This window comes from Rissa tridactyla, chromosome 22 (assembly GCF_028500815.1).
Source record: "Rissa tridactyla isolate bRisTri1 chromosome 22, bRisTri1.patW.cur.20221130, whole genome shotgun sequence".
NCBI classification, from domain to species: domain Eukaryota; kingdom Metazoa; phylum Chordata; class Aves; order Charadriiformes; family Laridae; genus Rissa; species Rissa tridactyla.
In genome coordinates this window covers 6,450,310-6,517,997 of record NC_071487.1, presented here as the reverse complement: position 1 = coordinate 6,517,997, position 67,688 = coordinate 6,450,310, and the positions used below count along the sequence as shown (strand labels likewise).

The following is a 67,688-nucleotide window of genomic DNA, read 5'->3' as shown; positions in this document are numbered from 1 at the left end:
ACAGCTGGACCAAAGAGTCGAGCTCAGCGGGGACAAGGAAGGATGCGGAGATAGCGCCAGGAGCTGAGCTGGCCCTAGGAACCCTGCGGAGGCAACGTAGGAGCCTCCATGAGCCGTCCCAGGAGCCAAGATGAGCTGGCCAAGGAGTTGGGCAGAGCTGGCCACAAGAGTCCATCTGACTTTGTGTGAAAAGACCAGGCAAGGCTGCTGCGAGGGCCGAGTGGATTCAGTTCATGAGTCGGGCCGAGATGCCGAGCATGCTAAGGGCAGCCAGCCCCTGGAGCTGAGCTGTGTCAGTCCTAGTCCTAGGAAGCCTGCGGAGCCAAGGTAGGAGCCTTGACGAGCCGGCGAAGGAGTTGGGCCGAGCTGGCCGCAGGAGCCCGTCTGACTTTGTGCCATAAGACCAGGCAAGGCTGCGACGAGGGCCGAGCGGAGTCAGCTCAGGAGATGGGCCGAGATACCGAGCATGCTGAGCGCAGCAAGCCCCTGGTGCAGAGCTGTGTTGGTCCCAGGAACCGCGTGGAGGCGTCCCCAAAAGTCAAGCTTGGCTGTCCACAGGATGGGAGCTGAGCTTCCACCAGTTGTCATGGTGTTTTAGTCCAAGGAGCCAATCTGAGCTGGTTGCAAAGCTGAACTGAGGCGGCACATGGGGTCAGGTTGAGTTGGTCCAAGGAGCTGCGTGGAGTGTGGCCTAGGAGCCACGCGGAGCCAGGCCAGGAGCCCTATGGCAACGTCCCAGGAGGCGAGGTGAGGCGGTCGCGGGAACGGAGCCAAACAGAGCCCAAATATCAAGCTGCGCTGGCCACAAACGGCCAGGCAAGTCCGTCACAGGAGTGCCGCTGATGCAGGTCTAGGAGCAGAGCAGAGCACAGCTGGACCAAAGAGTCGAGCTCAGCGGGGACAAGGAAGGATGCGGAGATAGCGCCAGGAGCTGAGCTGGCCCTAGGAACCCTGCGGAGGCAACGTAGGAGCCTCCATGAGCCGTCCCAGGAGCCAAGATGAGCTGGTCAAGGAGTTGGGCAGAGCTGGCCACAAGAGTCCGTCTGACTTTGTGTCAAAAGACCAGGCAAGTCTCTGGCGAGGGCCGAGCGGATTCATTTCATGAGTCGGGCCGAGATGCTGAGCATGCTGAGCGCAGCCAGCCCCTGGAGCTGAGCTGTGTCGTTCCCAAGAACTGAGTGGAGGCGTCCCCAAAAATCGAGCTTTGCTGTTCAGGATCCGAGCTGAGCTGCCACCAGCAGTCAAGGTACGTTGGTGCAAGGAGCCGAGCTGAGCGGGCTCCAAAAGGCAAGCTGAGGCGGCACATGGGGGCAAGTTGAGTTGGTCCAAGGAGCTGAATGGAGTGTGGTCCAAGGAGCTGCCACCAGCAGTCAAGGTACGTTGGTGCAAGGAGCCGAGCTGAGCGGGCTCCAAAAGGCAAGCTGAGGCGGCACATTGGGGCAAGTTGAGTTGGTCCAAGGAGCTGAATGGAATGTGAGCCATGCGGAGCCAGGCCGGGAGCCTTCCGGAGGCATCCCAGGAGCTGAGTTGAGGCTGTCCCGGGAGGTGAGCCAAATAGAGCGGCAAGGTTGAGCCTCACTGGCAACAAACGCCGAGGCGAGTCCATCACAGGAGCCAAGCTGATGCAGGCCCAGGAGCAAAGCAGAGCTGTACCAAGGAGCCGTGTCGAGCCGGCACACGGAAGGAGGCTGAGATAGCGCCAGGAGCTGAGCCGGCCCTAGGAACCCTGCGGAGCCAACGTAGGAGCCTCCATGAGCCGTCCCAGGAGCCAAGATGAGCTGGCCAAGGAGTTGGGCAGAGCTGGCCGCAGGAGCCCATCTGACTTTGTGTCAAAAGACCAGGCAAGTCTCTGGCGAGGGCCAAGCGGAGACAGCTCAGTAGTCGGGCCGAGATGCTGAGCATGCTGAGCGCAGCCAGCCCCTGGAGCTGAGCTGTGTCGTTCCCAAGAACTGAGTGGAGGCGTCCCCAAAAATCGAGCTTTGCTGTTCAGGATCCGAGCTGAGCTGCCACCAGCAGTCAAGGTACGTTGGTGCAAGGAGCCGAGCTGAGCGGGCTCCAAAAGGCAAGCTGAGGCGGCACATGGGGGCAAGTTGAGTTGGTCCAAGGAGCTGAATGGAGTGTGGCCTAGGAGCCATGCGGAGCCAGGCCGGGAGCCTTCCGGAGGCATCCCAGGAGCTGAGTTGAGGCTGTCCCAGGAGGTGAGCCAAATAGAGCGGCAAGGTTGAGCCTCACTGGCAACAAACGCCGAGGCGAGTCCATCACAGGAGCCAAGCTGATGCAGGCCCAGGAGCAAAGCAGAGCTGTACCAAGGAGCCGTGTCGAGCCGGCACACGGAAGGAGGCTGAGATAGCGCCAGGAGCTGAGCCGGCCCTAGGAACCCTGCGGAGCCAACGTAGGAGCCTCCATGAGCCGTCCCAGGAGCCAAGATGAGCTGGCCAAGGAGTTGGGCAGAGCTGGCCGCAGGAGCCCATCTGACTTTGTGCCATAAGACCAGGCAAGGCTGCGGCGAGGGCTGAGCTGTGTAAGCTAAGGATTCGGGCCGATATGCAACAGATGCTGGGACGAGCAAGCCCCCAGAGCTGAGCTGCGTTGGTCCCAGGAAACGAGGGGAGGCAGCCCCAAAGTTGAGCTTCACTGGCCTCAGGTTCCGAGGTGTGCTGCCACCAGGAGTCAAGATAGGTTAGTCCAAGGAATCAAGCTGACCTGGTTCCAAAAGGCAAGCCGAGGCAACACATAGAAGCACGTTGAGTTGGTCCACGGAGCTGAGTTGAGAGTTCCCTAGGAGGCATGTGGAGCCAGGCCAGGAGCCTTACAGAGGTTTCCCATGAGCCGAGTGGAGACGGTCCCAGAGGTGAGCCAAAGAGAGGCCTTAGGTCGAGCCGCACTGGTGACAAAGACCCAGGCAAGTTTGTCACAGGAGTGAAGCTGATGCAGGCCTAGGAGCAGAGCAGCACTGGACCAAGTAGTCAAGCTGAGCCGGCTCCACTAGGCAAGCCAAGGCAGCCCATGGAAGCAATTTGAGTTGGTCCAAGGAGCTGAGTGGAGTGTGGCCTAGGAGCCATGCGGAGCCAGGCCAGGAGCCTTCTGGAGGCATCTGAGGAGCCGAGGTGAGGCGGTCGCGGGAACGGAGCCAAACAGAGCCCAACTATCAAGCTGCGCTGGCCACAAACGGCCAGGCAAGTCCGTCACAGGAGTGCCGCTGATGCAGGTCTAGGAGCAGAGCAGAGCACAGCTGGACCAAAGAGTCGAGCTCAGCGGGGACAAGGAAGGATGCGGAGATAGCGCCAGGAGCTGAGCTGGCCCTAGGAACCCTGCGGAGGCAACGTAGGAGCCTCCATGAGCCGTCCCAGGAGCCAAGATGAGCTGGCCAAGGAGTTGGGCAGAGCTGGCCACAAGAGTCCATCTGACTTTGTGTGAAAAGACCAGGCAAGTCTCTGGCGAGGGCCAAGCGGAGACAGCTCAGTAGTCGGGCAGAGATGCTGAGCATGCTGAGCGCAGCCAGCCCCTGGAGCTGAGCTGTGTCGTTCCCAAGAACTGAGTGGAGGCGTCCCCAAAAATCGAGCTTTGCTGTTCAGGATCCGAGCTGAGCTGCCACCAGCAGTCAAGGTACGTTGGTGCAAGGAGCCGAGCTGAGCGGGCTCCAAAAGGCAAGCTGAGGCGGCACATGGGGGCAAGTTGAGTTGGTCCAAGGAGCTGAATGGAGTGTGGCCTAGGAGCCATGCGGAGCCAGGCCGGGAGCCTTCCGGAGGCATCCCAGGAGCTGAGTTGAGGCTGTCCCGGGAGGTGAGCCAAATAGAGCGGCAAGGTTGAGCCTCACTGGCAACAAACGCCGAGGCGAGTCCATCACAGGAGCCAAGCTGATGCAGGCCCAGGAGCAAAGCAGAGCTGTACCAAGGAGCCGTGTCGAGCCGGCACACGGAAGGAGGCTGAGATAGCGCCAGGAGCTGAGCCGGCCCTAGGAACCCTGCGGAGCCAACGTAGGAGCCTCCATGAGCCGTCCCAGGAGCCAAGATGAGCTGGCCAAGGAGTTGGGCAGAGCTGGCCGCAGGAGCCCATCTGACTTTGTGCCATAAGACCAGGCAAGGCTGCGGCGAGGGCTGAGCTGTGTAAGCTAAGGATTTGGGCCGATATGCAACAGATGCTGGGACGAGCAAGCCCCCAGAGCTGAGCTGCGTTGGTCCCAGGAAACGAGGGGAGGCAGCCCCAAAGTTGAGCTTCACTGGCCTCAGGTTCCGAGGTGTGCTGCCACCAGGAGTCAAGATAGGTTAGTCCAAGGAATCAAGCTGACCTGGTTCCAAAAGGCAAGCCGAGGCAACACATAGAAGCACGTTGAGTTGGTCCACGGAGCTGAGTTGAGAGTTCCCTAGGAGGCATGTGGAGCCAGGCCAGGAGCCTTACAGAGGTTTCCCATGAGCCGAGTGGAGACGGTCCCAGAGGTGAGCCAAAGAGAGGCCTTAGGTCGAGCCGCACTGGTGACAAAGACCCAGGCAAGTTTGTCACAGGAGTGAAGCTGATGCAGGCCTAGGAGCAGAGCAGCACTGGACCAAGTAGTCAAGCTGAGCCGGCTCCACTAGGCAAGCCAAGGCAGCCCATGGAAGCAATTTGAGTTGGTCCAAGGAGCTGAGTGGAGTGTGGCCTAGGAGCCATGCGGAGCCAGGCCAGGAGCCTTCTGGAGGCATCTGAGCAGCCGAGTTGAGGCGGTCGTGGGAACGGAGCCAAACAGAGCCCAACTATCAAGCTGCGCTGGCCACAAACGGCCAGGCAAGTCCGTCACAGGAGTGCCGCTGATGCAGGTCTAGGAGCAGAGCAGAGCACAGCTGGACCAAAGAGTCGAGCTCAGCGGGGACAAGGAAGGATGCGGAGATAGCGCCAGGAGCTGAGCTGGCCCTAGGAACCCTGCGGAGGCAACGTAGGAGCCTCCATGAGCCGTCCCAGGAGCCAAGATGAGCTGGCCAAGGAGTTGGGCAGAGCTGGCCACAAGAGTCCATCTGACTTTGTGTCAAAAGACCAGGCAAGGCTGCGACGAGGGCCGAGCGGAGACAGCTCAGTAGTCGGGCAGAGATGCTGAGCATGCTGAGGGCAGCCAGCCCCTGGAGCTGAGCTGTGTCAGTCCTAGTCCTAGGAAGCCTGCGGAGCCATGGTAGGAGCCTTGACGAGCCGGCGAAGGAGTTGGGCAGAGCTGGCCGCAGGACCCCATCTGACTTTGTGCCATAAGACCAGGCAAGGCTGCGACGAGGGCCGAGCGGAGCCAGCTCAGGAGATGGGCCGAGATACCGAGCATGCTGAGCGCAGCAAGCCCCTGGTGCAGAGCTGTGTCGGTCCCAGGAACCGCGTGGAGGCGTCCCCAAAAGTCAAGCTTGGCTGTCCACAGGATGGGAGCTGAGCTTCCACCAGTTGTCATGGTGTTTTAGTCCAAGGAGCCAATCTGAGCTGGTTGCAAAGCTGAACTGAGGCGGCACATGGGGTCAAGTTGAGTTGGTCCAAGGAGCTGAGTGGAGTGTGGCCTAGGAGCCATGCGGAGCCAGGCCAGGAGCTTTCTGGAGGCATCTGAGGAGGCGAGGTGAGGCGGTCGCGGGAACGGAGCCAAACAGAGCCCAACTATCAAGCTGCGCTGGCCACAAACGGCCAGGCAAGTCCGTCACAGGAGTGCCGCTGATGCAGGTCTAGGAGCAGAGCAGAGCACAGCTGGACCAAAGAGTCGAGCTCAGCGGGGACAAGGAAGGATGCGGAGATAGCGCCAGGAGCTGAGCTGGCCCTAGGAACCCTGCGGAGGCAACGTAGGAGCCTCCATGAGCCGTCCCAGGAGCCAAGATGAGCTGGTCAAGGAGTTGGGCAGAGCTGGCCACAAGAGTCCGTCTGACTTTGTGTCAAAAGACCAGGCAAGTCTCTGGCGAGGGCCGAGCGGATTCATTTCATGAGTCGGGCCGAGATGCTGAGCATGCTGAGCGCAGCCAGCCCCTGGAGCTGAGCTGTGTCGTTCCCAAGAACTGAGTGGAGGCGTCCCCAAAAATCGAGCTTTGCTGTTCAGGATCCGAGCTGAGCTGCCACCAGCAGTCAAGGTACGTTGGTGCAAGGAGCCGAGCTGAGCGGGCTCCAAAAGGCAAGCTGAGGCGGCACATGGGGGCAAGTTGAGTTGGTCCAAGGAGCTGAATGGAGTGTGGCCTAGGAGCCATGCGGAGCCAGGCCGGGAGCCTTCCGGAGGCATCCCAGGAGCTGAGTTGAGGCTGTCCCGGGAGGTGAGCCAAATAGAGCGGCAAGGTTGAGCCTCACTGGCAACAAACGCCGAGGCGAGTCCATCACAGGAGCCAAGCTGATGCAGGCCCAGGAGCAAAGCAGAGCTGTACCAAGGAGCCGTGTCGAGCCGGCACACGGAAGGAGGCTGAGATAGCGCCAGGAGCTGAGCCGGCCCTAGGAACCCTGCGGAGCCAACGTAGGAGCCTCCATGAGCCATCCCAGGAGCCAAGATGAGCTGGCCAAGGAGTTGGGCAGAGCTGGCCGCAGGAGCCCATCTGACTTTGTGCCATAAGACCAGGCAAGGCTGCGGCGAGGGCTGAGCTGTGTAAGCTAAGGATTTGGGCCGATATGCAACAGATGCTGGGACGAGCAAGCCCCCAGAGCTGAGCTGCGTTGGTCCCAGGAAACGAGGGGAGGCAGCCCCAAAGTTGAGCTTCACTGGCCTCAGGTTCCGAGGTGTGCTGCCACCAGGAGTCAAGATAGGTTAGTCCAAGGAATCAAGCTGACCTGGTTCCAAAAGGCAAGCCAAGGCAACACATAGAAGCACGTTGAGTTGGTCCACGGAGCTGAGTTGAGAGTTCCCTAGGAGGCATGTGGAGCCAGGCCAGGAGCCTTACAGAGGTTTCCCATGAGCCGAGTGGAGACGGTCCCAGAGGTGAGCCAAAGAGAGGCCTTAGGTCGAGCCGCACTGGTGACAAAGACCCAGGCAAGTTTGTCACAGGAGTGAAGCTGATGCAGGCCTAGGAGCAGAGCAGCACTGGACCAAGTAGTCAAGCTGAGCCGGCTCCACTAGGCAAGCCAAGGCAGCCCATGGAAGCAATTTGAGTTGGTCCAAGGAGCTGAGTGGAGTGTGGCCTAGGAGCCATGCGGAGCCAGGCCAGGAGCCTTCTGGAGGCATCTGAGCAGCCGAGTTGAGGCGGTCGTGGGAACGGAGCCAAACAGAGCCCAAATATCAAGCTGCGCTGGCCACAAACGGCCAGGCAAGTCCGTCACAGGAGTGCCGCTGATGCAGGTCTAGGAGCAGAGCAGAGCACAGCTGGACCAAAGAGTCGAGCTCAGCGGGGACAAGGAAGGATGCGGAGATAGCGCCAGGAGCTGAGCTGGCCCTAGGAACCCTGCGGAGGCAACGTAGGAGCCTCCATGAGCCGTCCCAGGAGCCAAGATGAGCTGGCCAAGGAGTTGGGCAGAGCTGGCCACAAGAGTCCATCTGACTTTGTGTGAAAAGACCAGGCAAGTCTCTGGCGAGGGCCGAGCGGAGACAGCTCAGTAGTCGGGCAGAGATGCTGAGCATGCTGAGCGCAGCCAGCCCCTGGAGCTGAGCTGTGTCGTTCCCAAGAACTGAGTGGAGGCGTCCCCAAAAATCGAGCTTTGCTGTTCAGGATCCGAGCTGAGCTGCCACCAGCAGTCAAGGTACGTTGGTGCAAGGAGCCGAGCTGAGCGGGCTCCAAAAGGCAAGCTGAGGCGGCACATGGGGGCAAGTTGAGTTGGTCCAAGGAGCTGAATGGAGTGTGGCCTAGGAGCCATGCGGAGCCAGGCCGGGAGCCTTCCGGAGGCATCCCAGGAGCTGAGTTGAGGCTGTCCCGGGAGGTGAGCCAAATAGAGCGGCAAGGTTGAGCCTCACTGGCAACAAACGCCGAGGCGAGTCCATCACAGGAGCCAAGCTGATGCAGGCCCAGGAGCAAAGCAGAGCTGTACCAAGGAGCCGTGTCGAGCCGGCACACGGAAGGAGGCTGAGATAGCGCCAGGAGCTGAGCCGGCCCTAGGAACCCTGCGGAGCCAACGTAGGAGCCTCCATGAGCCGTCCCAGGAGCCAAGATGAGCTGGCCAAGGAGTTGGGCAGAGCTGGCCGCAGGAGCCCATCTGACTTTGTGCCATAAGACCAGGCAAGGCTGCGGCGAGGGCTGAGCTGTGTAAGCTAAGGATTCGGGCCGATATGCAACAGATGCTGGGACGAGCAAGCCCCCAGAGCTGAGCTGCGTTGGTCCCAGGAAACGAGGGGAGGCAGCCCCAAAGTTGAGCTTCACTGGCCTCAGGTTCCGAGGTGTGCTGCCACCAGGAGTCAAGATAGGTTAGTCCAAGGAATCAAGCTGACCTGGTTCCAAAAGGCAAGCCGAGGCAACACATAGAAGCACGTTGAGTTGGTCCACGGAGCTGAGTTGAGAGTTCCCTAGGAGGCATGTGGAGCCAGGCCAGGAGCCTTACAGAGGTTTCCCATGAGCCGAGTGGAGACGGTCCCACAGGTGAGCCAAAGAGAGGCCTTAGGTCGAGCCGCACTGGTGACAAAGACCCAGGCAAGTTTGTCACAGGAGTGAAGCTGATGCAGGCCTAGGAGCAGAGCAGCACTGGACCAAGTAGTCAAGCTGAGCCGGCTCCAATAGGCAAGCCAAGGCGGCCCATGGAAGCAATTTGAGTTGGTCCAAGGAGCTGAGTGGAGTGTGGCCTAGGAGCCATGCGGAGCCAGGCCAGGAGCCTTATGGCAACGTTCCAGGAGGCGAGGTGAGGCGGTCGCGGGAACGGAGCCAAACAGAGCCCAACTATCAAGCTGCGCTGGCCACAAACGGCCAGGCAAGTCCGTCACAGGAGTGCCGCTGATGCAGGTCTAGGAGCAGAGCAGAGCACAGCTGGACCAAAGAGTCGAGCTCAGCGGGGACAAGGAAGGATGCGGAGATAGCGCCAGGAGCTGAGCTGGCCCTAGGAACCCTGCGGAGGCAACGTAGGAGCCTCCATGAGCCGTCCCAGGAGCCAAGATGAGCTGGCCAAGGAGTTGGGCAGAGCTGGCCACAAGAGTCCATCTGACTTTGTGTGAAAAGACCAGGCAAGGCTGCGACGAGGGCCGAGCGGAGACAGCTCAGTAGTCGGGCAGAGATGCTGAGCATGCTGAGGGCAGCCAGCCCCTGGAGCTGGGGCTGTGCAGAATACCTGGTCATGTCTTTTATTCGGTTTGATTCAGAGAGCCCTGACAGGGGCAAGTAGTTAGCGGAACGAGCATTTCACCATGAATAGCACAAATATTTGAATTCAAATATATGTTAACGGCAATTGATTGAAACCTTCATACTGAGGGCCTGTGGGAAATAAAGGCAGATGAAAGAAGAAGAAAAGATTCTTTGTAAGGCTAAGTTAGGGTATTAAGACAACCCTGCTTCTTGTAAGTGGGTCAGCTGTGTTCTGCACATAGCCAGAGAATGAGGAGGAGACAACAGTATTCTGCTTAGCCCCTGCACCACAGTGACAGAAAGGGGGTTACAGTGAAAGCGGGCTGGAAATTTACATCACCTACTAAAAGCTGGTCACGTAACAGACCGTGGTCTAAGTATCTGTCCGTCTGCTTGTTTTCTGGGGCGGTGGTGCATGTGCTTTCAAAAATAGAGTGCACTGTTGACCTTAGGTGGCAGCCTGCCGAGCTCTCTTGCTGCCTGGCCTCTCCTTTTCTTTGCCACACCTCTTTCGTGGCTACAGCTTTCGTTTGGATAATTTTAGACAAGCTATGAAGCAACTCGCCTGGGTAAAAGTGCGTGCTGGCGATACCAGGAAAGACCTTAGTGTGGACTTTGAAGTTAACATGAAGGCTTTGTCGGCTCTCATTCTATGTTTTTTATGAAATAGTTTAAGAAAACACTAAAAAGAGTATAAGGTCCATTCTGAAGCATATTACACCCATGCAAGTCTTACTTCTCTTTTTCTTCTGCTTCTACTTTATTTTCTCTTCTTGAAAGCACAGTCTTCTCTTTTTGTTTTCGTACTGTTAAGCGATGCCGTGAAAAACCCTGTGTACTAAGAGAGAGAAGAAACGGTTCGTAAGAGTTCAGATGTTCAGGAGAAGCAGAATCTGTGTTTACGATAAAAGCTTTATGCTTTTTCATCAAAAAAGACTTTAAGATATCTGATAGCGGGAGTCGAGAAACATTCCTGAGATACTGGCATCTGTCCTAAAAGCGATCGAGGTCAAAGGAGAGACGTGGACGAACAGGGACGAAGCTGTGTCTTGCTTTTGCATTTTTTCCAGGCGTTCCCACGAAGCACCAGGAGCATCGTAACTAGTGACGGCGAGTCCTGATGTAGTTCTGGTGAGTTGTTGCTTCCATCATGTCCTTTGTCCATAACCTACTGTGTGTCATTTTGACTTCGGTTCGAAAGAGATTTTCAGGAATGGAAACATTTCTTGCTCAAAGCAGTTGCCTTTTTGTGAAGTTCCCGTTGGAGTGGGTCATCAGAGATGAAGTGCTGGGCAGCAGGAGTCACGAGCACCGAGACTTTGCTCTCTCTTTGCACTTCTTTGTCCACATTTGTGTTCTCGTTTGTTAGAGTTGAGACCTCATAAAACCCTGTTCCTCGGCGTGTTCAGTACAGCCAAAAGCATACGCCCATCTGCTGGTGCTTTTTGGTAGCCTGATGGATTGTGGCACTGGCTATTTGATTTCCCCCACAACCCTCAAAAGTAAAACCATTTGGGAGTTTTACCTAGCTGATTTTTCTGTGCAAAATTAAACTTAAAAAACAAAAAAGGTAACGTTTTATAATTTACCCATTGACTCGCATTATTTAAAACACAACTGCCCAATAGCTATAGCATACAATTTATGAGGAGGAGTGAAGCGGTTAGGTGTCTGTTCTAAAGGTTTAAAAAGAGAGGCGACTGAATGTTACCGGGTTTTCCCTGCTATTATGACAGAGTGCTCTGAGGTACTTCTATTTCTGTCTGGCTTTCAGTGGCGTGTTTCCCCGGCAGCCCTGTAGCATCTCTATCGGGCAGTGCCCCTGGCCAGATGTCCCCCCTCCTTCTGTAACTCCAAAAAAAACCTGCAGTCAGAAGATAACCGTGTATTTTGCAGAGGGGTAGTTTAATTGTATCAGTTCACAGCCATGAAAGTTGAACTAGTGCCACAGGAAAGTCAAATACTTTCAGAGTATTTTTAATAAGCCTCGGTAAACGTAGGCACAGCTTTTCAGCCTGGAGCGAATGACCAAGCTTTTTTCTTTATTGCTCCTTTGGCTCTTCAGGGTTTAACCCCTCCTTCTCAGCTGCATCGACCCTGTGAAAGAAGTGAACGGCGGCAGCAGCGCTTTTACCAAAGACAGGCCTCTGTTTTGTTTCCGAAATAGTTGTTTCTTACTAACCTCCTTATTGTGTGAGAAAATTGCTACTTACTGACCTTATTACTGTGTAAAAATAGTTAGTCACTGAGCTGATGTTACAGATAGTGATAATGAGGAGAAAACCAGAAGTAGTTAATCGCTTCGCAGTTCTTCTATACGTCATGTATGTACTCCTATACCAATTAGGATGGAGTTAGGCCTGCTTCAAACAACACCCTTATTATCTTCAAGAAGTTGGCAAACCTACAGCAAACTTTTACTGTCCTGAGATGACTCAACACCTTAAAAGGATAATGTGAGGAAGGGTCTCCTTACCCAAACGACCACCGAGGAACTCACGCTTGCACAGAAGTGTTTTACCGACCCAGCAAAATTTGATACACTTGTGCAAAAAGACTACCCGGTCATTCTAATGAATAGGTAACCCTAGGTGGAGTTATGTAGTAGGTAGGTGGAATTACGAGAATATTTTGTCTATAAATAGTGGGTGAATATGCCTGGTAAGGTGTGCTAGACTTGTGGGTTTTTCCCCTTAGCACCCAATGTCTACTAAAGCACTATCTCCTCTCTAAACTACCTTTGGTTTTGAGGGCTTTTATTTCAGGTCATAGCACCAGGGCCGTAGCTGCGGAGGTGGGTCCATCAGTGTGGATTCTGGTTATGGCCCAGTCCGGTCCTGCCGCCCCGCACACAGGGTGACGGATCTCCGGGTGGCCGCGCTGGGAGGAAGGGGCCAGGCACTTTTCAGCGCGGGCCAGAGGGTTTGCCGTTACACTAAGAACGTGTTCAAATGGCATCGGTTAGCCTTAATCCTGACTTCAAGAGTTGAGCCGGCGCTGGCTTTTGAAGGCTGTGCTGTGTTTGGAGCTGAGGCGTTTCCCTAGAATCCTCCTGTAGCTCAGCTGCTGTCCCGTCCCGTGGTCTGAGGGAATTCCTCTGTTCTCTTCTGCGCTACTTTCCTAGCATGCTGAACTCTTAACAGGGGACTTTTGTTTTCTGGGTGCCTCGTTGTAGGCATCGCATGCAGCTCAAGAGATGCCCCAGACCAGGTTTGCAGCTGGTGGCGGGGCCCCCCTGAGGGGAAGGGGCCAGCCCTGGATCTGGGCGTTGTGTTCCTTTTTTGGGGGGAATAGAAAAAAAGGGCATGTGCGTGTGGCTGGAGGGATGATGGCGTCATTTGGGACACCGCCATGATGCGGCGGAGGAGCAGGTGAGTGGGGGATGTGGGGGTTACGTGGAGTTCCCCCCCAAAAGAGGTGGGTCATGGCCCCAAACTGTCTGAAAGTTTGGTGTTTGGTGGGGGGGTGGTGTTAAAACCTGTAACTGCGGGGGCGAGGCATTGAAATACAGAACAAGCTCCCCTTTCTATAGCTATTGCAAAATAATCATTGGTGTATCCAAAAGGAGCTCAAAGCAAAAGAAAACCCCACCTCTCTAAGGATGCTACGCCCGCCCCATTGTGCTGCACGGCCGTACGGCGCATGTGTGCGCCCGTGTGCCGTACGTCTGGACTGCGCATGCGTTTTCTCCCTGCCTGCAGTACGGCATTGTGGCCAAAAGGTGGCAGCAGTGGGTGCTGTAGTGCGCATGCGCATGCGCACTCCCATGGTGCCATACGACTGTACTGGGCATGCAAGCCCCCCCGTTGCGCCGTACAGCTCTAACGCACATGTGCGCCCTTCTTCCGCCGCACGGCTCTACTGCACATGCGTGCTCCGCTCTGCCGTACAGTGCAACCGCTGCCGGGCGGATGGACGGGCGGGTGGGCCAATCAGAGCTCCCATAGGTCGGATCGCCTCGCCGTGCTTCCATTGGTCGTGTCGCTCGCAGGGGCTGCGGAGCGGTGGGGATTGACGGCAGCAACGGACCAATAGAGCGGCGCTGCTGCAAATCAGATGAGTGAGCGGGGGCGGGCGGCGACTAATGGGCGCGCGCTGTGGGTGGGGTGCTCTGGTAGCAGAGGGGGCTGGGGAAAAGTGGCGGCCGGCTCGAAATCGGAGACGCGTGGTCCGGGCGGACAGCAGGACCCAGCAGGCGGGCGCTGGGCGCTCGGTCGGGTCGGGCCCGCGGTGCCGTCCTGAGGAAGCTGAACCACGTGAAGGTGAGCAGGAGGCGGCGGGGAACGTGGCGGGAACGGCGGGGGGATTGAGAGGGCCCCGACGGGTGATTGGGGGCAGCTGGGGGAATCCCGAAGGGGACTGGGGGGACTGAGGGTGGGACTTGAGGGAGGCTGGGGGGAGCAGGGAGGCTGCGGTGGCCCCCAGGGGCGGTGGAGGCAGCTGATGCAGGGGAAGAGGAGCGTTCTGAGGGGGACCGGCGGGGCTGAGTTGTCCCTGGGGAGTGGCTGAGGGGGAGCACGGGGTTCCTGAGTGTAATGGGGAGGCCTTGAGAGGGGCTGGGGGTCCTGAGAGGTCTCCGAGGGGGACTGAGGGATGATGGGGGATGCTGAAGGGACTCTCAGCGGGGGGGTGCACTTTGTGGGGGGAATGAGGGGGCTGAGGGGAATCTGGGGGGCCGAGAGGTGAGGGGGGGCCTTGAGGGGGGCTGGGGGAACGGAGGGCTGAGGGGGCCCAGACGGTGGGGAGGGGGGCCCTGAGAGTGTGATGGAGGCAAACGGGGGGGGGTTTGAGGGGGTGGCACTGAAGGGGGTTGGGATGGGGACATGGGGGGATGAAGGGAGCCCTGGGGGGGCCGTGGTTGTGGGGGCATGAGGGGAGCCGTGAGCTGGGGGATGGGGTGCTGGAGGAAGCCCGAGTTTGGGGAGGGGGGCTATGGCCTGAAGTGGGTCCTGCGTTGGAGAGGGGCTGTGAGGGGGAGATGGGGACGGGCTGAGGGGTAATGGGGGGGGGGCTGGGACCCCTGAGACCCGCTAGAATCTCCTAGGACCCCCTGCCCCCCCCGAGAGCTCTGCAGGATGCCCTGTGACCCTTCATGTTCTCCCAGGACCGCTGTGGGACTATCCAGGACCCTCTAGGACCTCTCGTGTTCCCCCCAGAGCTCCGTGGAGCCTCCTGGGACCCCCCACATTCCCCCCAGGACCCCTCTAGGACCCCATAGATTCCCCCCCTGGAGCCCCCCAGAAAACCCCAGAGCCCTCTGGGACCCCCTGGAGCTCCTCCCCAGTACCCGCCACGTCCCCCTGGGACTGTCCTGGCACCAGGTTTGCAGCCAGTGGCGGAGTCCCGCTGAGGGGAAGGGGCCAGCCCTGGCTCTGGGCGTTTTGGGCCTTTTTTGGGGGGGAATAGAAGGGTGTCTGTGTGTGTGTGTGTGTGTCTCAGGGGGTGATGGTGTCATTTGGGACGCTGCGATGTCAGTGGGGCCGTGATGATGCAGCGGAGGAGCAGGTGAGTGGGGGATGGGGGGGTTACGTGACGGTGTCCCAAAAGAGGTGGTTCACAGCCCCAAAATGTCTGAAAATTCTTGGGATGCAATGAAAAATGTGAGAACCTGTAATTATGGATGTGAGGCATTGAAATAGCGAACAAGCTCTCTCCTTTATGTATAAGAAATATATATTGAGAAATAATATTAATTTATATATGTAAAATAAGTTCAAAATAAAAACCTCTATCTCTAAGGATTCTCTGATTCTGTGCTTCTGTGTTATATAAAAGATCCTAGAATATAAAAATACTTAAAAAAATGTATTTATAAGAAGATATTAGTGTCAAAATAGATGTGTAAGCAGACAGTCTAAATATATATTCGGTATCATAAGTGTTAATGTAGAACTCTAAGCAGATTTTCTGTCTAAGTGTAAACAGATAATATAAATTCCCTAAATATATATACCTGTGTGTGTAAATAATGGAGGGGGTGCTGCCGCCCAGCGGCTGCAGGCCGGTCCTGCAGGTGGGGAGCTGCGTGTGCACTTTGGCCCCGCCTCCCGCCCTCCCTGACCCCGCCCCCAACCTGCCTTGGCCACCAGACAAGAAGGAAAAAAGGAACCGAGAAGGAGGGGAAAGAAAGGAGACGGGGGTGGGGGGTGGGAAGAAAAGGGTGATAAGGAAAAGAGGAAGAGGGGATGGACAAGAAGGATAGGGAAATAAGGAAAGAAGGAAGAGTGAACGGGGCGAGGAATGGGGAAAGCAGGAAAGAAGGAATGGTGTGGAGGGGAAACATAAGGAAAGAAGGGAAAAAAGCAAGAGGGGACGGGGGAAGAATGACGAAAGATGAGAAAGGAGGAAGAGGGGATGTTGGGGAGTGGGACAAATGGGTAAAAGAGGAAAACAGGGTAGAAGGGAGAAGAATGGGGAAAGAAGTAAAGGGAAAAGAGGCGACGGGGGGAAGAATGAGGAAAGAAGGAAAAGAGGAACTGGGGATGGAGAAGGAAGACCGGGTAAAGAAGAGAAGGAGGAACGGGCTGGAGGAGGAAGAATGGGTGAAGAACAGGAAACGGAGATTGGACATGGAAGAATTGGGAAAGAAGGAAAGGAGGTAGAGCGGACGGGGGAAGAATGCAGAAAGAAGGCAAGGTGGAAGAGGGCATGAGAGGTGAGAAAGGAGATGAGGACAAAAAAAGTGGGAAGAAGGAAAAGAGGAAGAGGGGAGAGAGGAGAAGAATGGGGAAAGAAGGAGCAGGGGTCAGTCGAGAAAGAATGCAGAAAGAGGAAAAGGGGCTGAGGGGGGGAAAAAAAGTGGCAGGAAGGAAAGGTGGAAGAGGGGACAGGGGAAAGAATGGGGAAATTGAAGACTAATAGAAGAGGGAACAGGGTTGAAGAATGGGGAAAGAAGGAAAGGAGGAAGAGGGCGCCAGAGGAAAATAACTGGGAAGAAAGAAAGAGGGACAAAGGAAAAAGAGGAGCTAAATGGGGTAAGAAAGAAAAGGAGGAACAGAGGAGAGAGGGGAAAGAGGGAAGAGGAGAGAGGGTGAGAAGAAAGAGGATGAGGAGGGAAGAAAGGGGAAATGTAGGACGACACAGGGAGAAGGAAGGAAGGCGTGAAGGAGGGATGTGGTGGAAGAATGCAGAAAGGAAAGAAAAAAGAGGCAAGAGGTGGAAACAAAGGGGAAAGGAGGAAGAGGGGACGGGGTGGGAAGAAAGGGGAAATGTGGGATGGCAGGGGGAGACTAGGGAAAAAAGGCAAGAAGGAAGAGGGGAAGGGGAGGAAGGGTAAAGAGGAAAAGAAGGAAGAGGAGAGGAGAAGGAAGAAAGGAGATGGGAGAAGAAAGGGGTAAGAAGGAAAAGAGGAAGAGGAGAAAGAGAAGAAGAATGGAGAAAGAAGGAAAGAAGGAAGAGGCACCAGGCAGCAAGAAGAGGTCCTGCAGCCTGCGTATCCTCCACCCCGCAATGCTACTGCCTGGCAGCCAGGGAGCAGCAGTTGTCCCGGTGCCGAGTGGCCGGGCCAGTGCAGGGGCCCTTCGGTGCCTTGGGAAAGGGTACTGCACCTGGGCACCCCTAGGCCCCGGGCTTCAGTGTGCGTGGCCTCAGGCATGCAGTGCCATTGCCTGGCCGCCAGGGGGCAGCAGTGGGCCCATTGCCATGTGGCAGGGCTGCACAGGGGCGCCCCCAGAGGCCTAGGGGGGTTATTGCACCTGGGTGCCCCCCGTCGGTGCCCTGGGCCTGCCACGCACACGTGCCGTCCCCCCCATCCCGCAGGACCGCCGTCGGGCCGACAGGGGGCAGCAGTAAGCCCGGGGCCTGGCTGTGGTACTGTGCACAGGCGCCCCCTTCTGCTGTACGGCGGAGCTGTGCACACGCGCACCCCCCTGCCCCCCACCTCGGTGCCCTTCGGCTCTACTGCGCATGTGTAGCGCTCTGCCTGCTGTACCACGTTCTAGACGCTAGGGGGGCAGCAGTGAGCACTGTGCTGCATCGCCGTACTGCGCACGGGCGCCTCCTTGTGCCGTGGGGCAGTACTGCGTGTGTGCGCCCCCCACCTGCCTGTGACCTGCGGCCCTACTGTGCGTGCGCGGTGTCCTGCCTGCAGTACCGCGTTCTGGCCACTAGGGGCACAGCAGTGAGGGCTGTGCCACTTGAAAACATCATTTCCGATGGCAGCCCCACCGCTGCGGGCAGCAGATCAGCGGTTACCATGCCACCACCACCACGCAATCAGCACTGGCCCCGCCGCCGTGATGTCACAATGGCTGCCCGACACACCCGCGCAGGGGTAAAAATCCTACCACAACAATCCAACCCAAAAAATATCCAATCCTAAAAACCCAACCACAAAAAACCTCAAAATCCAACCCAAAAAAATCCAACGCCAAAATCCCAACCCAAAATCACACCTGAAGGACTGAAAAATCAAACCCAAAACCTCCAACACAAAAATCCAACTCAAAACCCCAAAACCCAACCCCAAAAATACAACCCCAAAAAATCCACCCCAAAATTCACATCCAAAAAATCTAACTCAATAAATTGAAAAATCCAACTTGAAAAATCAACCCAAGAAACCCAAAATCCAACCCAAAATCCAAATAAAAAAAAAAAAAATCCACCCCAAAATCAAACCCAACCCACCCAAAATCCCAGGATTCAAGGCCAACTTGGACAGGGTTGGAGGAACCTGACCTGCTTGAAGATGTCCCTTCTGATGGCAGCCCCACCACTGCAGGCAGCAGATCAGCGGTTGCCATGCCACCACTGCCACACAATCAGCGCTGGCTCTGCTGCTGTGATGTCACAATGGCTGCCTGACACGCCCATGCAGGGGTAAAAATCCAACCACAAAAATACAACCTCAAGAATCCAACCCAAAAAAAATTCCAATCCAAAAAACCCAACCCCAAAAAGACCATCAAACACAGTGATAAGCGCCCACGTGATGATGGCCACCAAGAAGCCACCCATCAGGGTACGCAGGACCAAGATGGACTTCTGGGACGGGATGGGTCACACCTTCAGGATGCCCAACATCACCCCTGAAGGTAGAGACATCCCCAGCCAACGTGGTGGTGGCCAACAGGCAAGAGCAGTCTCGGGGGTGTCCCCCTTTGGGGACACTTGCCACCGTTCCACCGCTCAGGGGATGGTGGAGGTGGAGCGTCAACTGGTTTTTTTCTCCTCAGCTTTACAGAGCAAACGGCCAGCTGGGACACGGTGGCTGACCACATTCAAGAAAAGCTGCTGCTGCACAAGGTGACACCTGCGTCCCCCTTGTCCTACCACAGGGATGGGAGGGGCCCCATGGCATGGCCTGCCCTTATTCCCCTACCCAAAAAGCAGGAAACTCATCCCAAAATTCCTCCCAGGATAGACAAATGGGGCTCGTCCAGTGTTGGGGTCACCTCTGGTAGGGCTGGTGCTGGTGGCTGGAGACCCCTGGTTCTGCCTGGGCTTCAGCACCGTTTTTTTCCAAGGAGGAGGGGGAAAGGCCTCAACTTCTCCCCCCACAAACTTCTCCCCACCACCCGGCTCATGCCTCCCGATGGTGGGAGAGGGCAGGATCCAATCTGAAGCACCATCCCTGGATGGGGCCACCTCCAGATCTTCCCTCTGGCCGGTCCTCACCCTCCAGCTCTTCTCTTCCACTTACAGGGGGTCTGAATTCCCTCCCTCAGCTCCTTCAACGCTGTCCCCGAATGTGTCGCGGTTGGAGATGAAGTTGTGACAATCCAGAAGCCGTTTTTTCACCTGGCCAGGAACGTTGTAGTCATCCACAACCTGACGGACAACAAAGCCTTCCTGCCCGGTAAGATGGTTGGCTGCATGGGCATCCCTTCAATGGGGCTGAGATGCAGAACAGGTCCAAAAAGGAGGGGTTTTGGGGGCGATGCGATGATTGTGACATGCAGCGCTTGGGTCATGGGCCATTCGGTGAGCATCTCCATCCTTCTCCTGTGGTTTTTCCAGGCAACAAGGAGCTGGAACCGCTCAGGTACTCCAAGGTGGCTGCCACCACCTCTGTGCCCCAGCAGAAAGTGGATGATTGTATCCAAGGCACCATGTCCCTCCTCTCCCACTGCCTGGGGAAAGGGAGAATGTGGCCCTCATGCTGAAGTATGTGGGGTTGCTCTTCATCAAAGGCACCACGGTACAAATGAATTTCTATCATGACTTCCTGGAGAGGTTATCTGGCAAGGAGAACTTGGAAAAGATTCTTTTTAAGATGAGCGATCCCGTTTCTCCATGGCACAGAGCAGTCCCATGGCAGTGTCCCAGCACTGCTGGTGTGGGGTCCATCAGGATGTGGCCAGCTACTCGGTTGTTATGATCCTACCAACTCTTGCTGCCTCAAGCTCCTCCGACCTTGAGTACCTCAGCCATGCAGAGGAGGTTCTACCTTCTTTGGGCTCCTCCAACCTTGAGTGTTTCAACCACGTTGAGGACATCCTGCCATTTTTGGGCTCCTCCAACACTGAGTCCCTCAGCCATGCTGAGGACGTCCTGCCATCCTTGGGGTCCTCTGATATTGAGTGCCGCAACCACGTTGAGGATGTCCTGCCGTCTTTGGGCTCCTCCACTGCAGGTCACCAAACTGTTGGACGTGAAGGTGTCCCTGGCGGTACCCCTGGCGTCACTGGCTTTCTCTGGCCACGTCATCCTCTTTCCTAAGTAAGTACGTTGGCGTCTGTAGCTGCTGTTTGATGCCAATTCCCATGGCGACATCTGCTCCTTGTGCCACCACCAGTGTCCTCCCATGTCCCCAGATGTCCCCACCAGATGTCCCCAAGCCCTAGGGGCTCCCATAAGGCGGGTCTGATGGGAAAGGTGGAGGAATTTAGGCAACATTTCTTCCCATGGTGGCCTGGACTTCTTTGCCAGGTGACTCCCTTTCCCAGGACTGTCCTTGGGAATGGGCCAGGGTGGACTTGGGACAACAACGGCCTTTATGACAATGCCAAACTCTACCTGATGGCGGCGAACGGTGGTGGTGGTGGTGCCATGGGACTTATCGGTGTCTTCTCCTTGTTTCCAGGTTCGTAATGGAGTGTGTGCCCAAACCACTCTCCAGGATTCTTCCCAAGACCCCCAAACAAGAGGAGGACCAGCAGATGACCAAAGAGAGTTTGCCACCTCTCGGGCAAGATGGTAAAGCAGCTCCTGGCTACTTTCCGTGGGACGGGTGACCAACTTCTGTCATCTGCCATCAATACCTGCCATCAAACGCGCCACAAAATAAAGCCGCGGGGACGAAGAAGAGGGAAAGGTCTGGGTCAAGGTGAGGCTGGAGGCTCTGTGCTGGTGTCCCCATGGGGTCATTTTGCCCAGAGAGGTGGGAGATGCCCCATCCCTGGAGACATTCAAGGCCAGGCTGGACGGGGCTGTGAGCAATGTGATCTGGTCGAAGATCTCCCTCCTCATTGAAGGGTGAGGGTTGGACTAGATGGACTAGACCTTTAGAGGTCCCTTCCCACCCAACCCATTCCATGAGTCTGCTTGGAAGAGTTCAAGGCCAGGTTGGATGGGGTTGGGACCAACCTGATCTACTGGAAGGTCTCCCGGCCAGTGGTGGGGGTTTGGACTAGATGGACCTTCAAAGGTCACTTCCAACCTCAAATCATTCCATGGGTCTATGATGGGAAGGGTTCAAGGTCAGGTTGGATGGGTCTTGGAGAATCCTGGTCTCATTGAAGATCTCCCTGTTCATTGAAGGGGGAAGAGGGGGTTGGACTTGATGGATCTTTAAAGGTCTCTTCCATCCCAAACCATTCTGTGATTCTATGATTTTCCAACCCAGCAAGAGCCCGTTCCCCAGCCCTGAACGCTCATCATTCATCACCACCCAACACTGGTGAGGAAAGCGCCCAGAGGGGTGGGATGGGGACTGCTGGGACCCCCAATTTCGCTGGGATGGACCTTCTCCAGACCTTCAGGAGAACCCCAGCGTGGCCTGGGCACATGGGGGCAGCCGTGTGTCAGCCAAGGGTCCCAGCTCAGAGGGTTTCCTCACCTGAGCTGCCGGTGGCTGCGCCAAGAGACACGTGGCTCATGGGGGGGAAGCAGGATGTGACCCCAAACCCATCGTGTCCTCAGGTAGACCACTCTCCTTATGTCCTTTCAGGCAGCAGTTGGCAATGACAGGGGACAACTCTGCCAAAGAGCGGGCTGTGACCAGACAACAAAAGGGCAAACGCATGTCCAAAGGCTGAGTGGCAAAGAAGAACCCAGAGCAGGTAGCGAAAACCCTGAGCTCTGGAGGAGAAGGAGGAGAAGGAGGAGGACAAGGAGGAGAAGGAGAAGGAGGGGAAGGAGAAGGAGGAGAAACAGTGGAGAAAATCCTCACGGAACGCGCAGCGATGAAGAAGGTGAAGATCAAGCCACGAAGAGAAGCCCTGACCTTTGTAACACCCGTGTCAGCGAGCTCTGAGGCCAGCCTGGGTGAGGAACCCACCAAGGGGCTCGGACAGCCACCACCAAGACCAAAAAAGAAAAAAAAAAGCGAGGTGGAGTCCTGAGGAATCCTGGCCCGTGCTGGAATACCCTTAAAAACCACTGAGTTTGGCCCAACCAATGGCTGAGGGGACCAGCTCAACATCACCCCAGTGCTGAACCAGTGCTCCCTGGGCCGGGGAGACCCTGTTTGGAATCACTGGGGAAAAGTTGAATAAAAATATAGGGGAGACGTCGCAGAAGAGCACTGAGTTTTTTAATTCCTCACAACTGGAACAGGGAAGAAGTGTTTTACAGTTGTCCATGGCTCTGAGATCAGCCCAGCCTGCTCCTGGAAGCCAGGGGGCACCTGAGGGACCTTTTCCATGGCTGCTATGGAAAGGAACCTGATTTTGGGGGCAAGAGCGAACAACCGGCCACTTGGAGTGATGTGGTGAAGATCTGGGTGTCCCTGGAGGGAGAGTTCTCAGACAGCAAGGGCTTCTCTTTGGCGGTCTCATGGCTTGAAGGTCTACAAACCTTGCCCCACAACCCTCGGGGCTCTGGGCTTTCCTGGCGCCTTCAGCCTCAAAACTGCCCTTTCTCACTTGCCCCAGGGCTGGCCTCAAAAATCGCAAATGTCCAGGGATTGTTCTTTTCCAGAAAACCACTGCTGCAACACATTATCTGGATGAGACCAGCTCCAGTGCAGGGAAGTCTGCACTGGGGAAGGGAATCGTGGCAAAAAAAGGGCTGGCTAGGGGCTCGTTTTCGAGGCTTTTAGAAGCCGGGAAAAGCAGCCAGCCCAGGCCAGTACCCCGCACTTTCAGGGGGCGGAGGCAGCTGAGGAGCCGAGGGTGAAGCCAGCGCCCCCAGCAGCAGGTCTGCAGGAGGTAGGGTGGGACCACTCCCCCCCTCATAAAAGAAGCCCTTCGGGAGCGCATCAACTGAGCAAACAAGCAGCGAGTGGGCATTGCCTGGGCATCACCCAGGGAATCACCCAGGAGCACCACACCAAGAGTGTAATTCCTGGGCTGGCGAAGAGGGCAGCAAAACCGGGCGTGACACAACAGTCTGGTCACAGCGGTTTGCACGGCAGTTCGTGCAGGAGAGGGCTGAGAGACTGACAACCTGGGCAGGTAGCGATGGTATCTACTTGCAAGAAGACCATGGCATCCATGAGCTCCAGAGCCACCAGCTCTGATGCAGCCTCTCAGATGGAGCTGCTGTGGGGACATGCTGCCACACAAACATCAGGCTGCAGAGTGTGCCCTGTCGTTTCAGTCGGGACGGACAAATGACAAGACTCTCCTTGAAGAGTTAAGCTCTCTCTTTATTACAAACTTGGCTTTCTTATATATCTAATCTTTTGTTCACGCTCCGTTCACGCGTTCTTTCTACGCATTCAGTTGGTTCGGTTACACAGCACACGCGCTCGTAGCTACAATACGATTGGTTATTGAAATCCTGTTCACATTGCTCAAAATCTGGCTTTCTCACAGCCTGACTCTCCTTGTTCTCTCAAGCAATCTTCTTCTTTCTCCTTCTTGTTACATTGTCCTTACATGACGCAACTCGCGGCCTTCTTATGGGTACACCGCAATCTCTGTCTCTTCTGTCAAGGGGTCTACGGACCCGCCGTATCCCCCAACAAATTTGGGGGAAAAATAAAGGAAAAAAGGCAACAGTGCCAAAAAAAAGCACCAAATTTGTTAAATGGGAATGTGAGGTCATGCTGTGGAGCAATGAAAAAAAGGATAAAAGCATAATTTAACGTGCATATGTGTATGTATTTATGTAGATATTTACTCATATGGTCTTTTTTTCCACTCTAAGGCAGATTTTGAGGCCGAAAGCAGGAAAATCCTGTCGGGTTTGGGGGCATTTGCGCCAATTTGGTGAGGAAACGCCATTCGTTGGGCCTGAATTAAAGTCAACGGGTCCTCGGAGTAAATTGTTACATTTATAATAAATAAAACACCCCGGGGGGGTATAAAACCCCCGTTAATTGTGATTGTAGAAGTGAAAGAAAGCCAAAATCACTTGGTTTTGAGGCAAAATTCCACGTATCTTTATCAGGGCCCCCACCCCGCCCTCCTCCCACCTCAATTTTTAAAATACCTAATTTCAATGTTGCAAATTTCCACCCAAAAGGGGAAGAACCGAGGCAAGCACTGACCCAAACCTGCCACAATTTAATTCTTTATTTTCTCTCTTTTAACTGTTTCTTTTGCTTCCATTCCCTTTATCTCGCCTCTATTAAGTAGTTATTTCAATTGTTATTACCGATTATCGCTATCAAAACCCTATTCTGAGCTTAATTATGAATATTTAGGTGCGGGATTTATTCCTAATAGAACGGATAAATGGTTAATTTGGGGGGTGGCGGCGCCCGTTTTGGGGACAGAAATGCGCGTTTTGGGACAGATCCTCGAGTGCCGCTGCGCCTTTAAGGCCAACTACGCGTGACCGGAAGTGGGCCCTTACGGGCGCCGCCATGTTGCCGTACAGTGCCAAGCGCGGCGCTACTTCCGGTTAAGGCGGGATGTGCCCACCACGCGCTCGTTCACCTGGGGGGGGCGGGGGGAGGGGGAATGTTTGTGGGACTCCCGAAACGGCCCTTGGACCCCCCAACCCCCCCCCAAACCCCTGCCCCCCCAACACCTCCACCCCCCCGAATTTACCCCTTTCCCCCCCAAAACAGCCCCCCCCACTCCCCAAAACTACCCCACGTCCCCCCCAAAAGAGCCCCCAACCCCCCAAATCTACCCCTTCCCCCAAAAAAACAGCCCCCCCAGCCCCAAACTTACCCCCGTCCCCCCAAAACAGCCCACCCACCCACGCATTGACCCACCCAAACGATCCCCCCTCCCCAAACTCTTCACCCCCAAATCAGCCCCGTGTCCCCCCCAAAAACTGCCCCAGGCCCCCCCACATTTCCCCCAATCACCCCCCTCCTGTGCCCCCCAAAATCATCTCCCCCCCCCAATTTCCCATCCCCCCCTAAACCATCTTAATGCCCCCCAAACCTCCCCCCCCAAAAAAAATTTCCCCCTTCCGAAATCAACCCCAAGGCCCCCCCCAAACACCCCCTGAAAACCTGACGCCCCCAAAAAAAACTTGTGTCCCCCCCAAACCTGCCCCACAACCCACCCCCCTGCTCCCCAAAACCTGTGTCCCCCCCCAACCTCTGTGTGTGCTCCCCCACCTTGCTGGCAAAGCACAGGGAGTTGAGGGACTCGGAGAAGTTTTCCTCCGGGGGGGGAGATGTTCACAAACATCAACTTGGGGGGAGGACAAGGGGGTGTCGGGGGGGGGGGGTCCCCCAGTTCCACCCTCCCTAGCCCACACACACCCCCCCCCCCCCAAATCCCCCCACCCCTCCCCGTCTTGGCGGTGCCCCCCAGGGAGTTCTGCAGTAGGTAGGTCAGCTTGCTGTTGCGATAGGGGACAGCAGGGGGTCGGGGGGGGGCCCTGAGGGACCCCCCCAAAACTCCAGGGCCGCCCCCCTGACTCCCAGGGCCCCCCCGTACCTTGCTGGAGAGGGCCATGAGGACGTGCACCAGGGCACAGAAGGCTGGCGTTGATGGGGGTCCTGAGACACCCCCCCAAATATTATTTATATTATTTTTAGGAATAAATCCCGCACCTAAATATTCATAATTAAGCTCAGAATAGGGTTTTGATAGCGATAATCGGTAATAACAATTGAAATAACTACTTAATAGAGGCGAGATAAAGGGAATGGAAGCAAAAGAAACAGTTAAAAGAGAGAAAATAAAGAATTAAATTGTGGCAGGTTTGGGTCAGTGCTTGCCTCGGTTCTTCCCCTTTTGGGTGGAAATTTGCAACATTGAAATTAGGTACTTTAAAAATTGAGGTGGGAGGAGGGCGGGGTGGGGGCCCTGATAAAGATACGTGGAATTTTGCCTCAAAACCGAGCGATTTTGGCTTTCTTTCACTTCTACAATCACAATTAACGGGGGTTTTATACCCCCCCGGGGTGTTTTATTTATTATAAATGTAATAAGTTACTCCGAGGACCCGTTGACTTTAATTCAGGCCCAACGAATGGCGTTTCCTCACCAAATTGGCGCAAATGCCCCCAAACCCGACAGGATTTTCCTGCTTTCGGCCTCAAAATCTGCCTTAGAGTGGAAAAAAAGACCATATGAGTAAAAAGCCGGGCAGGATATGGAGGGTCTCTTACACCTTCCCTCAGGGCAGGGCCGAGGGGGGTCCCGCCACCACCCACCCCCCCGCCGCACACAGATGAGACACCTTCCCCCCCCAGAAAAAACCACCCCCATATTTTGGGGGTGCCCCCCCCCCCCCTTCCCAATTCGCGCACGCATTTACTGCCCAGTAACTAAAGTGCTAAGACTAAGACTCTCCCAAGCGCTAGGCTGAAAAACAGCAAACAGAGAGAGTGCTGCCACGCGGAAAGCGGCAGGAGAAAAAAACAGGATTTGTTCTCACTGTCTCTGGGAACCGCTTTCAGTGTCCTCGTTACCTGAGTTCTAACACTCTCCCCAGAGCAGGGCTCAAAACCAGCAAATACGTAGAGAGTGCTGCCACGTGGAAAGTGCCAGGAGGGTGTCACTGGCAGAGTGATTAACTTCACTTGTAAGAGTGTAGTGGTGAAATGTTTATTGACATAAAACAGTGATTTAACAAAGTTAGCAGTGAATGCGACAGTGTTTTACGAGATTCGATGCCAGGGCACACTTGATTATTTACTGCATAGAGGCCGGGGTCAGACAAGCTCTCAGGGAGACCCTCCCATTGAGTCCCGAGGTTCAGAAAGGACCCCCTGGCTTTCTAAACTCCTTCTCAGAGAGGAGTCTGGCTGCGGCTGGATCCAATCCTAGTCCCAGACTTGGTCAACGGTTTATGTCTAAAGGATTATATATGCGCAATCAATCCTTAGATCCCTTAGCTAAGATTTCAAAGTTTAGCACGCTATCAGTCACTTACCGAGAATCTGTTGCGGCAAGGAATCTCTCAGCCTCGAGGAGAAGAACCTTAAGGGAGCGTCCCCGCTCAAGGGGAGAGCCTGTCGCGCAGCCCGCTGCCGTGCAGGAGAGCTCAAAGGGCTCTTGGGCTGTCCACTGTTTATGGAGTAAGAGAATTGACCTATCGTCATATTCTCATGGGAGCAAGATACCCAGGTTCCCACTCCAGACAGTGTTTTGGTTATGTTGCCAGCCATCTCCCACAGTTCAAGTGCGACTCATCACAACTCCTGCTGATGGCCATGGCTTGAGCAGGAGCCGGGGGGGGAAAAGGGGAAAAGGGGAGAGCACACCGCCACAGAGGGAAACGTGGGGCCTTTTTTCACGGCCTGTGGGAACTGGTCTCACTGCCCCACCAATCTGTGCTGACGCCATCTGCAGCACTAGAGCTCAAAACCAACACACATCTAAAGATTGCTCCCACACGGCAAACGCCAGGAGGAAAAATTGTGCTTGTTCTTTCTGTCTCTGGGAACTGCTTTCGCTGCCGCGGTAACCTGAGCGCTAACGCTCTCCTGAGACACAGGCTCAACTACAGCAAACATCTAGAGGTTGCTTCAACATGAAAATTGCCAGGAGGCAAAAGAGGAACTTGTTTTCACTGTCCCTGGGAACTGCTCTCACTGCCCCTGCAATCTAAGGGCTAACACTCTTCCCAGAGCTGGACTCACACACAGCATCCATCTCAGGACTTCTCCCACAATGACGGAGCCACAGGGAAACCTTGTGCTTCTGCTCTCTGTCTCTGGGAACTGCTATGACTGCTTTTGTATTCTAACTGATACTACTCTCCCCAGCGCTAAGCTCAAAACCTGAAAACATCTGGAGATTGCTACCAGACGGCAAGTGCCAGGAGGGAAAAATGCTTGTTTCAACTTTCTCTGGGAACAGCTTTCACAGCGCCAGTAACCTAAAGATTAAAACTCTCTAAAAGCTGAGCTCAACGACAGCAAACATGTAGAGATTGACCCAACATGGCAAGTGCCAGTAGGAAAACTATGGCTTCTTCTCATGCTCTCTGGGAACTGCTTGCGTGGCCCCACAGACCTTGGGGCTGCGGGCTTTCCTGCTGCCTTCAGCCTCAAAACCACCCTTTCTCACTCGCCACACGGCCGGCCTCAAAAATAGGAAACGTCCGGAGATTGCTCCCACGCCCAAGGTGCCAGGAGGGAAAACTGTGGCTCTTTCTAAAGCTCTCTGGGAACCGCTTACATGGAAGTAGTTTCCAGAGAGCGAGAAAACGAGCCACGGTTTTCCCTCCTGGCGCCTTCACCATGGCAGCCATCCCCGGACGTTGGGGATTTTTATCGCCCGGCACTGGGACGAAGTGGGGAGATGGGTTTGAGACTGAGATCGCTAGGGAAGCTCAGTGCCCCAAGCCTTGCAGGGCAATGGAAGCGGTTCCCAATTAGCGTTACAACGAGCCACAGTTTTCCCTCCTGGCGCCTTCGCCATGGTAACCATCCCAGATGTTCAAGATTTTTCGCGCCCAGCGCTGGGACAAAGGGCAGAGACGGGTTTGAGGCTGAGGGTTCTAGGGTAGCCCAGCGCCCAGGGCTCATGGGGCAGTGGAAGCGGTTCCCAGAGAGTGTGAGAAGGAGCCATGCTTTTCCCTCCCGGCACCTTCGCCATGGCAGCCATTTATGGATGTTTGGGATTTTTATCACCCGGCGATGAGACAAGGGGCAGAGGTGGGTTGGAGGCCGAGGTTGCCAAGGGAAGCCTGTCGCCTTAAGGCTCATGGGGTGATGGAAGCAGTTCCCAGAGCTCGTGAGAACAAGCCACTGTTTTCCCTCACGGCGCCTTCACCGTTTCAGACATCCCCGGATATTCTGGATTTTTAACGCCCAGCACTGGGACGAGGGGTGGAGGTGGGTTGGAGGCCGAGGTTGCCAAGGGAAGCCCATCGCCTTAAGGCTCATGGGGTGATGGAAGCAGTTGCCAGAGAGCATGAGAATGAGCCAGGGTTTTCCCTCCTGGCGCCTTCGCCGTGGCAGCCATCCCAGCTGCTCGGGGCTGGGACGAGATGCGGAGGCGGGTTTGAGGCTGAGGTCGCTAGGGAAGCCTGATGCCCCGAGGCTCGTGGGGCGATGGAAGAGGTTCCAAGAGAGCATGAGAACGAACCACGATTTTCCCTTCTGGCTCCTTCGCCATGTGTCGTGTTAAAAGGACTGTAGTTTTGATACTTGTCTCTCAGAGTCCCAGGACTTTCATCGATTTACTATCAGAGTCCCAGTAAAGGACTTTCACTGAGTCAGATTCACAAATAGTCAAAATTAGTCTAGCAAAAATAATAAGTTCCAATATTTGTCTGTCAGAGTCCTACCAAAGGACTTTCACTGAATCAAATTCACAAATAAGTGAAACTAGTTATTTTATTGAGAGCAACAGTTGCAGATTCGAGATTGCCGTTGATAAATTCACTAACTACCCATGTAGTTAAATTCACCACTGACCCGTGTCCCTCAGCACCACGTCTGCCAGGTTTTTCAATCCCTTCAGGGATGGCGACTCCACCACTGCCCTGGGCAGCCTGGTCCAGCGCTTGACAACCCTTTTGGGGAAGAAGTTTTTCCTAATATCTATCCTAAACCTCCCCTGGGGCAACTTGAGGCCGTTTCCTCTTGTCCCATCGCCTGTTCCTTGGGAGAAGAGCCCGACCCCCCCCAGCTGCCCCCTCCTTTCAGGGAGCTGCAGAGAGCAAGAAGGTCTCCCCTCAGCCTCCTCTTCTCCAGGCTGAACCCCCCCAGCTCCCTCAGCCGCTCCTCACAGCACTTGTGCTCCAGACCCCTCACCAGCTCCGGTGCCCGTCTCTGGACACGCTCCAGCACCTCAATGTCTCTCCTGTGGCAAGGGGCCCAAAACTGGACACAGCCCTCGAGGTGGGGCATGGTCACTCCCCCCGTCCCCGTGGCCACACCAGGGCAGAGAAGGGCAACACAGGACCCCTGCACCCCCGGGCTCCTCCACTTCTAAGGGATCATATAATTCAGGGAGGTGCTGAGCAGGGGCTGTCCCCGTCCCCTGGGCATCCCTGGGCTGGGGCACAGCCATGGGCTGCCCCTTCTCCTCAGCTCCGGGACAATAAAAGCAATAAATAAAATAAGTAAAGTAGAATGGAAGAAAAAAGGGAAGGGAAGGGAAGGGAAGGGAAGGGAAGGGAAGGGAAGGGAAGGGAAGGGAAGGGAAGGGAAGGGAAGGGAAGGGAAGGGAAGGGAAGGGAAGGGGGAGAAGGGGGGGGGAGAAGGGGGGGGAGAAGGGGGGGGAGAAGGAAAGGAAGGAAAAAATTCAATATAGTAAAATAAAAAATAAAATAGAATTAAAAAGTAAAAAAATAATAAAGTAGAATAAAAGAAACAGAATAGAATAAAAAAGTGGAAAAAATAATAAAGTAGAATATAATAAATAAAATAAAAAAGTAAAAGAAAATAATAGAATAAAGTCGAATAAAATAAATAGCATAAAAGAAAATAAAAGGGTAAAAGAAAATAATACAATAGAATAAAGTAGAATAAAACAAATTAGAATAAAAGAGAAGAATATAAAAATAATAAAAGAGAATAAAATAAAATATAGCAAATTAAATAGAACCGACTATAAACCGCGGCCTGGGCCCTGTCGCCGCGGCCCGTCCCCCCGCTCCCGTCCCCGCCCCCCGCTCCCGCCCGCGGGAGGAGCGGCCGCCGGCGAGGCGCGGGCGGGCGGGCGGCCCCTTTAAGAGGAAGTAGTGCCGGCTGCCGGTGGCGGCGCGCGGAGAGGGGTTTTGTGGGACGGGGTCGAGCTCCGCGGGTGTTGGAGTGCTGAGGCCGCACGAGGGGGAGCCGCTTCCGCGCCGCCGCGGCGGAGCTGCCACCGGCCAGGTGCGGGGGAGCGGGAGGGCCCTGGGGGCGCCGTTGGGCTGTCTGGAGGGGGCCTGGGGGGGTCGCGGGGCCCTGTGGACGCGGGGCTGGTCGGGACCTCTGAGGGAGCTGAGGGCCGGGAGGGGCCCCGGGGCCCTCAGCCCCGCCCGGGGGACACCCGCCGTCTCTGCCAGCCCCCCGGTGGCGGTGCCCGGGGCTGGGGCCTCTTCGGGGCGTGGGGTCACGCCGGGGCCGCCCGGCCGGAACCGGCAACCTGTTGAACCGAGACTTGTAAATCCCCTCGTTTGGTTTTTTTTTTCTTTGATTATTTCTGTTTTTTCCCTTGGGAGGAAGGCGGTTGCGAGCGAGTTTCTCCTGGCTTTGCGGTCGGTGGGCTGGAGCCCCTTCCTCTGGCCGGGGGCAGGTCCCGGAGCCCCCGTCCCGTCCCGGGGCGAAGCAGAGCCGGGTCCTGCCTGTGGTGGCTCGTCCTGGAGCAGAAGCGGCTCCACGGGCGGGTGGCAGCGACTGTCCCCAGCGGGGGAGACCCGGCCCGTGGCTGCACTCCCCCTCGGAAGGGGTTCGCCTGCTGCAGTCTTTGCTGGGAAATCAAAAATCTCAGAATGATGGGAAAAAGGCCCAGCGTGGAGAGTAAGGGTTTTGCCGGCGTAACCGTGAAGTTATGGCCTTGGATACTCTTGTGTTTTATTCCGCCCCTTCTCCCCTCCCTCCCCCCCAAGCTGTGATAATAAATGTCTCTATTGTAGGTAAAGGCACAGCCCTGAAGTTCAAACTCCTTAATCTCTTTAAGTGGTTAGGGAAAACGGGGAATTCTCCATATTTTTTTTTTTCTGGTGGTGGTGAGCCGCGACTCAGCTGTCATGAGGGAGAACTTGTGACGCTTGAAAGCAAACTCTGGCTCTGCTTCTGTCTGTTCCTTTGAGTGCAGGAATGCTAATCTTACAGGGGCTCCCTCCCCTGTCATCTGCAGTACAGTAATCTCAACTCCTTCAAAGAAAACCCTTCCTGTGTGTGAGAAGGATGGACCAAAAGGAAAGGGCAGGAAATCCTCCGAGGAAGAGGATTTTAAGTTGTCCGGCGTGTGGCACAGACGTTTGGAAAAATCATCTCTGTCGGGGACTCTGGTGCTAGTGAAAGGCAAGATCTCCTTCTCCTAGTACTTGGAGCTGAAGAGTGACCACACTTTCTCAATTTCTATCCCTTCTTTGTTTAAAACCCCTTTCTGGTCTGGAAATCTTCTGCCAAGTTGCAGGGCAGGAGGGGATCTTTTGCTAGGAGATGTTAAATTTCCCCCAGCCACCTGTTTATCACAGTCCCCAGGGCTTCGTCCTTGCATTCTGCTTCCTTTCCAAGCTTTAGGCTCGCATCCAGCTCTGTGTTTATCTTTTGTTGTTTCTTGGACTGTGTATTCCATATATTAGGTTCACTTTCTTAGTCACGTACATGTGAAGTTAACTTGGGCTGGAGGGTGAGCTTGTGACCTTTTAAAATCCCCAGAAAGGGAGGGGAGGAGTGACAGTTCATGCTAGCTTGGTGGTGCGGCAGCAAAAAACTGGTGCCCTCGGTTTACGCTGAGGAGCTGGGTCCAGGTGCTGAGCAGGGAGCTGGTTCCCTCTGCCTGGCTCACCTTTCAGGATCTGGGATGCTTTTTTGGTCACATTACTTCGGGTTGCGCGGTCAACAGTGCCATCATCAGAAATGGTAATGGGCCCTGCTGTCCGCTTGGCTGAAGCTTAGGGAGGTTGAAGCGTACTTGGTGTCTTGAGCAAAGTCCTCCTGCGAGACTTCACCTGTCCTCTAGCGCAGGAGCTGTTGGCCAGGTGTTTCCTTGCCCACATTTGGGTCTTTTATTGCTGGGATGTGAAGTACCACCCAACCTGAAACGGTGGGATTTAGTCCTGTTTGTGGAGGTTGGACTGTACTGGCATGTGCCGTGTTTTGTGACTTGTGCTTCTTTGTAAATGGGCCAGGGATCTCTATGGCCACAGTACACAAAGGAAATCGTTTCCCTTGTCAGCAGTGAAAGTGCGTGGGGTCAGAGAAGAGAGATTGCAAAACCTAACCAGGCCTGTGTGCAGCAGTCAGATCTGGGAAAAGAATTGCATTCAACTTCAGAGTTTTAATTTATAAGGCAGGGAAGTATTTTGTGATATTTGAGCCATAAATGCTGCTGTAAGTGGATCCACAACCAGCTTTGCTAGAGGTTTAGGAGCTTATCTTTAGAAATACGTAATATCCAGCTAATGCTTTCAATAAAGAGTGCACCTTAGGCTGCATCTTGATCCTCCTTTTTCCAGATGCCCCTGGGAGGCAGAGTTATCTGTGACTCCTGCTTTGATCCGCTGCTCACTTCCCTTTGGAGCTGCTGTTGTGCTAAAAGTGCTGTTCTGCTCCTGTTGAGATGGGCCAGTTGTTGCTCTGAGTACGTGAAGCAGGCAGGGAGCAGAAGGGAGGAACAGAAAAGGCCAGAAAAAAATCCACTTTTGCGAGTGTGCAAAGCCAGTGCAAAAAAATCCATCACACTGCGGCAGCTTTGACATCTTCCAGAAAAGTCTGGATGAAGTCCCTGGGTGCTTGGCGTTGCTGTTGAGACTATTTGAGAAGAGGTAAAGGTGGTGACGCTGCTGGGTCAGGGATGAGTCATGATAGAAGTGTCGAGTCGTGATAGAAGTGTCCCGCCGTGGCTGTGCTCGGTGCTGGCCCTCGCCTGCTTGGGGGCCATGGTGCTGTGTCTTCCGGGCACAGGCCGTGTTTGGGAGAATCGCAGCTGTGGCTCTGTGCTCCCAGGGAGCCCGTGGAACAGAAAATGAGCTGGAGTACTGTGTCCAGTTTTGGGCCCCTCACCACAGGAGAGACATTGAGGTGCTGGAGCGTGTCCAGAGACGGGCACCGGAGCTGGTGAGGGGTCTGGAGCACAAGTGCTGTGAGGAGCGGCTGAGGGAGCTGGGGGGGTTCAGCCTGGAGAAGAGGAGGCTGAGGGGAGACCTTCTTGCTCTCTGCAGCTCCCTGAAAGGAGGGGGCAGCTGGGGGGGGTCGGGCTCTTCTCCCAAGGAACAGGCGATGGGACAAGAGGAAACGGCCTCAAGTTGCCCCAGGGGAGGTTTAGGATGGATATTAGGGAAAACTTCTTACACTGAAAGGTTATTAAGCATTGGACCAGGCTGCCCAGGGCAGCGGTTAAGGCACCATCCCTGGATGTATTTAAAAGACGGGCAGACGTAGTGCTTAAGAGATATGGTTTAGTGATGGTTTTTGTCAGAGTTAAGTTGATGATTGGACTTGATGATCTGAAAGGTCCCTTCCAACCTGGGCAATTCTACGATTCTATAAAACCTGCTTGAGTTTGAAGCAGGAGCCGAGACGGGACCATGTCTGTATTGAAAGCCACTGTAATTTTTTTATTCCTCTTGACTGCAGCCTTCTCTTGGGGCTGCTGTCTGGGCCTTTTTTCTTTCTTCTTTTTCCCCTCGCTGCATCTTGTGATGTGGTTAGTCTTGAGGTGATCTCTAGCTCCACATCAGTGGGCTTATTGCTTGCCTGGAGACATGCTAACGTGTTGGGTTACTGCCACATCCCCTCGTGGAGGGGAAGAGCAAGCCTCGTGGGCATCTGCTTTCGGCGAGAAACAATACTGCTTTTCTTCCGAAAGCAGAAATATTAATGTCAGGAGAAGAGATATTTGTTGGTGAGATGGCCCTGCTGTGGGAAAGGTTGGTCGTGTGGCCAGCTCCTGCTCCAGCTCGGTCCCTGGGTGAAGGAGCTCGTAGCCCTGGCATCTCCTGAGATCTCGAACCCGTAGCCACGCTGTTAAAATCGTGCCTCTTGCTGTAGTCACATTGTCAGCCCAAGGCAAAATTTGTGCTCCAAAACAGCATTACCTTTCATTTGGGTGCGGGCAGATCCCAAAGTTCAAGTAGATGAAACTGCTGTTGGGTCAAAAATATCCCTGCCCAGCGAGGACAATAATGTGGAGCCTGCAAAAGCGGGAAGAGGTGTGCAGCTCACAGCTCAGACTTGATAAATATCGCGCTGCCCCTTACTAGTCCTCCGGTGGGGACACAGCCAGGCTGGAGCACAGCAGAAGGTCTTCCCGAAGGAGCAGCCTGCAAAATACGGCCCCTGAGACCTTGAAAGGAGAGAGCTGCTCTTCCCATGCCGTCAGCCGCCCACTGCCTGTGGTTTATCCTAGAAATATTTGTCTGTGCAGTTAACCTGTCTCCTGGAGTCGTGACCCAGCTTGTCCGCTTAATGCAGCGTCTGCGAAGCCTGCAGCAGATTAGCTCTGCCTCCACACGCAGCCGTCCTCCCAGCATGGATGTGTGAGCGCGATCTGGGGAAACCTTCCAAAATCGCTGCGGCTCTGACATTGCAATGGATGCAGATGTCACGTAAGAGGCAAGAAAATTGGCCCTAAATCAGTAATGCTCAGGGCTGTGAGAACTGTTGCTGCTACACTGCAGTGGTTTCTAAGCTTTCAAATGAAGGTGTTAAAACTGCAGCGTCTGCTGCCTGGTGTTCGCTTTTTGGGGAAGGGAAAGTAGGAGGGGGGACACTTTACAAAAGTTACTTTCTCATGTGGCCTTTCCACCCTCTGTGGCTGAGGGGAGGGTGCCTGGAAGGCCTGGAGGGGGACAACCCACACTGGAAATTCAGTCTTTTTGCATGTGAAGTTCGAAGGCGACTCAGCCTTCCCTCTCCCCTACCAGAAAGGGATATCCAGCCCCGTAGGTGGTCGCTCCCATACCTGCCTCCCCCCAATATCCACGTGGGGAAGGAACTTATAACCTCCCTGCTGTTGTCGTTGTGTGGTGTGGATACTGCCTGCTCCTCCGTCCTGCTCATGAGGGTTGACAAATGCCTCTCACTAGTGGGTGACTGGACTTTTTGGCATGCCCACCTGGTGCAGGCTGCCGGAGGCGGCTGCCGGATGGGCTCTGCCAGAGCTGCTGTGCTTGCCCTGGCGGGGTCTTCTAACCCAGCTACGGCTTAATTTAACAGGCCTTTTTTCCCTTTATTATATAAACTAATTTGACTTTAAAATTGGTCTGAAAGCACGGCCTTTCAGGGGAAAAAGAAGATACCAATTAAAGCCCAGTATAACTATTTTTGGGTCTTTCATTATGCTGTTTCCTTTTCTTATGTATGTGGCGATGCAGATTGGCTATGTGTTTGCATGGCTTAGAGGCATGTAAAAACTGTCCTGCCCCTCGGCAGGCCTCTTCCTGGGAAGTGCCAGGGAGATGCCGCGTGGGTATCACTTCTTACTTGGGAATTTCCCAATTGTGCAGCAGAATTAAATCTTCTTACTTGGGAATTTCCCAATTGTGCAGCAGAATTAAATCGCAGGGTGTGGGGGGTGGCTGGTGACCAGCAGGACTTTCTTAAAACTGACTTTGTGGTGAAATATAAAGGGCTCTTTGTTTGCCTAAACGTTGGGAATTCAGCATTTGAAACGTGCCATTTCTGAATGGCTCTGTTAAGTTTGTTGGGAAGGCTGCTACTAAAGCAGTTTCCCAAAGAAAAATGTGGATATTGCCCTGCAGAGCAGCAGAACTGACTCGCTGCTGGTGTCTTGCCCAGCCTGGGGCTGTAGGTGCAGCTGGGCCAGATGCACTCTCTGCTCCCTCTCCTTCAGCTTTAGAGCAACTTCTGCTGCCAGGAGCAAAAAGAAGAAAAGGGGATGCAAAAGGTGACACCGGGCGGCTGCTCGGTTCTCCTTGTGCAGCAGTGTGGAGCGGTCTTGCAGGGGGGAAGACAGAAACACCATGACGGAGCTTGTAGTGGAGAATGATTAGCTTTTGGGAAAGCCTTGGCAGCTCCCGCAGCCGGGAGGCCGGACTGGGTGCCAGATGGGAAGCCGGCTGACGTGGAAGTGCCGTCTCACTGGGATTATGAATGGCCAGGCGAGACTGCCGAAGCCGTGCTCGGCCCTCCTCCTCCTCCTCCTCCTTCTCCTCCTCTCCCCCGCACGCTTCTCACCAGGCCCTGCCCTGGCCCAGGTAAGCTCAGGGACGGACCTTCATTTTTTATATCATAGAACAATTCAAAAGAGCAGCTGAAAACCTCATCCTGGGAAGGTGAGCTGTCTTGTTGGTTGCCAGACTGGCTCCAGAGGTGCAGAAACTGGCTGTCATCAGTGCCAGTCCAGCCCTGCTTGTTGTAATTGGTCTGATCCTTGCTCTCCGTATTAAAATCTCTCCTTTGATTGTAGAAAACCAGCATCATCTTGTACCAAGAAACTGAGCTAGTGCAGAATGGCTGTGGGAAGGTATTTGTGAAAGGAGGAGGGGGGAGTCATGGAAAAAATGTGCGTGTGCGTCCGTCTTTGCTTTTTTTGTTGAAGTTAGCTACTTTGAAGCTGCCTTGCTTTTCGGGTGTGCTCTGTAAATTAATTTTTTACTTGAAGTGCTCGATGCATCTGATGTATTGTGGCTGCTTTATCAAACTGGAGCGGGTGGGTTTGTGTCCCATATTGGAAACTCTGGCCTGAGCAACAGCATCAGCAGCGAGTAAGGACACTGAAAACGCCATGGGGAGAAGGCGGGTGGGATGGGGTGACTGGCACAGGCTTGTCACTGAAGGACTGCAATTATAAGCCGACGCAGACAGAGCTTGCGGCTGGGCTCGGTGTGAACGCTGAGCAGCAGTAACCATATTGGTATCCTCTTGCAGGACAGCAGCGTGGCTTCCCTAAAAGGAAACGAGAGAAATCAATTCTTTTGAGAAATGCATTGCTCGCTGGGGTTTGCCCAAGGGCTTTCTTAGCGGCAGGGCAGCAGGATGTGAGCCGCCCCAGCGCTGGGGTCACTGGGAGGGAAGTGGCCGCGTCTCTGACCCCTCCCCAGCCTGCGGGAGCCCTCGGATTGCAGCCGTGCATGAAAAGGGACTTTTTTCTTTTTTTTTCTTCCCCCCCTTTTTTTTTTGAAAAAGGAAGCTCTTCGCCTCAGTGCCTACAAGCGCTTGTAAAAGTTGCAGACGAGCTGAGAAATCACTGAGCAATCTGCCAAGGCTAGAAGCGCAGGTAGGAGCTTGCTGACATGCTGCCTTGCTTTTTTTCTTTTGGTTTGTGCGCTGGCTACTGTTAAAGCCCTGCTGGGTGTCAGCGCAGAGGGGAGCTGGGTGTTGCTTGAGACAGGCGCTGATGGAGCAGTCACGGGACTCCTGCAAGAGGGTTTCGGCCATTCTGCCTCTGCGGGGAGGGCAGGACCCAGCCAGGATGTTGCTGGCAGCTGGAAAGCCTCTGGACAGCTGCATTTTCCAGGCGTTTCAGAAGAGGTGACAGTCTTTCCTTTTTTTCATGCCCTCTCTGAGCTGCGTGTAAAAGTAACCACAAGCCGGGGAAGCGATCACCTGGGCTTCCTCTGCCCGGAGCCTGGTGTTAAAGTAAGGCAGCACTGCGCGATCTGCCGTTCCCAGAGAGGGAATAGGAAGGACAGAGCCCTGCCCTGGATTGCCATTGGCAGCAATCGGCATTAGGACTAGAGCTGTGAAAGCAGGGAGTAAGGGGAGAAAATGAGCTTTTGGGAAGGGAGGGCCAGGCCTTGACGCCCTTGCTGGGCAGGCAGGTCGCACCGAGCCGCTCCTCTCGTGTCCTTGGGAGAAGCTGGAGGTTTGTTCATGCTCGGGACAGCCTCCCACGGCGTGGGGCTTTCTGCAGCGGCTGTGTGATCTCGGAGGGGTGGCCAAGGTCCTCTCGGAGCACCGGTGACATCTGCTGTAATCTTGGCTGGCTGGAAGGGAGCTGTAAACAAAATGTACTGTAGGTTTGTTTGAGGGGGATTTCCCCCCCGCCCCTCATCTTTGAAGCCTGCAAATACTATCCAGGTACTTTGCGTGTGCTGTATCCTAGTTGTTCCTAACTTTGCCTTTCTCTTCTGTGTGAAAGCAGTGTCTTAATGCTGCCCGAGCTGTGACTCCTGCCTGTGGAAGTAGGTGTTGTACGTGTGATATCATCTTCAAGCAATGTCAGGGATGCTTTTGGTCTCTCTGCTTTTTTTTTTTTTTTTTTTTTGTCCTAGAGCTAAGTGTTTCTTTTAGCTCAGCTGGAGTCAAAGACCATAATTAAATGGGCTGCATTTGCTTGAAGTCTTAGCTACTCATTTGCTAATGCCTTCAGACAGATGCTGAATCGTCTGAGAGACGATTGCTGCTGTGTCAAGCTCCCCAGTTCTCATGAATGATGTCTCCATAGGAAGAAGTTTGTTTGTAACACGGGCACTGCCTTGGTACCGAATAAGCCATATTAAAAGCCTCTTCACCCTGCCCAAGTGGCAATTTCTACTGGAAAATGGTCGGTGTTTGCTTCTTGACACGCATGGCGAACCCCAGGGGATGTTTGGGGTATTTTCCCTGCAGTTTTGCCGTGCTGTTTCATCCTGTCCTCTTCTCTGTGCTGGGCCCTGGGGCTGCAGCCTGAGCCCTGCTCGAGAAACACATCCTTCTCCAGTGGAAGGGACGGTGCTGGGCTGCAGCCTTGGGCCGGCATGGGTGCAAGTGTGGTCACAGCAATCGGTCAGATCCTACAGAAAATAAGTAGGAACAGGGTTGTACCGCGCCGAGGATGCTGCCAGTCCTCCGGGGAGCTGTCTGGAGGGCGATGCTCAGGCTTCTTTATGGCTTGTTTGTTTTAAAGGACGTTTCTTTCTTCATCTCCAGAGTAAGGAAATCGTTGCGTGCAAGTACTTCTCTGGGACTGATTTCCTGCTCAGCACCTGCTCTCCACATTGTTGGCTACTTGGAGGCCAGTCGTGCTGTCACTCCGGAGGTGGCACCGTGGCGGGGTGGACGCAGTCCCCCAGTGCTTCCGCCCCCCAGGTCGCCTCGGCGTTCTGCTGCAGGATGTGGTGAGGCTGTGACACAGCTCTCGGTAACCAGAGCCTCTGCCTCTGCACTCAGATGTCCCTCTGCGCCGTTCGCTACTTCCTCTAACCATGTCTGTGGTGTGATGAGACACCTCCTAAGGACACGTTCTCTGGGGGTTTTCTTATTTTTCTTCTTTTGACTCTCGCACGGTAGCTTACAGGGTCACAGCAGCTGTGTGTGCAGTGAAAGCATGCATGCAGTGAGCTTGCCTCGCAGCCCAGGCTGAATCTCGCTGAACCACATCAAAATGCGTTTTCTGTTTCTCCCAACACGTGTCATGGCCCCTGCTGCAACAGCAGTTTGTATCTCTCTGCTCCTGCACCGAAGAGGTTACTGAGCCTGTTCCCGCAGGAAAAGCAGCGACAGGAGATGTTGAGTCTAGTCTTAGTGGGACGAACTGAAGCGGTTTGGGGGTTTTTTTTCCTTGCTGTAATTAAATAAGAAAACAAGAGGCCTTGGTTTAAATCTTTTTAATCTTTCTCCGGAGAAGAAATGCTGATTAGCACGATGCAGCATCTGTTAGAGATGGGCTGAATTGCGGCAAAGGTAGTCTTGACCTTGAATTTGGTATTTTCTTACCAACGTTTGAGGATACTGTTTGTCTATTTGAATAATTCTGTGGCTTCGTATAAATCTAAGTAGATTTCTTCTTGGTTAAAGGGATTTATTTGCTTGCTTTCTTATAAAATTATGGAAATTCTTATTTGCCAGATTGGGTAAGGCATCAGCTTTAGTTAATTTCTGTTACTTTATTTATTTTTCTCTCTGGCACATAAAAAAAAAAATAATATTTTTGGTACACATAGCTTTCAACCTTAAGCTTCCATCAAAGAGCAGCTTGACACAAATTATACGAGGAGATGGATGTGGGAACAAAGGAGGTATAATTAGCTACAGATAAACAGAGCTGTGTTTCTCGTCAGCATCCTTTCAGATCTTAGCTTGTGTCTTACCCTCTTGGAGCTAATTCTTTTCCCCAGACTGGAAGAGGAAGGCGAGCTTTCCCTGGGCTTCCAGCTTTCAACCAGCCTTCAACTTGAAGTGAGCTAAACTGAAATGAAAAATATGTTTATGGGCTGTCTGCAGCTGCAGAAGAGGCTGTGGCTGCTCTTAGAGCTGGTGTTGTTTCAGGATATTCTCTTTCCGGGTGCCTGAGCTGCGACTTCTTCTTGTTCCTCTCTGCCCTTTCACGTCCTGTCTTTGAGCTCCTGCTCAAACGGTTGTTTTGTTGGAGTACGGCTGGCAACAGATATGAACTTTATTGTAGGTTGTCATACCCTTACCTTTTTGGTAGGTTTGCTCCCGAAGAGGGGAGGGGAAGCATAGGTGAAAAATCTGATCCAGGTAAAACCCAATTTGTTTTACCCTTCTTAAAGGGTAATTGGAGGGGAATAGGTGGTGGAGTTTCTGCTTGTTTCTGTGGGATTTAGCGCTCTGAGTGGTGGTCTCTGGCTGAGGCCGTGCTGGGGGACACGGGGGGGACTGCATCTTGACGTCTCATTTTGCCCCTTCCCTGTGGGGCTGGTTCCCTCGTCCCCACATTGAGCGAGAGAGACCTTGCGGGGGCGAGTCTTCATTCAGCCGAGCCGCTGCTCTGCTGGGAGCTGGGCTGCAAAGAGAGAGGGGAGGAAGGAAAGCTGGTGTTGGCTTCCCCCACTTCTCAGATCTGGGGCGAGGGCCCAGATGGTATCCCAGATCTCTTCCTATGGGATTTAGACAAGGTTTCCTGTTGAGAGAGCTGCTCCTAATCACTGCCCTTCTGTGCTGCATTGCAGATCAGGACCAGATGAGCAGAGGGAGGTTTCTGTGAAGATCAGAGTCACCCCAGCCCTGCCCTGGGAAGTGGCCCAGCAGCGCCGTGTCTCCGGCTGTCATCGTTACAGACGTGGAAAAGACAAAAGGAGAGGAGAAAAATGTCCCATGCTTTAAAGCAAGTGTTCAATAAAGACAAAACGTTCCGGCCCAAGCGCAAGTTTGAACCAGGGACTCAGCGGTTTGAGCTGCACAAGAAGGCTCAAGCCTCGCTCAATGCTGGCCTGGACTTGAAAGTTGCCGTCCAGCTGCCGCCGGGAGAGGAGCAGAACGATTGGGTGGCTGTGCACGTGGTGGACTTCTTCAACCGCATCAACCTGATCTACGGCACCATCAGTGACTATTGCACAGAGCAGTCCTGCCCTGTCATGTCAGGGGGACCCAAGTACGAGTACCGATGGCAGGACGAGCACAAGTACCGGAAACCCACGGCCCTGTCGGCTCCCCAGTACATGAACCTCCTGATGGACTGGATTGAGGTACAGATCAACAATGAGGACATCTTTCCCACTAATGTTGGTGAGTTCACTTCCAGTTGTGGCTAGAGGGAGGGAGACTGGTCCAGAGCCTTCTCCTTTGAGTCCTCAGGTCCCATTTCTGCTCTAGGAGATGCTGTAGCATGGGTCACCCTTGTAGCAGAGCTGTTTCCTTTTGTGCTGGCAGTGTAATAAAGCTCCTCTGAGCACCTGAGAAACTTCAGAGCTTTTCTGGAGTGCTAAAATACCCAGAGCTGTGCCAGATCCCGTTTGGAGTCACCGATACCTCAAGGAAAGCCAAGCTGAACCCAGGCAGTGAAAACAAGAGGCTGCTCTTAGAAAAGTCAGTCTCTGACATGACTCTTGAGTAGTTCATGCTGGACGTGGTCTCCTGACAGACAGCTCTTTTACAGCTGATTGCTAGCTTGGGTTCAACGTGCGTGCTCTGCATCGGCCTGGTGATGGTGGCCACGTTTCCATAATTAGCCTCTTTGTTGTTACAGGCTGGCGTTAGCTGACTCTGCCCTTTCTAGCTTAGTGCTTCCTGGCATGCACTCGGCTGTTTGTTGCAGCTGGGTGGGATGCTGACATGTGCATGGAGGGAGGAGCGGTGTTTTATCTATTGCCAGGGTGATGAAGATGAGAATTTGGCCTAGGACACCTAAACCTGCATATCCAAACGCAGCTTGTGTACTGGCTTTGGGACATGGTTTGTTGGGGTTTTTGTTTTGCTTGTGCTGAATGAAATGTGAGAATTCAGTATCCACAGCATTAGGTAAATGTGATTGATCCCATTCAGAGCTCCCATCTTCTGGGACGCAAAAGGCAAGGTGCAGCAGAGCTCTCTCCCTCCTGCCCCGCTGTTCATCCCCTTGGAGCTCTGATGGGATGCACTTGGCCTCTGTCTGGGACATGTCTGCCACCTCTGCCACATGAGCATCCACAGGACCCCTCCACCAGTGCCAAAATGCTGCTTAAACCCAGTGTGAGCAGGCAGAGAGGGGAGCAGGGCCATAAACAGCCAGTTCTTCAGCTGGAACGCTGAAATCCTCCCCACCCGTTCCTCCTGTCGCCCAAACGCCTGCTGCCTTGCCTTTAGTTCAGACTCTTCTGCAAGACTCTCTGGGGACTATGAGCAGGGTGTTTGTTCTGTTCGGGGAGGCAAAACAAGTTTCTGACAGCAGGAGGATTGTGAGGGTGTTTTGGGGTTTTTGTTTTGTTTTGTTTTTTAATTGTTGTTTTCAGCTCAGCTGTTACTAGATTCCTCACCCTTAACGCCGACTGAAATGCTATAGTTCTTGCAGAGCACTGAAAGGGTTTAACTAATCCTCATTCCTCCAGAAACAACCTGTGTGAACTTTAAACTGTAGTATTCTACTGAGATGGCTGGTTGGCCGGACCGCTCTGCTGCAGGGCCCCGGCTAAACAAATCCCAAAGAACTGAGGCCTTTAAGAGGACCTTAACATCTTTAATTTTTAACCAAAGGGCTAAAGACATACCAAAATAAGAGATTACTGTGGGGGTTTAACAGCACCGACTCGTTCTTTTGGGAAGCTGCTTGGTCGTATCTGGTATTTTGCACTGTTTATGTAAATGTGCCAAATAGGAGTAGAAGAAAAGTCCCTCAGACTGAAACAGCTCCTGGGAATCTCCGAGGCTGGTCTCTTGCTTTCAGTCGCTAGCAGCCAGTGATGGCGTGCAGCACTCTGTCACTTAAGGAATCTCTGCTTTGAAAAATCTGATCCAAAATGGAAAGGAAAAAGGAGAGGGGAAGCTGGAAATTACTTGGGACAGAACACTTTTTCCCTTTTGTCTCAATCTGTTCATTTTATCAATTTATTTTAGCCCAAGGAACCAGTTTTAACTTTGCTGAAAGTTTCTGCTGGTCGTGTCTTCCCTCCCAGGTACTCCCTTCCCCAAGAACTTCCTCCCGGTGGTGAAGAAAATTCTCTCCAGGCTCTTCCGGGTCTTTGTCCATGTCTACATCCACCATTTCGACAGGATCACCCAGATGGGGTCGGAAGCCCACGTGAACACCTGCTACAAGCACTTTTACTACTTTGTTAAAGAATTCAATCTCATAGACACCAAGGAGCTGGAACCACTGGTGAGTGTCTGGGTGGGCACAGGGTAGACATTGGTCTGTCGGGGTCTGCAGCCAGCGCAGAAGGGGTAGGCTGGGAGTGGAGCAGTCAGAGGTCTCTGGTACCTTCTTAAAACTGGTTGCCCAAATTCAGGACATCAGTTGGCCTTGCAGTTTGACAGTCAGGATGTGCAGGCACAGCTGAGCAGGGTTGTTTGGGCATCGGCTGGGGGAAGTTGACTTGATCTCCAGCAACCTCCTTGCATTTCTAGCGCTGGCTTGCCTTGTTTGCGTGCACTGCACGAGCCCAGCCCTGTTAGCATTTGAGGATGTGTATCATAGAATCATGGAATCACAGACTGGTTTGTGTAGGAAGGGACCTTAAAGCCCACCCAGTGCCAGCCCCTGCCCTGGGCAGGGACACCTCCCACCAGCCCAGGTTGCTCCAAGCCCCCTCCAACCTGGCCTTGAACCCCTCCAGGGATGGGGCAGCCACAGCTTCTCTGGGCAACCTGGGCCAGGGGCTCACCACCCTCACAGCAAACAATTTCTCCTCACATCTCATCTCAATCCCGCCTCTTCCAGTTTCAAACCCTTCCCCCTCGTCCTGTGGCTCCCCTCCCTGCTCCAGAGTCCCTCCCCAGCTTTCCTGGAGCCCCTTTAGGGACTGGAAGGGGCTGGAAGGTCTCCGCGGAGCCTTCTCTTCTCCAGGCTGAACGCCCCCAGCTCTCTCAGCCTGTCCTCCCAGCAGAGGGGCTCCAGCCCTCCCAGCATCTCCGGGGCCTCCTCTGGCCCCGCTCCAACAGCTCCGTGTCCTTCTGGTGGGTGGCTAAAACCCCCTCCCTGTGCTTACTTCCCACGCTGAAAAGCAAGAACAACATCATGGCCTTCACAAGGAGGCTGGAGAATGTGACCTGTTAGACCTGGGCGGTGGTGTTGGTGTTTCTAAAGCTGTAGCAGCAGAGCAGACCTGCAGAGCTGTTGGGCAGTGGAAGGGTGTCCTGCGGTGCATGGGAATGGGAGTTGGGGGGGGGGAACACAGACCTGCACAAACTGGAGGTCTTAAGAGTGTCACCACATGCCTGAGAAGGGCATTTACAACTAAACAAAGGTGAGGTTTTCTCATCCACACCCTCCCCTGTCCATCTGGATCTTCATTCATGGTCCCTTGTCTTGTCTGTCCCTTTGACAGAAGGAAATGACCTCCCGGATGTGCCACTGAGGTCAGACCTTCCTGCTCCCACCTTGGCCTCTCTTCCGAGGACTCCTAGTCCCACTCCTGCATTGGAGACGTGATTCAAGGGGAGAACAGAGACGTTTGGTTAAAGAAATCTATATATTTTTAATGAGTTTCAATGTAAAACTGTGATATTGCGGGAATATTTTTTTAAAGATGCTCTAGATAAACTAGTTTTTTACAGTAATTTCTATAAAAAAAAAAAGAAAATATTTTGGGCCACTTGGTGGAAGTGTTTGCTCGTTGAGGAGGGAAGAGGCACCCTGTATTGTCTCTTCCCCGTCCCCTCACTGCAGTGGCACCAAGCGAGCTTAGCCAGATGCTTCAGATAGAGCTGCGTCGTGTAGCTGGCGCTGCCACGGAAGCGGTACTTCCCTCTGGACACCCATTCCCCACCCGTGAAGGGAGGTTACATGGGGATTGGGGATGAAATGCTGGTGTACGCAGATCCCCTGGGGTGCTGTTTGGTTCCAGCACCTCTTCCACTGGCTGTGAGTCCAGTTTTTGGACAGAGCTGCTTTTGTGCTCACCCTCCGCTTGGCATCTGTCCCGAAGGCTTGGCCCTTCTTGCTTTTCCTTTGAAAGAAGGTGAACTTGGGGTTCTCTGATGGCCAACCAGCTCTGCTCTGCTGTTGGAGCCTGTGCTGCTGCTGCCATTGTGAATCTGCCTCTTACAGCAGCTCTGAGCTGAGCTTCTCCCCGGCCGTAGCCCAGCCGTGGCTCCGGGTGCGATGTCCCCACAGGCAGCGTTATGCCAAGCTGTGCGTCGTGGGGGTGAGCAGAGGGAAGGCGGTGAGAGAGGCATGGGGAAGTCTTCTTCTCAACCACCTGCACTTCCCCATCTCCTTGTGGTACGCTGACCCTGCCGAGAAGGAACTGGGCTGCTTGTCCTTCCAGCCTCGCTTACTGGCTGCATGTGGACCACTTTCTGCTTCCCATGAGGGTACGGAGCCTTCTCCTTCTTCCCGAGCAGCATGGCCCTGCTCGGCTGCTCACATCTCATAACCAAGGTCTCTGGTGTGCAGCCAGAGACCGCCGGCCTTGTCTGCCGCTCGCACAAGCGACTCAGCTGCATGATGAGAGCTTTGCAGTGCCCCCGAGGTAGGTAGATGAGGTCTACCTAGGATTTGGGGGGAGTGGGTGAGCAGGGTTTACAGTAAGTGAAAAGGTTTCTATGAACAGTGACCAAACTGTACCACTAACCGCTTCTTCCTTACAAAGTTTTTCTGTGTCCTGGAATCTCTGTACATACGTGAGTCTCGTTTCTTGTACTATTGGTAGGACACTCGTACAAATACCACTATCATTCTCTGAAATGGAACCAATAAATTATGTTGTATTTACATAGCACGCTCTGATTGCTAAATGTCTCGTGATTACGCGTTCGTCAGAGGCGTTCTGTCAGCAAAGCAAACATGGTGAGTTTGGACTCCTCAGGAAGTGTGCTGGAGAGCTGTTTCTTATGGTTGCTAAAAGCTCTTGGGTGTGTGCCCCTGGCTCTGCTGCCATACGCTTTGATTCCTCCTGCTCTCCAGGTGCTGGGGCCGGGCTGCTCTGGGCCCCGTGCTTGTCCGCAGGGCTCTGGGGCAGAGCAGGCGGGCGCCAGAGCTCGACCAGCGGCACGGGGTTGTCCTGACTTGTCCCTGCACCCAGGGGCTGATTCTCCCAGCTCTCAAACTTGGGTGGATGCGGGCAGGGGAGGCAAATTTGAGCTTTTGCCAGCTTGCTGAGGGACTCTTGGCTGCCACTGAAAGGAGCCGTGGGCATAGATAGCTGTAGAGGTGACGGACTAGACTGGCCGAAGCTCTGCGTTCAGGGTCCCCAGGTTCTTTTCCTGGCCAGGAGGGCAGGAAGGGGCTGCGCAGCCACACCTCCTGGCCCTATAGACCTAGCCCTGCCCTGCCTGCAGTGGGTCTTGCCCGCTCCTGGTGCATGGTGGAGGTGCTGGGCCTTCCCAGACCCCCTCCGGCCCCTCTCCTGGATTTTTGTGGGTGCAGCTTGGCTGGAACCATGTCGCCCCCTGGCTGGGTGCCACTAGAGGGTGCGGTATAGCCCCACAGTGCCATGGACAAAGCCCCCCATGGAGCTGAGACCCACCACTGCCTGGGAGAGGGTGCAGAAATCCCCCCCCAGCCCCTGTGCCCACGCAGGGGAGGGCACAGACCCGCAGGGACCCCGGTGCCGGCTTGTGGTGGGGCTGGAGCGGGCGCTGAGCTGGGCCAGGTCACCTCCTGTCGCTTTTCATCCGCTTTCCCTTTCACGCCGACCTTGGATGCTGTCAGCGCCACGTCCAGGGGTGTGTGGCACCTATCGGCTGTCACCTGCAGGGCTGCCTCCCGCTGCCCTCCCTCCCTTTAGTTTGGGGAAGGGTCTGGCTGCTTCCACATGAGACCGGCTCAGCCAAGGGGGGAGGAGGAGGAGGAAAAGCACCTTTAGGGGAGAAGCAGCCGCCGGGGTCCTCCCTCATGCAGCAGTGCAGGATGTTGCCCAGACAGGTTTGCGGAGCCACCACAGCCGGCGCTCGGCCTTTCCCCGCTTCTGCCTCCGCCTTTTCCCCTCCGCCGCCTGGGCAGCAACCAGCTTTCATCTCTCCGTGTGGGGGCCTGATGTTTTACCACCCTGGGAGCCGCAGCCGCCTCGTCACAAGCGAGCCGAAATCTGCAAGCGAGCGCCTGGGGCTGAGCCCAGCCTGGCGGAGCGAGTTCAGCTGGGACCAGGACCTGTCCGTAATTTTACCGCTCGTCTCCCTGGGTGCTGGTGGGGTCCGCAGACCTGAGGTGTCATGAAAACTTTTCTGAGAGCCCAAAGGAGAACAGATTTGCATATCTGCATTCGAGCAGGTACCGTGCCCGGGGCTCAGGTGGCCTCCCCTCTGCGGGGCGGACCCCCCTCCCGAACGCCACAGATGGCATCTGCCCTGGAGCTGGAGCGGGCAGGGGCTCGCAGGCGGCAGGGCGCTCTGTTGTGGCCGTATGTTCAAAGGGAAATATTTATTTTCTCTGGTTCAGCATGGTGTTGCCTGCTGCTCCCAAGGAAACAATCGCTCGCCCTGTGCCCTCTCCCTGCTGGGCTCCTCCAGCCCCCAAATGTCGAGTTGCTTGGGAGCTTCAGGACCTCAGTTCTCATTAGGGTTTGCTTCAAATTGGCCGTTGGTTTCTGAAGCTGGGGAGCAGGGGCAGCGCTTGCCGTGGCCCACAGAAACCAGCCCTAGGGAGCAGGATCTGGGGGCTCCTGCAGCATCTGCAGCCGCATGGCTTCAGCCAAGGGATGTCCATGGGGTCTGTGTGGGACCCACGTCCCCGCTGGGTGAGGACGGGGATGTCCATGGCTGCCACTGCCTCCCCACGCAGCAGATCCTGCTCGGAGCATCGCTGGGTGTTGCAGTGATGCTCCAGCCGGAGCGGCTCATGGAGATGCTGTTCCCCAGTGCTCCGGGCAGTGTCTCACGGCTGCACCATTGCTGGGGAGCGTGACATGGACCCCCCTCTGGAGGGGCCACGGGCTGCGTTTCCCACTCCCAGGAGCTGCTGCCTCGTCCCCTGCTCATCCCCCTTGCACCTTTGGGGTTGGGGAAACGGGCATGGGGTGGCACAGGACATGTCCCCGCACAGCTCTGCCATCGCGCTTAGCCCCCCCCAGACCTTGGCAGCCCCGTGTCCGCCTGCTCCTCCATCCCTTGTCCCTGAGCGGGCAGCCGGCAGCTTTCCAAGTGCTCTGAAATGCGCTTTATATTTTTCCCCGGGACAGCTGATGCTTCTGGGGCCAGATCCTTCCCCGGGGGGGGGCCCTGGCAACGCCACAGCCCTGACCCACCACCCGCCTCCTCCCGGGCACAGGGTGTTGGGGTGGCCCCGCTCTGGTTTTGGGCTCTGGGGCTCCCTGGAGGAGGCGGCAGCCGTTCCTGGGACAAGGGGACGGTCACCAGTGTGGCATGCGCTCCCCTCTCCCTCGGACAGTGCTGCCAGGCCGGCAGCCAGCAGCTCCCCGTCCCAGTGCTGGGAACACAGGCAGGACCCGGCAGCCCTCCTGGGAAAGCACCGGAGCGGGGAGCACGCCCTTTGCCAGCGGCGGCTTAAAGAAAGGGGCCTTGGGCTCAGTTTTTTGCTCCTGGCGAACAACATCCCCTGCAAACCCAAGAGGCTGCCGGGACACAACCACTGGTACCGGGGGTGCACAGGCCCCCGCTGCGGTTTCAATGCCCTTTTCAAACCGCGATGGAGCAGGGGTAATTTTTTTTGGTGGTTTGAGACTTTCTCTGCTCCTTCTAGGGAACAGCGTGGCGTGCCAGCCTGCCTCTCCCCTCCCTCCGCGTCCCCAACTCCCGGGGCCACTTCATGGTAACACGGCGCCTGCGGGTTTCATCCCTTCCCGGGGAATTTGGAGGATGGAGGGGGGGGTGAAAAGAAGCCGGGGTGTTTAAAAGCTGCTTGGAAATGCTTCGCGCATTTCCTGCCGGTGACCAGCTGGGACCCCCACTGCAGCACAGCGTGAGCCCGCTCCCTGCCCTTCTCCCCAAACACCCTGAAACCGCAGCCCCCGGAGCTCCTGCCCCTGGTTTCGGGGGCTGCTGAGGTTCCCCTCCCCACGGTGACTCCATCCATCTTCCCTGCAGATGCCTGTGCTGGGTCCTGACCCAGCCCCAACGATTCCATCTCCTCGTCCCCTGGGCTTTGGCCAGTGCGAGGTGGTGGAGCCAGTGCTGGTCACGTCCCTGTGGGGCTGCTGGGGGACAGGGGACGCTCCCTACTGAACTGGCTTCTCCACTTGAAGGTTTTTTGGGGGGGAGATCGCCCTGGGGTGTGTTTGTGCCCTCCCTCGGGGCCGCATGGCCCAGCTGCTCTAGCTGGGGGTTACGGCTGCTCCTGAACCCCACGGCACCTCCTCCAGCTGGGGAAACTGAGGCACGGCACCACTTTCCCTGCTCCCAGCATGGCCACCCCTCCTCGCTTCGTGGCCGTGTCCCTCCGCTGTCCCCGAGACAGGCTGGGCTGGGCAGCTCTGCCCTGGGGGTCCCCGGGCAGCCCCAAAATACAGGTGCAAAGCAGGAGCTGTGAAAGCCAAGCGGGGTTTGCCCCCGCCCCTTCCCCACAGCAGACCGGGAGTGAGGGACTGGGGCCACCTCCCTGGGGAAAATCCCACAGTGGCGGTGGGGGGGTGACCGCTGGGACCTGGGGGTGCGCTGGAGCCCCAGTGTCCCGTCCTGGCAGTGGGAATTGGGGTTGGAGGGTCAGACCCGCCCGGGATCCGCGGGAGCTGCCCAAATCCCCCCTGGCTGTGTCATGGCTAGGAGGGAGGCTGGGGACCTGCTGGCATGTGGCCAGCACGGACGGACACTGCGCGTGCCGTGGGCATGCGCGTGTCCCCCGTGTCCCTTGTCCCTACCGTCCCGCCCCGGCAGCGGAACCAGTGCTGTGAGAGTCAAACCTCTGGGTTTCTGCCTGGCAGGAAATTCCAGGTTTTTTGCAAGATTTTTCATTTGAAACGGAGCCAGGGCTACAAGTCCTCCCACTCCCAGGGCAGGCAAGCTGGGCTCTCCTTGGGCCAGGGAAATAACACCAGGAAAAAGGATTTATTTTATTTTTTCCCTTCCAAACCAGAGCAGGGAGGGAGGAAGCCCCGCGTGTCCCACGAACGGCCACCTTACCGCTGCTCCTGCCGGAACCGGGGCCGACCCACGTCCTGTGGGGAATCAGGCAGCCATGGGTGGCTTCGGAGCGGGCTGTGCCACCCACTGGAGGGGTGGTGGGTGGGCAGGGTGGCCGCAGTGGCCTCCGGCCCAACTCCAGCTCCTTCCACTCCCCGCACCAACAATAGCCACCTTCCGGCACAGCCCCGCTCGCTTTCCTGTTTTCTCTCGGCCGGTCTCAGCGCGGGGGGCTCCGCCAAGCCACGGGGACCCCCCTCCCAGTGGCACCGGGGGGGTGGGAACAGGCGATGCCGCAGAGGCACAGCCACCGCGGGGGGGTTTCGCCACTCATGGATGCCAGCGAGAAGTAGGGCACGGCGGGTTTGCTGCCACCGGGATGCTGGATGTGACCATCAGGCAGAGGGAGGAGGGTTGGGGGGGTCTCAGCACCCACCAAGCAGGTGGGTGGCATCAAATGCATCAAAATTCGTGTTTCTCTTTCGCAGGCCGTGAGCTGCCTCTCCCCAGGCACCGTCGCAGCCCCTTCCGCCGCCTGTGGGTTTGCTGGGGACACGTGTGTCCCCACGGCTGGAGCCACCGCAGCGGGGACCTGCTGCAGCCCCACATCTGCAAGGGCTGCTGTGAGGGGGGGGGGTGTGTGCAGTGTGGGACCCCCTGCTCCAGCCCCCAAAATACACACGCGAGAGGGAGGCTGGGAGGGAAGCAGTGGGGTCGGGCTCCGGCGGGGCATTTTGTCCGGATCCTGCATCCGCCAAGCCGCGCAGGGCCAGGGAAACACAGCGAAGAACCGGGACGAACACCTGTGCAGGCAAAAAACATGCATGGGATGGTGCCGGCATGATCATGTGTGCAGTGCATGTGTGTGTGTGTGTGCACGCGCACACACGCGTGTACGTGTGGGAGCCAGCCCTCGGGCAATCGCATGCCGGCACATTGCTGTGCCCGGAGGGGCTGCACCTGCGTGTGCGTGTGCGTGTGTGTGTGTGTGCACATGTGCCGGGCACACAGGTGATGCTCTGCCTCCTCCTGCTTCGCCCTCGCACACACGTGTGCTTTTGTGCATGCCCGGCTGCCAGGCAGCGTCCGGCCCCACGCGGGTGCCTGTCCCCCAGGTGCCGGTGGCCAAAGTCGCAGCACGCTGCACCAGCAGGATCCCCCTGGCCAAACGGCACCATCCACTCGCTCCCTGCCCCCGGCAGCCTGAGACCCGACGCTCTCATCACGCCTGGCTGCAGACCTCACCTGCGGCCCCGCAGCCGGAGGAAGCCGCCCCTCGCGCCCCGCTGCCTCTTGCCACCCCCGGTCCCAGTCTGAATGACGCCGGCGTCACCCCGATACCGCCTGGGTCAGGGCCTTTCACAGAGGGGGTACAGCGCGGGAGGCAGCGCACTGATAGCGTGCGGTGACTGTGCCATGAGCGAGGTGCGAGTGTGCAGAGAGGCCAGGAGCGTGCAGGGAGCGAAGAGCGAGCACAGAGCGCGAGTGGTGAGCACGGAGGGAGCATGCGGCAAGCGTGCATTCAGTGTGCAGTGAGCACGCAGACGCGCAGCGAGCGTGCAGAGTGCACGGGGAGCCAGGAGCGTGCAGGGAGCGGAGGGAGAGTGAGTGTGGAGCACAAGCACCAAGTCGGGAGTGAGCATGCTGTGAGCGTGCAGTGAGCGCACAGACATGCAGCGAGCATTCAGCGAGCATGCAGCAAGCGCGCCGACACGCAGTGAGCGCGCCGACACGCAGTGAGTATGCCGTGAGCACGCAGAGAGTATGCAGACATGCAGAGAGCGTGCAGAGAGCGCACAGCAAGCACAAAGAGAGCATGTGCCAGGCGTGCAGCAAACACACAGAGGTCATGCAAGGGCCCCCAGGCAAGCTCATAGCGGGCGGTGAGCATGCAGCAAGCATGCAGAGCATGCAGGTGACATGCAGGTGACATGCAGGTGACAGGACATGCATCCAGCACATGAGAGCATGCAGTGCCTGTGCAGCAAGCTCGCAGCAAACAGGTAGCGCGCACGCAGCGAGCGCATGGCCGGCAAGCATGGCCGTGGGCAATCCGGCACCCCGTGTGACACCGGGGACCCTGTGGGCTGGGTGAGCTCCCAGCTGGTCCCGGCTGTCCCCGCCGCGCCGGGCACCCCTGGGTGGCCCCCCGGGCTGTGGGTGCAGGCGCTGCTGCCCTGTCATTACCGGCTCGGTGACCTACATGGCAGCGTGCGCAATTTTGGAGGCATGTGACTCTGCTGCCGCAGCCTGAGTCGTCCGACGGGTGCCAGCGGCCAGCGCACCCCGTGGCACTGTCCCTGTCCCCTGTCCCTCCTCTTACCCTGGGAGCCAGAACCCTGAAAATCCCCCCTGTCCTGCAGCACCGCATCTGCCCCCCCCACGCCAGCCTGGTCTAATTGGGGAGCCCTAGTTAGCAGCGCTAATACAGAAAGGGCCCGGGTGTCTGGTTTTTCCAGGTTGAAAGCAGGAGCGGGCACCAGGGCCTGGGAAAAGCAGGAATTTTGGCAGATTTGAGGGGGCCTAAGGCAGATATGGGGTTGGCCAGGCCCCCAGCACGGTGGCCTCACACCAGGATGGCAGTGGTGGCTTTGGGGGGGGCTGCAAATTCCGCAGCAAAACGTTCACAAACAGCGGGGGGAGGAGGAGAAGGGGGGGCAGAGGGTGGCGGTGAGGCCAAGGGGCTGCGTGGCTGGGGGGGGGTGTCTGACGTGGGGCGCCCCGGGGACGGTGGCTGCAGCGAAACGGGGGTGGGGGGTGGTGGGGGGGGTGGCCCGCTGGGTGCGCAATGGCGGCGGTGGCGAGCAGCCAATGCGCAGCGCGGCTGGTGAAGTCATGCATCGCGGTGCCGCAGCCATTGGCCCCAGTGCTGCCGCTCGGCGCAACGAGCACGTCTGTTCTCAGCCCAGGCTGGCGTCACGCGAGGCGGGGGTGTCGGGGGAGGGGGGGAGAACAACGGACACCCACACGGTGACGGCCTCCCATCGTGCCACCAAGCCTGGACTGGGGGTCTTGCTCCTGAATCCCCCTCCCTCACCCCCCAATACTGACCGCATGCAGCAGGGCCTCGGTGGCCTGCAGGGACAGAGGGACGTGACCCCGTGCCCTGTCCCCCCCGCCTTGGCGCAGGCCTGGCTGCGGGGCTGAGCACTGCCCTGCTTGTGGCATGTGTGGGCTGGGGGCAGGTCAGGGCTGGCCCCCACCCCCCCGCCCTGAGCCTTGGGGCCGCAGAAAGTGAACACGGAGCCGGAGTGTCCGTGTCCCCGGGTGCAGGGGGAGACCCCCAAAGGGGTGTCGCTGGCCCTGGGGGGGTGGCGGGACCCCAAGGGCTGTCCCTGTCCCCGGGTGCAGTATAAGGTGCCCGGGGGTGTCCTGCTCCCTGTGCTTGGGGTGTGTCCTTGTCCCCTGGCGTGGGGAGGGCTGTCTCCGTCTCGGGGTGCGGTGCAGGGGGGTGCCCCTGCTTGTGGATGCAGTGCAGGGGACGGTGCCCGTGTCTTGGGGTGCAGTGTGGGGGGGGGGGGACTTGGGGTGTCCCTGTCTCTGGGTGCAGTATAGGTTGCCCAGGAGTGTCCCTGTCCCTGTGACTGGGTAGGGGGGTGTGCCTCAGGGGGGGACCCTTGTCCCCTGGTGCAGTGCAGGGGGGTCTGAGGGGTGTCCCTGTCTCGGGGTGCAGTGCGGGGGGGGGCGGAGACCGGGGGTGTCCCTGTCTCTGGCTGCAGTGCAGAGGGTTGTCCAGGGGGGTGTCCCTGTCCCTGACTGCAGCACAGGGGGATGCCCGGCAGTGGGGGTGCAGGGGGCCCCGCGGGGGGGCGGGGCGTCCCCGTCCACAGCTGCAGCGCAGGAGGGTGCCCGGGGGGGGGGATGGGGGGTGGTGTGTGTGTGTCCGGGTCCCCGGAGCAGCAGAGAGGGGTGCCCCGGTGCAGGGGGGGGGTGCCCGGAAGGGGCGTTCGTGTCCCTGTGGGTGCCGGGCGGGGTGTTTGTGTCCCCGGTGCAGTACGGGGGGGTGCCCGGGGGGGGTGTGTTCGTGTCCCCGGTGGGGGTGTCGGTGTCCCCCACGGGTGCCGGGGGGGTTGTTTGTGTCCCCGGAGGGGGCTCCGGGGGCGTGCGTTTGTGTCCCCAGTGCAGCGGGCGGGGGGGGTTGACGTCCCCGGTGGGTGCAGGGGGTGTGTTTGTGTCCCCGGAGCGGGAGGGGGTGTCGGTGTCCCCGGGGGGTGCCGGGGGAGGGTGTCCCCGTCCCGGAGCGCAGGGCGGGGGGTGTCCGGGGCGGCGACAGGCGGGGGCGGTGCGGGGCGGGCCGGGCCGGTCCCCGGCGCTATAAAGGTTCCGGGGGCGGCAGCAGCGCGTCCCCTCCCGGCGGCGGCGGCGCGGAGCGGAGCGGGTGGCGGTGCGGGCTGCGGTACCACCAGCAGCGGCGGCTCTGCGGGGCCGCGCCGGTGAGCGCCGCCGGGGCGGGGGGACGGGGCCGCGGACTCCGTGCGGGGCCGCAGCCGTCTGACACCCCACCCCCCCGCAACTCTCCACGCAGGTTTCGGCCACCCCCCGGACTCCCCTCCGGCTCTGCCCGTCCCTCCGCCTCCCTCTTCCCGCCCTCCCCCCCCCCCGCCCCGTTTAGTTTTGGTTTTTTTTTTTTTCATCGCCTCCCCCGCCTCCCATTTCTCCCAGCAACACCGCCCCCCCCCCCCCCCGCTCCGCGCCCCCCCCCCCCCCCCCGCCCCCCGCAGCAAGATGGTGCAGAAGAAATCAGAGATCCCGGGTTTCCACCGCTCCTTCAAGGTAAGGGGCTGCTCCCCTCCCTGGGGATGCTCCGCGGGGGGGAGCTCGGGGGATGCTTCGGGGAGACTCCGGGGTGGGGGGGGGGTGCGGGCAGGGCCGGTGCGGGCCCGCGGCGACCGGATCCTGCGCTCTGCAGCGCACAGCGCCACATCCCCTGCTTTTGGGGGGGGGGGGGGGTTGGGGAGAAAGGGGGAAGAACCGCTCCTGCCCGCCGCACCCCCCACCCCTTCTCGACACTCCCCCCGAAGGAGGGAAGCACCGGGGCGGTGCCACCCGAAGCGGGCAGCGGGACCCCCCTGTTCTCCACCCCACCCCCCGGGGTCGGGGTGCTCCCGGGGGTCGGCTCCGCAGCCCCCCCCCCCCCAGCCCGGCCCTGGGTGGGCGCTGGGGTGCTGCATCCAGGCTCCGCTCGCCCTGCGGCTCCCACGGGGGTCCCCCGTGGGGTGGGGGTGGCTGCACCCCAAATCTGCGAGCAGGGTGCTGGGCCGCAGCCGGGGGGGTCGGGGGGGGGTTGCAGGGGCTCAGGACCTGTTGTGCAAACATCTTGTACGAGGGCCGGATCCGGGCACACACGTTCTCAGGCCCCCCAGGGGTGGCCAGGACACCCTCAGCCCTGTCACACCGCGTCTCTCCTGGCCGCTGTCATGCTCCGTGGGGGGTGGGGGCCCGATCCTGCCGGGTCCCGCTCCCCTCAATGCCGGCTCTTGTCCCGCCTGCGGCACAGCGGCTTCGTGGGATCTTTGTTTAGTTTGGCTCCCGGTGCTCCGAGGGATGCTGGGAGCTCACCCGAAACCTGCCCGGCTTATTTTAGCTGACACCTAATCCTGTTTTTAAGGCTTTTGGCTGGGGTTTGGCTCCCTCCCCGCCCCGCCTCCCCCCGGGTAGCTGGGGACTGGGGACACGGCGACACCTCGGATGTGCTGATGGAGCCAGTGCGCAGCGTCCGCCCCGCACTTCCCATCCCCCAAAGCTTTTGTGTGTCGGTGCTGCGGCAGCTGGCAGGGCCCCCCGTGTCCCCCCCGCCCGGGAGGCCTCATCCTGCCCCCGGTGCAGGGACACGGGCCAGAGCCGCTCATCCCAGGAAAGCGGCCACCCTGACACAGGGCCTTGGCCCCTGGCCGGGGGCGGGGGGTGGGGGGCTGGCAGCTGAAGAGCAACGCTGCAAATTCAGATTATTTTTTTGCGGGGAGGAAGCTGGCAAAACGCTGTGCAGGTTTGGCCCCAGAGGTCTGGAGTGGTGCTTGGGGTGGGGAGGAGGGGGCGTGGAGCGGGTGTGACCCTGGGGACCTCTCCACCCCCCCCACTTCTCCCCCCAACCTCCCCGAAGGCTGCCCTGGCAGTAAACAGGCGTTTTCTGGCGGTGGTGGCTGGGGTTTGGTGTTCTTGCGCCGGGGCTGGCAGCCGGCCCGGGCACCGGGGCACCGGAGCGGGTTTGGGAATGCCGCTGGGAGCTGCCACCTCCACCCAAGCAGATTTCGTAACCCTGCAGAGGATGGGGCCCTTTCGCCTCCCTGGCCAGGCACCCCGGTGCTGCCCCGTCCCACGGTGGGGGGCAGAGGGTTCCCGTGTCCCCTTTGGGGTGCTGAGACTGGAGCCAGCGGGGTTTGGGGTGGGGGTGGCAGCGTTTCCTGTGCCCTTCCCCAGTCTGGGGCGCAGGGAGGAGTTGAGGTAGGGCCTGATCCTGCCAGGTCGCAGGTGTCCCACAGCCCAGGGGGCACAACAGTCACTGGAGCAGGGCTAAGCAGGCCCACTGTGACCTTGTGGGGAGCCAGGAGGACATGGCACCATGACTCTGGAGCCCGTCCTGCCCCGTGGCTTTTCTTCCTCCCCCGTCACTGTAGCTTAGGTCTGGGTAGAGATTTGGGGTTGGGTCAGGTCGGTCCGGGTGGCCCCAGCCCCTCTCATCATCCCTGGGGCGGCTGGCATGGAGGCATGACCCGGCAGCACCATCCCCATCAGGAGATGTGGTCAAACCCTTCTTCCTCTTCCCATGGCTCTCCCTGGGACTTCGCCAGCTCCCTCCTGCAGCAGCACCATGTCCCGCAGCGGTGGTGTGGGTGGGCTCTGTGCTGGGCAGCCGGCAGCAGCTGATCTGGTGGCTGCCATCTCACTCTGGTTCTTGGCCCCTGCAGGGACAAAACCCCTTTGACCTGGAGTTCGACCAGTCCAACCACCTGGAGCCCGTCTTCAACTTTGAGTGCCCGTCCCGACCTGGTGAGCTGCGGGTGCCTCCCGCAGGGCTGCATCCCGGGGGGGGTCCTCCCATCCTCATCCCCGGGATGGCGGCCCTTTGCACTCCCCCGGGGTGGCGATGCTGGGGGAGCATGGGGCAGACGGGGGTGACTCACCCTGGTGGCTTTGCTCCGGCGCAGACATGCCTTCAAGTCAACCCATCGATATCCCTGACGCCAAGAAAAGGAACAAGAAAAAGAAGCGCTGCAGAGCCACTGACAGCTTCTCCGGCAGGTTTGAAGGTGAGCAGGGCTGCCGGGGGTCCCCCCCCAACCTGGGGCAGGGCTGGGGCCCTCCTGACATCCCCAGGCTTGGGGACAGCCCAGGGAGAGGGATGGCTGTGGCATCCCACGCTGTGGTGGGGCCAGCGGCTCAGTCGACCTCTCCCCTGCCAGATGTTTACCAGCTGCAGGAGGAGGTGCTGGGAGAAGGGGCCCATGCCAGAGTCCAGTCCTGCGTTAACCTCATCACCAACAAGGAGTACGCGGTGAAGGTAAAGCTCTGCTGCTCAGGGCTGCAGACCCGGCTCCCTCCACCTCCTGCCTCAGTTTCCCTTTCCACCCTCTGCATTTCGGGCTCTCCTGTGACTGTGCGGCGCTGGCACAGGATGACAGTTTCCTGTGCTGGAGGGGAAGGAGAGGGGACAGGAGTGCGGCAGGATGGGGCTGTGCAGGTGGCACACTGTCCTCTGCCACCACCTGTCTCCGGGGTCCTTGGTCAACCCCCTTAGCCACGCTCCTCTGCCTGTAAATTAGAGCAGTCGGGAGATTAAATTAACACTTGCGACGTGTCTGGGGACTTGGGGCAAGCAGGGGCATGTGGTGCCAGCAGGGTGGCCAGTCCCGCTCGCCCCGGGAGGGCCTCCATACCCCTGTGAGCATGGGGGCGCTGGAGAGGGTTGGGAGGAGCCGGCTGCTTTTGGGGTCAGGGGTGGTGGTCCCACAGCCCCGCGCCCTGCCGGCTCCTGGCCACGGCACAAAGGGGCTGGGACGGGCCCCATGGCCAAATGTTGTTGGCTTCTCCCATCACCCCGGGGGGGCTTTGGGGGGAAACTGAGGCAGGAGGGAGGGCTGCACGGCAGTAGGGTGCACTGTGTGCCCCAAAGGGCCGGGGGCAGCGTCCTGCTCTCCCCTCTGGGTGGGGACCCCCTGCGCATGCTGTGGCCCATCTACCCATCACCCGCTGTGCCAGCGCCCTTCTCGGCTGCCAGGGCTCGGGTGTCACATGGACCTCGCCTTGGCCGAGGCCCCGGGAGGGAGCGGCTTGGCACTGCCGCCAGGAACAGCCTGTTCTGCTGCCTTAACCCCTTCGGGAACCCCCTGCCTGCCTCTGCCCGGACCCGGGGGTCCTCAGCCGCCGGCAGGGTGGGGGCACAGCAGCTGCCAGCTGTGTGTGTCCCCCACCCCAATACTGGTGCCTCGCCCTGAGCCTCCCCCCATTTTCATTTCAGATCATCGAGAAGCGCCTGGGACACATCCGTAGCAGGGTCTTCCGCGAGGTGGAGATGCTGTATCAGTGCCAGGGACACAGGTACCATGGGGCAGCCATCGTGTCCCTGTCCCCCCCACCCTCAGTGACTGTGGGGAGTAGGCTGAGAACAGGCTGACGCTCGAGACACCCGTGGGCTGCAGCCAGGCAGCCCTCCCCTTGGCCTCGCCCCGTTAAACGGTTTGTCATGACAACGGGGGCCATGGCGGCCAAGTTGGAGTGGTGCCGAGCGGGGGGGCCGAGCCGTGGCGGCGGCGTTTGCCATCAGCGCTGCAGAGCGGGGCCGCTTCTGGCGAGGGGCGAGCGAGCCAGGAGGAGGGTCTGCGAGCAATTAGGGAGCAGAGCCGGGCGCTGACAGTCCCGCTCCCCCCTGGAATGCAGCCGGGGGGCCCCCGGCCGTGTGGTTTCAATCACTGGAAACCTAATTTTCCTGTCCCATATCCCGCCCCCCCCCGGGGGGTGTGGGGGGCTGCAGGGAGCGGGGGGACCCCAGGAGGTTTTTGGGGGGACGCTGGGCTGATGCTGGTGTCCCTGCAGGAACGTCCTGGAGCTGATTGAGTTCTTCGAGGAGGAGGAGAGGTTTTACCTGGTGTTCGAGAAGATGCGAGGGGGTGAGTGCGGTGCTGGGGCGGGGGGATGGGAGCCCCCCACAAGCCCCACACTCACTTCTCGCCTGGCCACAGGCTCCATCCTGACCCACATCCACCGGAGACGCCACTTCAACGAGCTGGAGGCCAGCGTGGTGGTGCAGGATATTGCCAGTGCCCTGCACTTTTTGCACAATAAAGGTGAGCTGGGACGCCCCCGGGTGGGTGCTGCCGTGCTCTCCCCCGGTGGGTGCTGCCTCCCCGCGTCCTCCTGTCTCGGGGACAGTCCGGGCCCCGGCTGCGCAGGATCAGGCCCAGCCGCATCGTGAGGCTTCGCGTGGTGCGGAGCCGGTTCCTCCAGTTTGGCCGGGACTCGGGGCCAGCAGCAATTTTTTGCCCTTCGCCACGACGCAGGCGGTGATTTGGGGTGGGGAGGGAGGGGTCCGTGAGCCACCCCCAGACATCTTGCCGTGGAGGGGGGCATTTTTTGCCCTTATTGTCTCTTCTTCTCCCGCCCTCTCCCAGGAATCGCACACAGGGATCTAAAACCAGAAAATATTCTGTGCGAGAGCCCGGACCAGGTGAACCAGGGGCAGCTGGGGGGGGGGTATGGGGGGGGGGTGGGGGGAGGTACAGGGGGGTGCTGCCCGGGGTGGGGGGTGCAGCGTAGGGGTGTTGCCTGGGGGGGAGGCACAGGACCCCCCCCCCCCCGACGGGGTGGTGTGAAGCATGATACAACCAGGCGTTACAAGCAGCGGGGGCACAAAAGCAAGGCTGCGGGTCCCCAGGGGGCTGCTGGGGGGGGGGGGGGGTGTCACCGACCACTCCTTTTACCCCGCCCCCCCCCACGCCCCCAGGTCTCCCCAGTGAAGATCTGCGACTTCGACCTGGGAAGCGGCATCAAACTCAATGGCGATTGCTCCCCCATTTCCACCCCGGAGCTGCTCACCCCCGTAAGCGTGGGAACCTTGGGGATGGGGGAGGGAACTGTTCTTGGGGGGGGGCGGGGGGGGGGCTGGCAATGGGGGGCCCTCCCCCCACTGCCCTATAGTCTTTGGGGGCCAGGTCTGCATGTGGAACCCCCCCCCCGCCCCTTGCTGCCGTGGCTCATGCTGTGTGTGTGTCCCCCCCCCGCCCCGCCGCGGCGGCGGGCGAGATGCGGTTACATAAGGTGGGGGGGGGGGCGGGGGGGCTGGCGCAGAGCCCGGGCTGCCTGAGCCTTAGCAACAGCCGGCCCCGGCGGAGGCGGCTGCGCGGAGGCTGGCGCTCGTGGGGAGAAGTGGGTCAGGCAAGGGGGGGGCCCCTGATCTAACACAGACCCCCCCGGTGGTGGGTGAGAGGGAGCTGCGGCATCCCTGCAGTGGGGTGCTGCTCGCAGACCTCGCAGGGTGGACACCCTGAAATCTTCTGGGGGGACCCCTGTGTTGCCAGGAGCCACCCCACTTTCTGGGGGGGGGGATGCTGAGTGTGGCCCCCCCCCCCCCACCAAATCATGGAAAGCCCCACTCCACTTATCGCAAGCAACAGCCCCCTCGCCCCTGCAGGGTGTTGCCCTGCACCCCGGTGTTTTTGGGGTGCTCATGTGCAGGGAAGGACATAGCCCGTCCGATGCGGGGTGCACAAGGGGGGGGGGGTGGCAAAATACCCCAGCCCCCCTGTTCCTCTGCATTTACCCTCTTCCTGGGGCAGGGGCTGAATTACTGAGGTGTCCTGAGTTTCCCCAGTCTCAGCAATAGGGGTGGGCTGCCCTGTTCCTGCAGGGTTAAAGGTGGTTGGGGTTTATTTTTTTTAATTTTTTTTTTTTTTGTCCTGCGGTGGCATCAGCTGCTGGGGCTGACGAGGACTCTCGTTAGGAGGCCTCTCGTTATGTTACGGGGTGATTATCTGCTGGCTGCAGCTTTTTCTCTCCCCTGGTCACGAGGCCCGTGTGGGCTGCGGGTCACGTGCGCTGGAAAGCCCCAGAGTCCTGGGAGCGCTGGGGGAACGGCCCCAGCCTCGCCTTGCATCACTCTGAACTCCTCCTCCGCGGCCGGATCCTGCGCCTGCTCCGGCGGCCCTGCCCGCCGCAGGCAGGGAGCAGGCAGGGCCCCACCGCCCGCCTTCGGCGCTCTGCGGCTGGGCCATGGGACTGAGCCCGTTGGGTGGTGCTGGCGGTGCTGCGGAGCGTGGGTCCGGCCTCGCCGGGTGCTCTGCCCCGGGAGGGGGTTGCACCCCTTCAGGCTTTTTTCTTTTTGGGGGGGTGGCAGCCCCTCCCAGAGTTTGGTGACCCCTGGAGTAGCAGGTTTGTGGGATCCCCTGCGTGGTGGGGCTCGGGGAGAAACCCAGCAGGGGTGGTCTGCCCTGCCGGGAGCAAACCTGGGGAGCAGCCGGGTCTGCACCCTCACTCCTGCCTGCACGTGGGGACCCCCAACAGCAGAAGGACACGGAGCTGTTGGAGCAGGGCCAGAGGAGGCCCCGGAGATGCTGTGGGGGCTGGAGCCCCTCTGCTGGGAGGACAGGCTGAGAGAGCTGGGGGGGTTCAGCCTGGAGAAGAGAAGGCTCCGCGGAGACCTTCCAGCCCCTGCCAGTCCCTAAAGGGGCTCCAGGAAAGCTGGGGAGGGACTCTGGAGCAGGGAGGGGAGCCACAGGACGAGGGGGAAGGGTTTGAAACTGGAAGAGGGGAGATTTGGATGAGATGTGAGGCAGAAATTGTTTGCTGTGAGGGGGGCGAGCCCCTGGCCCAGGTTGCCCAGAGAAGCTGTGGCTGCCCCATCCCTGGAGGGGTTCAAGGCCAGGTTGGCCGGGGCTTGGAGCAACCTGGGCTGGTGGGAGGTGTCTCTGCCCAGGGCAGGGGGTGGCACTGGGTGGACTTTAAAGGTCCCTTCCCACCCAAACCAGTCTGTGATTTCAGGGGGTGCAGGCCCCCCCAGCCAGCACAGCTGTGTCCCATTGGTCCCCTGTCCCTTGAGCCCCCCATGCCAGGGCTCACCCACCCCCACCTCTCTCCACAGTGCGGCTCCGCTGAGTACATGGCCCCAGAGGTGGTGGAAGCCTTCAACGAGGAGGCATCCATCTATGACAAGCGCTGCGACCTGTGGAGCCTGGGCGTCATCCTGTACATCATGCTGAGCGGGTACCCCCCCTTCGTGGGCCACTGCGGCTCTGACTGTGGCTGGGACCGGGGCGAGGCATGTCACACCTGCCAGGTGCGCAGGGGGACCCTGGCGTCGCTGAAACCCGCCGCCGGTTTGGCAGCATCGCTCCCGGCTCAGCCCCCTTTTGTTTTGTTTTTCTTTCCCATCCTCCCACCCCAGAACATGCTCTTCGAGAGCATCCAGGAGGGGAAGTACGAGTTTCCCGACAAGGACTGGGCGCACATCTCCTTCGGAGCCAAAGACCTCATTTCCAAGCTGCTGGTGAGAGATGCCAAGAAGCGACTCAGCGCAGCCCAGGTCCTGGAGCACCCCTGGGTGCAGGGGGTGAGTGCTGTGCCCCCCCCCCCCCGACTCCACTCCCCAAAGCCAGGGTGGGGGACACCCCCCCCCCGTGGGCTGCCCATCTCTGACCGCCCATGTTTTGTTGCAGTGCGCCCCAGACAACACCCTGCCGACCCCCATCATCCTGCAGAGGTGAGTGTGGGTGGCCCTGGGATGTGGGAAGCGGGGGGGGCGTCAACATGTCCCAGCCCCACCCCCACCCCACCCCCCAAATCCTGGCCTCAGGGGGCTGCTCTCTGCTGCAGCTCTTGCTGTCTGGGCAGCGGTTGCAGCACGTGATACGGGTTCAAGCCGTGGTTTGGTGCCTGACGGGTCTGGCGTGATGTGCACGCAAGGAGGGACGCCCCGATATTTGACCCCCAACCTTCCTCCTGCCCCCCGCCTCACATCCCACCCTGAGCCTCTGCCTCCCCCGCAGGAACAGCAGTGCCAAAGAGCTCACCTCCTTCGCCGCTGAGGCCATTGCTGTCAACCGCCAGCTGACACGGCATGACGAGGACGAGGAGGAGGAGGCGGAGGAGGAAGCACGACCCATCATCATCAAAGCTACCTCACGGGCCATGCAGCTCTCCCCCCCCTCCGAGTCCAAGCTGGCCAAGCGGCGGCAGAAGAGCAGCCTGGCCAAGGCGGTGGCTGCCGGGCAGCACCTGGTGGCCCCACTGGTCCTGGTGGCTGACCAAGCCTGAGCTGTGCCCCTCGGACCTGCTGTACCCTGTGTCCCTCTTCCTCCTTCTTTCTTTCTTCCCCGCGCCCTGCCCCCCCCCCACCACCCAAAACCCCACCGTTTCTGGCTAGTGACAAGATCAGGACTCATCCCTGTGGCTGGTTTCCAAGGTTTTGCTGATCTTGTAGGTCTGGGGGTGGGAGGGTTTGTTTAAGATCTTTCTTTTTTTTAAGGTATTAAATCAAGCGTGAGGTTGCTTCACCCAGGGCACACTCAAGAACATCTGACAGACACACGGACTTTTGTTTCCCGACTCTTGGTTTCTCCTCTGACATTTTTTCCCCCCTCCCGGACGCCAAAGGACTCTTTGTATCCGCGGCTGCTTTGACGATTTCAGCTCATTTCATACTGTGAACAAAAGACCCTCGGTCGCGTTTTCAACAACGGGAGTCACGTTTTAACCTCGTCCCTCCCCTCGGAGCTGCAGGTCTTTCTCCGATGTTGGGGTAGATCCCACAACCCCCTCCCTCCCAGGGGCCCAAGAGGCACCTACTGGGTGCGGGGAGCCCCTCCGTCCCATGCTCGGGGATGTCCCCGGCTGCGCTTTGTGGGGATGCAGTGGGCGTTGTGCAGGGAACCGCTTGGGCTGGGGAGATGGTGCCAGCGAGGGAGCAGTGCCCTGTCCCACCGAACCACCCTCTCTCCTCGGCAGCCCGTTTCCAGAATAAGCTATTCACCCCCTTTTTTTTTTCTTTTTTTAGTTGTTCGTTTTAAACTGCTAGCTGTGCTTCTCTACAGGGCACGGAGAAATGTCTTCCTTTCCTCCCATGCTCCTGCCAGCAGCTCCCTGGGTGCAAGGTCAGAGCCGGGGGTGGGGGGGGACGGGACGGGACACATGCACGGGTGTCTGGGGCCGTGCTCTTGCGCCGGGTCGGGTGTTGCACCCCTGTTTTCAGAGGGGCTGCTCGCCAGTGGCTCTGCCGTCGTGGAGGCCCAAGAGGAGGTTGAGGTCTACAGGGTGGCCGGAGCAGCTAAAAAAATCCCCACAAAACCCCTCTGGGAATAGCAGGGAAAGCGAAGGACACCCCCTTAAAAAGTGTTGGGAACTGGCGCAGGGCAGTGTGACCTGGCATGGCCTCGGGCTGGCCCCAAGGCTGCTGTGGCAGAGGGTCTGGGGACAGGGAGGGTGCCAAGGGATGCCAGTGGGCAAGTGGCCGGGCTGGCAGCAGCACCCGAGGGTCCTGGTGCAGGAGAGCAGCCCGGGATGTGGGGCTGGAGGGTTTGGGGTCCGGGCAGCAGCGCCTGGTCAGTGCAGGGCTGATGGGGGAGAGCTGGGCGTGTGTGTTCACGCATGTGCATGTGTGTTCTTGCGTGTGCATCCATCTTCATGTGTGTTCATGCGTGATGTTGCCCTTTCCTCGGAGCTTGCTTCGGGGAAGGGAGAGAATGCACGTAGGGAAAGGACTCGGAATGCTGGATTGGGACGAGGCCCTTGTTTGGGTTCTGCTGCGCAGGGCTGGATCTGTCCGGGCGAGCGGTGCCTGTGCCGGGTCTCCAGCTCCTCCAAACACCCCCTGCCCCACACACCAAACTGCCGCTCCCCACCATTGGGTGCTGCCGAGCTGCGCCCATTGCCCTCCCTGCGTTTCCCAGGCCAGCGCAGTGGGAGGGAGGGTGCCCCCTCCGTTAGCCATCTCTGCTCCCTTCCAAAACTCAATGCTTTGGGCTTTATATTTTTGCAAAGCAGCCTCGGCCAGTCGCGTGCGCAGGGGAAGGCTTTGGGAGCTTCTTAGAGCTGGGGAAGAGACTTCCCCGGGTCTTCAGCTGAAGAGAGTCCCTGTCTCGGGGCGGGGGGCGTTCTCATTTTTATTTTAAGACTGCTGACAGCAATACTATGCAATATATGTTGGGTTTTTTTGTTTCAGGGAGGTGTGTGTGAGTTATCTCGGGAGACGATGATCTCGGGTGTTGATGGAGTTTGGGGCAGGGACTGTCTTTTCTTGCCCCCCCCTCCAGGGAGGGCAGGTATCCCTCCCCCCCCCCCCCCCGGCCCACAACCACCTTGCACTTGAGATCTTCCCTCTCCCCCGGTGTCCCCAGTCCCACCGCACGGTGTGGGGAGGAGTGGGGTGGTGGCGAGGGGAGGCCCCCCCCCCCCCCGGACCCCACAGGCACTGGGATACCCGGGAGAGGCCTCCTTTAAAGGAAAAAAAAAAAATCCATCTTGATTGTACATTGTTACTTTTTATAGCTTATTTTGTTTTATCAGTTGTAGATAATTCCTTGTTGTCTTATATTAAGAAATACTTGAATGATGTACAGTACGCGATGCCTTGAGCTGGTATTGTGAAAGCTATTGTTAATGCTGCACGCAGCAGCCTTTTTCTTGTTTTTTTTTTTTAAAGAAAAAAAAATTTGTGGGAAGGGGCCGGCGGGGGGCTGTCTCTGAAATTTTTTTGTCCCCCCTGTGCTTTTATTGGCAAACTGAGTTTCCCTCCTCTTCCCACGCATAAGACCTATCCCATATCTACGCGTACACACACACACACACTCTCCTGATGGCTGGCGCACCGCCTGGGCCACCTGCGCTGTGCGGGAGCTCGTCCCCAGGGTTGTCCTCGTCCGGGGATGCCGGCGGGTGTTTGCATGGAGGGGATGGACCTGCCGGGGGCGGGCGCGGTGGGGGGTGAAGCATCCGAGCTCTTTGCAGGTTGCTCAGCCCAGGTTTGGCTTTGCATTTTGGTTTGGGGGTTCCCCTCGAGGGGGTGGGACCCGTGTCACTGGGGTGGCGACCCCCCCCAGCAGCTGCCGTGTGTGCGTGGCAGGGGCCCTGTGTTTAGAGAGCGTCCTTAAATGCCTTTAGAGCCGGGGGATCAACTCTGAAACGCCTCTAGTCCTCACTCGTGGTGGTGTTGGGCACCCCTGGGTGCCTCGGCAACGTGGGGCTGGCACCGCAGCGGGCCGGCTGGGGAGATGCTCGTGCCGGGGCTGGACGTCCCCTCCCCACTGCCAGCGCCTCTCCCGGGGTGGTTTTCCAGACAGATGCTCCCTGACCTGGGCTCCAGCACCAGCGAACCCCTCTCGCCAACACCCTTCTGCCTCCTCTTCCTCTTTCAAAGCCTTTCCTCCACTATAGAGCATCTGTCTTGGAAATCAACTTTGAAAAGTTGGGGGTTTTTTATTTTAAGCTGGAAATTTTAAGCGTTTTGGCTTCCTCTCCTTCCCCCCTGCCCTTCCTTCAGCTGACTAACTCGACTTAGAACTGGTTAGAAACGTTTACTGTGAAGCTAACTCTTTTTTTATCAAAACAGGAGAAACTTTCTCCTCTTTACAACTGATGAAGACTGCCAAAGCTGGTTTGACAAGAGTCACGTTAACACGCTGTTGGTTTGTACAATGGCAGTCTCCACTCGGGGGCTGGCTGGAAAGTAAAAATGAAAATGGGGAAGAAAAAAAAAAAAAACTGACAAAAAAAGGAAAAAAAAAAAACAACAACACAAAAACAAGCACTTTACTGTATGTACCAGGTGAACTGATACAGCTGAATTGAAGTTTTCCTTTATAACAATTGTTGATGCCAGAATTTTGTATTCTGTTTTGTAAGAATTTAATAAAAATGCATTGAGACCTATGTGGCTGGGGGCCGGGACTGGGGAGAGGGAAGCGAATTCCCCCAGGGCTCAATCCAAGGGCTCTTCCATGGTCGTCCTTCCCAGTCTCCACCAGCTCCTTCGCAGCTCGGTGCTGGTCCCAAGGGGTTTGGGAGGGCGGCCGGGGCCCGGGCTGGAGCTGCGGGGTTGGGATGCCAGGATTAGGGGCTGGCAGCGGCTCCGGCCCTGACTCACTTTTCCCAGTGGGATGGTGTGATCTGCCCAGTTCCCAAATCGGGGA

At 57.6% G+C, this 67,688-nt stretch overlaps 2 protein-coding genes across 5 annotated transcripts; both read left to right on the top strand.

The window, feature by feature from the left end:
* The first annotated feature begins 30,315 nt into the window (after nt 1-30,315).
* On the top strand, nt 30,316-46,278 carry MOB3A (MOB kinase activator 3A). Of its 2 annotated transcripts, none has more exons than XM_054182101.1 (4): nt 30,316-30,465; nt 41,100-41,655; nt 43,518-43,720; nt 44,889-46,278. In XM_054182101.1, exons 2-4 carry the CDS (start codon nt 41,238-41,240, stop codon nt 44,916-44,918), a joined length of 651 nt encoding a protein of 216 aa, XP_054038076.1. In that variant the 5' UTR covers nt 30,316-30,465; nt 41,100-41,237; the 3' UTR covers nt 44,919-46,278. The 2 variants fall into 2 exon arrangements, with proteins under 2 accessions (XP_054038076.1, XP_054038077.1); XM_054182102.1 differs by lacking the exon at nt 30,316-30,465 and adding an exon at nt 37,395-37,483.
* An 8,997-nt stretch (nt 46,279-55,275) lies between these two features.
* Nucleotides 55,276-67,428, top strand: MKNK2 (MAPK interacting serine/threonine kinase 2). Of its 3 annotated transcripts, none has more exons than XM_054181835.1 (15): nt 55,276-55,350; nt 57,483-57,564; nt 57,723-57,824; nt 57,978-58,075; nt 59,033-59,112; nt 59,608-59,681; nt 59,754-59,858; nt 60,183-60,238; nt 60,515-60,610; nt 62,648-62,842; nt 62,951-63,115; nt 63,222-63,265; nt 63,552-64,284; nt 64,596-64,655; nt 67,109-67,428. In XM_054181835.1, exons 1-13 carry the CDS (start codon nt 55,303-55,305, stop codon nt 63,817-63,819), a joined length of 1,413 nt encoding a protein of 470 aa, XP_054037810.1. In that variant the 5' UTR covers nt 55,276-55,302; the 3' UTR covers nt 63,820-64,284; nt 64,596-64,655; nt 67,109-67,428. The 3 variants fall into 3 exon arrangements, with proteins under 3 accessions (XP_054037810.1, XP_054037809.1, XP_054037808.1); XM_054181834.1 differs by having other exon boundaries at nt 64,559-64,655; XM_054181833.1 differs by having other exon boundaries at nt 63,552-64,655.
* Nucleotides 67,429-67,688: the final 260 nt, after the last annotated feature.

Bases quoted from the DNA above. Each gene is read 5' to 3' on its own strand.
- MKNK2 (XM_054181835.1), top strand. From the start codon at position 55,303: ATGGTGCAGAAGAAATCAGAGATCCCGGGTTTCCACCGCTCCTTCAAG. The intron at 58,076-59,032 runs GTAAAGCTCTGC...TTTTCATTTCAG, and splicing joins ACAAGGAGTACGCGGTGAAG to ATCATCGAGAAGCGCCTGGG. The intron at 60,239-60,514 runs GTGAACCAGGGG...CCACGCCCCCAG, and splicing joins TGTGCGAGAGCCCGGACCAG to GTCTCCCCAGTGAAGATCTG.
- MOB3A (XM_054182101.1), top strand. From the start codon at position 41,238: ATGTCCCATGCTTTAAAGCAAGTGTTCAATAAAGACAAAACGTTCCGG. The intron at 41,656-43,517 runs GTGAGTTCACTT...CTTCCCTCCCAG, and splicing joins CATCTTTCCCACTAATGTTG to GTACTCCCTTCCCCAAGAAC. The intron at 43,721-44,888 runs GTGAGTGTCTGG...TCCCTTTGACAG, and splicing joins CCAAGGAGCTGGAACCACTG to AAGGAAATGACCTCCCGGAT.